At 43.5% G+C, this 72,089-nt stretch overlaps 1 protein-coding gene across 1 annotated transcript; it reads right to left on the bottom strand.

The window, feature by feature from the left end:
• Nucleotides 1–33,580: 33,580 nt before the first annotated feature.
• Nucleotides 33,581–46,460, bottom strand: LOC126480943 (fucose mutarotase-like). Its single transcript, XM_050104363.1, has 4 exons — nt 46,313–46,460; nt 40,339–40,478; nt 35,869–36,047; nt 33,581–33,790 (listed from the first exon to the last, which is right to left on the bottom strand). The coding sequence occupies exons 1-4, from the start codon at nt 46,395–46,397 to the stop codon at nt 33,739–33,741; spliced, it is 456 nt and encodes a 151-aa protein (XP_049960320.1). The 5' UTR covers nt 46,398–46,460; the 3' UTR covers nt 33,581–33,738.
• Nucleotides 46,461–72,089: the final 25,629 nt, after the last annotated feature.

Below are 72,089 nucleotides of genomic sequence, written 5' to 3'. Positions count from 1 at the left end.
ACTAAAAGTGTACAGATGTCGGCCTCATCATTTTTGCACAAAAGTAAAAAAGTGACTGCGGGTAATACTTTAACTGATGAAATAGTTTTGTTTACTGTAATAATACTGTGAACATCACCTTCTGAATCTATTTCTAAATAAAACGTCTCTAAAATAGTCACTCTTCGTATTTTCCTAGATTAGAGCAAATGGCTCTGAGCACTATGGGACTTAACTGCTGAGGTCATCAGTCCCCCAGAACTTAGAACTACTTAAACCTAACTAAACTACAGACATCACACACATCCATGCCCGAAACAGGATTCGAACCTGCGACCGTAGTGGTCGCGCGGTTCCAGACTATAGCGCCTAGAATCGTTCGGTCACCCCGACCGGCCTAGATTAGAGCATTACTCGGCCCCAATTACCTCGAATTACCGACGTTTTGCTGTAAATAGTGAAGCGTTTTGTGGTTCATTGTGGGAACTACCTACAACTCAGACAAGGGATTTCCTTGAGATACTCCTACATATGTGTCACATATGAAATACTGGGTGGGGAAAGAAAGGAAAGGATGGGTGAGAAAGCTGTGAGTATCAGCCGCACAGGACACTGTGGTAATGCAATGGCGAAAGTTGAAAATTTGTGACGGAATGTGACTCGAACCCGGATGCTCCGCGTCTCTACTACCGTTGCCCAAACGGCCACTTCCCCACCCCCACTCCTTCATTTTTATCTTTATTGTTCTCGGTATTTGGTGAGAGGATGTCACATGACACCTGTTCGGTCTAATCGTTGAACACTCTGCGACTTTTTTTTTTTTTTTTTTTTTTTTTTTTACAGAGGGCAGTCAGCCTTCTGACCAAACACACTGAGCTACTGTGCCGGTGACCAGCCGGACATCTGATCCCACACTGCGAAGTACCGTCAGTCGTCTATAAATTCCCTACTCGCAAATCACTGATTTCCGAAGGAGTTCGAACGATATTAGTGCATCCACACTGCAACAAACGTCAAAGAGGCTTCGTGAGCTTACGGAAATATGTAAGTTTGAGTGATGTCTGTTCCGTCGGACGTGCCTGAGAGTAAAGATGTAGATCTCGGCTTACTGTAAATCCACTTTCAGTCCAAAAAATTTTGAGTGTGCATAAAAAAATTACGGGCGGTCCACATAGTCTTCCTCCACTTGTGCACAATGCACAGAACGTTCATACAACCATGTTGTAGTGCCTCAAGCGCCTTTCTTTGGGGTGTTTTTTACTCTAACGTCACGTCAGCTTGAATGTCGCCAGTGTTGTCGGTAAAGTGTTTAGCCGTTATATGAATTTCTGCAATTTTTCATTTTGTGGAGGGTTCACGTTGATAACACCCGTGATCATTTTTTCCTGAAAAGAATAGCATGCCTTTTCAATTTCAGTCAGTTCGCGACAGACTTTCAGACACTGAAGTGTGTTTTCGGGAACTACATATGCAGAACAAAGTTCGCACACACTTTCTTCTTCAAAACATTCTGGAGAATGCCTTGAGCGTTCTAAGTAGAGGTGTTGCTTCACTGCGACTTGACACAACAAAGCTGTCTCACATTCACACATCCACTGCTTTGCACTGCCCGCTCACATCTGACTGATCGAATGTCCGTCTACTGTTTACAGTTCTTTGCTCAAGCTGCCAGGAATAAAATCGGTCTCTCAGCTTATTGGGCCGACGGTGTAAATGTAGTGGAGATTACTGATGACGTACACCTGCTTTCACTGATTCACAGATTATAAAAAAGATGTAGATTTTTAATAAGATATGCCTTCGTTATTTAATTTACAAAGTGAAAAGGTTAGACTAAGCCCTATGTCGGCTTATGGAACGAATATAGATGGAATCCTTCTCTGGATACTATTTCTGAACCTCGTTATCGAGCAAAGAGTGCTTTGAAATTCCGCTACAGGGCACAGCAGGTCCCACCACCTGTTAGAGTTTAGAGCGCTGGGTCCGCGATCTCGCTCTATGTCAGTGCAAGTTCCTCACAGCGGCATCTACCCTTAATCACCTGCCGTGAATTAAATGGTGGTTCCGAGAAACACTTGTATGTTCCTTGTATTTGAAGGCCGTGACGTTTTGTCGTCTGCCAACTCGAGGTACCTTTGATGGAGGCGCACCGTGGATGCTGCAGCTGAGGAGCCACGCGCGAACAAGTTGTGGTCTGAAGGCTCGTGCTGTATGGAAACGGACGGCATATACCCGTGCAGCGCTAGCTGTGGCTGCCCTTCGTTCACCGTACTGCGAATGAAACACAGTAGAGGAATGAATATGGTGAGAAACATTTTGAAGCAAATGCTTCCGTCGAGTGACCTATGTGGCTTCAGCTAAATGTCGCTTAAATTGTCAAGCATTATTCGATCTCTCCCTGTTGTTGCGGGACTACTTGCTCTTCGGTGTTATTTTCCGAACAGCCCTCCTATTTAACTGAAATGTTGCAGATTTTCTGCGATTGTCAGTGGACCTGTAAATGCTTTAAGTTTTTGCTATAAAGAATTCATAATCGTCTATGCTAAAGAATTTCCCCATTGTTTACCAAACATTCTCCTTACACTGCGAACTACCATACCTCTGCACAACACAGAGTGTGAGTACCATAGCTTCCAACTCTTGTGGTATTTTTGTTTAGCAGAAATTTTTGTTGTATTACTCTATGTTTTACTGTTTCTGTCACATGCTGTACCTCTTTCTTTCAAGGAGTTCTGATTTGAATGTTCTTTAATTTTGTGATTTAGTTTTTATTTCTCTCTGATTTATTCTCTCATATTTATTCGTTCTATTTTATATGTATTCGTTTGTGAGGTCCTCGAATTTTAGAATCTATTTGTGTTATCCTCTCAGTGAAGAAGACTTGTTCAGATAAGATATGTTGATGTGCGTAGGTAAGCCTCATTTAAGATTTCGAATTTCGTCTACTATTTGTGTTGAGAAAATGTGAAATAGAAAGTCTAAATTATCCTTACTGCTAAAATGAAACTAAATCAAACGAAGACAACTCTTCATGAGATTTCACAGGAATAGCAACCTTGTCAAAGAAACCCGTAACGCTTGTTGAAACAAGTTTGAATAGGAAGACGGTTAGCATACTGAATTTCCTAGAGCAACGCAATGAGTAAGTTATTCTTCCCAGAATTATTACAAGACGGGCTACCCATCAGTATACAATTTTATGCGGCCAAGTTAGAAGCTGAGAGACTATATTAGAATATTTAACACGAGATGAAAATCTTACGTTATTTGTGGATTGTGATAGATAGCAGAACTGCCAAAAGTTATGGATGAGGTAAATAAGTGAGAGAACAAACATATAGAACGTTGTAATTATTTAAAACCATTTATTGTGAACATTGTCCTTGAAAAAGCTTTATTGGGAAAGGAGAAGGACGCGTAAGTGGTATTTGAAGGATCGTGCATTGTTATATAGGGACTTGGAAAGATATACCAGTGCTGTAGCCAGCGATTCAGCTAGCTAGACTATATACTGGCTCCCACAGCTGGTGGCCCACATATGTGCAGCCCACTGCAGTGGGCCAGAGACACGCCCTCCTCCACCACGTCACATCGTGTTGCGTAATCTGGTGATCTCCGAAGTGGGATAAAGCTACCTGGACTGTGACAACACTGTAGTGTCGTATTTAGTCTGGTCCTTTGATAGCGAGACGACCGACTTGGGCTTTGCTAACGAACTTGCAGTATTTCAGATTGTTCATTTGTGGTGCACCTGCAGCTTGCCAGAAATTTGTCTTATGCGCTGAACTTTCAATCTGGACAAAAATTTTCACTAGTCTTTTTGTGAAAATAAAGGGAACGCAAGAAAAACTTATTGAGGTGTGGAAAATTGGAAATTTGTGGTAAGGACTATGGGACCAAACTGCTAAGGTCATCGGTCCCTAGACTTACACACTACTTAATCTAACTTAAACTAGCTTATGCTAAGAGCAAGACATACACCCACGCACGAAGGAGGGTTCCACCCTCCGATGGGGGGGCTGCGCGAATATTGAGTGAGAATACATATTGTTAATCCAAATATTCTCTATTGGACCTCCCACAGTGTTTCCACTCCCAGTTCGCTGGGAATTAGCTAATAAGAAAAGTGAATCTTCTAACAAAATGCAAGGCTCTTAGACAGGAAATTAAAGATGCAGAGAGAGAAAAATCGGTAAAATACTTAGCCTAGCAATGATGTAACGTAGTATCAAATGCAAGGAAACAAATAAATATTAAATGAAAAGTGGGGATAGTCTGAGTTAGTATGTAATGGACCGATGAAATGTGTGTACGATACGTCAGTAGAATGGTAATAAGATGAATTAATATATCATAAATGGTATATTGTCCACTACATACATGACAAGGTAAAAGCTATAGGTAGCTCATAATGTTATGATCATCGATGAATAAGGGAACTACAAGATGCACAAAATATATAGGTCTGAGTCATGAGAGGAAAATCATAAGTGTAGATAACTCAGAGATGAAATCAGCAGCCACTTCTGTTTGCTATAAATTTAACCATATTAAAAGTAGACTTCCTCTTTTACAAAGGTGTATTCACAGGTTCAGCATACAGATAGTTTATTACTTCCTACTCTCGTGGTATCACACTCCACCTAATTTCTCTTTATCGTTCGAAGCTGTACAGGCCGACCGTTGTGGCCGAGCGGTTCTAGGTGCTCCAGTCCGGAACCGCGCTGCTGCTACGGCCGCAGCTTCGAATCCTGCCTCGGGCATGGATGTGTGTGATGTCCTTAGTTAGGTTTAAGTAGTTCTATGTCTAGGGGACTGATGACCTCAGACGTTAAGTCCCATAGTGCTTAGAGCCATTTGAACCATTTTCGTAACTGTACATGGGCAGGAAAGGGGGAAGAAGGTTGTTGCGTCCAGCTTACGACGACAATGTACAGGCTGTGCCTCCTAAGGAAGACATCCGCTCTGCTCGAGGTTTGGATCACAATAGAGCGAAGCAACTGTGTTCCGCACTGTAGAATCCTCCAGAATCCACACACGTGACCTGTATCCCACGCTAAAGCCGATGGCGTGAATCCGCTGGCCATTCCAGCATAGGGCTGAGGGCGTCCCTTTGTCAGTAGCCTTAACTGGACAGAACTGGCTCCGTTCTGAAACGCAGGTAACATATGTCACGTACTCACAGCGGAAGTCGCTCTGGGAGAAAACTTGTAAAGATTTGACTGGTCCTTTGACATACATTTTTTAAACCAATTTCCTAAAATATTCCTCGACTAGCTGTCACCCTGTACATTCCTTCCCCTTCCAGAGGAGTGGTGACTCACATTGCTTACAAAAGAATGTCAGTCGCTCCACGGAAAGACGGTTTGCCGTAGTAGGGGCCTTAAACCTATGGGAGGGATCTGTTGTAATTGTTTTCATTTAGAGTAAGTAAGAAGGGACTTACTTTTAGTGAATTTTATCAAATTTCACGAGTTAAGAAAATGGTAAAATATTAAATGTTCAAAATTTGTGCAGAAATACAATATCGCCTGTAGTAACTGAAATCATAACTGTCCGTATAATCAAAATCTTAAAATAAATAAATTTAAAATCGTGCCAAGGAGCTTCAAAAAAGAGGACTGACCTATTATTGTTTGTCTTGAGGGGGAAAAATTCCGTTATTAATCTGCTGTTGCAGTACTAAACTCATTGTCATAGAAAGTAGATGCTGGCCGAACTGAATCAGCACTGATCTTTTAATGGTTTACAGGCTTCCCTAGCAATGTGTAGCTGTTTGTATTGTCTGGCAAGTATTAATCTCGTTGCTACATAGTGAAACTAATGCCAAAACCTAAAATGCATCAACAAAACGACAGAATACTTAATTCTGTGGCAATCAAAGTATTTAGGTAAAAAAAAAATAATAAATCAACTCGTGACAATTGTTAACACCTGACTTGGGTAAGAACTGTATTAAGTACATTTAAAAGAGTGCTAACAAACGTAAAACCTTAGTACAGCATCCGTGTACTAGTTACAGGTAAAGGTTAAACGAAGTTCCACCGGCTACAACATATTAAGACAGTTTCAGTAAAATGTAGACTGCAGTTAGCAAGTTGAATAGATGGTGTACCGTAAAGCAGATAACCCAAACCTTATCTTACTAACCCACGTTAAAATACAGAGTGCAAAGCCTTTTCTTATACCGACAAAACACTGGAATTATAGATGAAATAAGGGGATAGAAAACCCATAAATTCCTAATATTAAATTCTACCTACACAATTTAAAATACCTTGTATCACCTCGTAGAGTAACAGTCCTTCAAAACATTGCACACTATGGCATACTTAGGAGGACACAGTACAGTAAGAGCGAATGACACAGAGAGAGAGAGAGACTGTGAAATATTACACCCAGGTCAAAATTACTCAGTAGTTTCAATCGGAATTGGACAGCTATAATCGATATTTCTCGTGCGTTAGTGCTCAAGATCCAGCACAATATTGTCCAATTGCCAAATGAGTAAATGGTGTGACTTCAAATATTTGTGGGTTGAATACACCTACCGAAGTGCTTCCTTGTCATAATACAGTTTCGATTTAAGCGTAGTGATTGTAGAAACCACATACTACTTTCAATGCTTATCTAATTCCTAGAACCACAAAATAAAATCATCAACATGTGCCACATCATCACATCACATTTATAAAAAGAATATAAGGCAAAAGTGCTTGAGAGTTGTGGTAAATCGTTAACATCCATTCTGGTACGCAAAAATTTTGCTCATTAACTTATCAAAAATATGGTACCACTCAAAGCGTCTTTTGCAGGAAACACACGAAAAATTACGAATTACCATTATCTACGAAGATAAAATACGAAAATACGCCAAGAAAGTACAGGATCTAGTGCTCTGAATAACATACAGATTTAATGTTTTTCCCAATAGCGTCACTCAACCACAATGCTCTGCAAAAATGTCACAATAACTATTAACAAACTGTCCACTATAACTAAAATTGCAACTGGAAATTCATAAGTCCAAGACCAGAAACAGCACTTGTTGGAATGTCAATTGAAAATAAGGATTGCTTACAACTTTATTTTTTCCTCTAAAACGACAAAGTTCCAGAAAAATTATGTGCTGTCTATTGTTCTTAGAGTTGACAGTTTTCAGATTATCAGAGTATCTTCATTGGTATAACATAAGCTTGTAAAACAAAGTGATAGGCATGAAGAAACACAAGGCAAAACCCTACAAAAGATAATTAAAATGTGTGTCCACAGTGACAAAACAGCTAACAATATCCTCGTCCTGTTCATAAAACTTCACATAAAAGATGGGAAAGAATGCAGTGAGTTTATAATCAGTTCATAAAAATCGAGAAGAATCGCAACTAGAATGTGATTCTGCGCGTCAGAAGCGCATGCACTGTTTGTAAACAAACTTCCGACTGACGTGGTTTGTCCGGCGGGGAAAGAGAGATATGCGTGTATGACCTCGACAAACTTTAATGGCGCTTCTATCCAGTAGGGTGATGGAGGAGGGGGGGGGGGGGGGCACTATCTGAGGCGTAACGCACGTCTTGCGGGAGGGGAAGAGCGGAGAGGTAGGCGCAAGGTCGGTGGAAGGGGTGAGGGGGAGGTAGCACTTGAAGCACTCGGCACAGGACACGTATGTTTACTAAGGCGATCTTGAAGAAATCATTTTTGAAGCACAGCTGGTGGCGTGTGCTGACGGTAAAACACTAAGAACGCGCAGAAACAGAGTGTGTCAATGCTATCTGACAGCAGGTTAGATACGAAGCACAGGGAGACACCAAATCTGTACATGAGAGGATCTTAACTTTTGTAGGACAAAGCGAAATGCATGGCAGCCCAGTAAACAACGTTTAAGAAGGTTCAGTTCAGATCGTTAGTACAACACGCATTAATTCAGAAACAGATATAGGATGACAGACTGCATCTCTTTGTCGGTTTTTAGCAAACACAATATTCAGAAACGCTGGCCAATCGTTTTAGGAGTTAGTTGTCTGCATAAAAACTACAACAAAGTCGCCTCAAGACAACTAAAATTCCGATACGTAACGGTCGGAGCGTGTGATAGAGTACTGCAGGACTTAATATACGATTCCGTGTAAAAAAAGTAGGTAAGAAGAAAGTAAATGTTAATTTCACGGGACACAGTACAAGAAAGCTTTGTCAAGAGAGGCTGAAGGGAAAGGGTTAATTCGGCGGATACGAGAACTAAAAACGTGAAATCATCTTTAACTCCTAGTGACAGCTTGAAAGAAAACAGGGAAATAAATGCTTCTCAACGGTCAGTGGAATTAGCTCGTATGAAGAGAAATAAAGATGTAGATGTCGTGTGACTAGGGCCTCTCGTCGGGTAGACCGTTCGCCGGGTGCAAGTCTTTCGATTTGACGCCACTTCGAAGACTTACACGTCGATGGGGATCAAATTATGATGATTGGGACAACACAACACCCAGTCTCTGAGCGGAGAAAATCTCCGACCCAGCCGGGAATCAAACCCGGGCCTTTAACAATGACATTCTATCGCGCTGACGGCTCAGCTACCGGGCGTGGACATGAAGAGCAGTGGAATGTCAGTTATGAAAATCAAATGAAGATTCGAAATGTAATCGTCCTTTGAAAAATAAAAAAAAAGAATAGCATAGACACCGCAAAGAGAGCTGCACATTCTAGGTTTGACAACAAAACGAAACATCAACGATTTAGGCTTGTAAAAAGTAGCATTCTAGAAACACTTTAGCAAGGTAAACTTTTACATTCTTTCAAAAGACAAAACAAAAATCTCGTCAATAAAAGAGACCTACAAGTGAAATACAATACAACAGCAAAATTCTATGACAAAGCTGAACAACGCAGATAGCTTAATTCATCACATGACAAAGATATAGCCTGTAGATGAGAGAGGCTGCTTTTGGACACCTCAAAATCTTCGAAATACGTAAACTTTCCTCATAATACCTGGGCCATCCTTTCCACAAAAATATTCAACTGTTACTTGCAGTCACTTAATATTTGTGATCTGCATAACACTCTCAGTACACTGTCACTCAAAACCTATGCAATAAATGAATTATAAATCACATAAACATGTAAAAGTTAGACACGATTATGGCAGACGAAACGAAGAAGGAGGGAAGTGGTAGCGTGTGGGGACGTGGCTGGCTCATCGCAAGATGTCAGTACACTGTGTCAGTCCACGTGTTTGCACCATGTGGGCTGTGCTTATAGTAAGCGTTCACTGGTAACATATCCTGCAATTTAAACGACTAAAAAAAACATAGTTTGAACTGAAAATTCACTGCAAGGTAGAATGAATAATGGGTAACGGTTCCGCTCTGAGCTCTGGCGGAGACAGCGTAAAATACTCCATTTAACATCACTGAATCATCTTCTCTCACACAATTAGCAACATAATTAGCATTCATTGTATCCTCCTCAGCTTCCACAACAAAGCATTATTTGTGCAGCAGAAACAACATCACTTAAAACGAGTGACACAAGAACTCATTCCTGCACAAAATTATCTCCAACCACATGAACCACAGGACTTCTTGCCTGCTCACGGATAACCTCAATGAAGCACCCCCATCTATGTCTTCGTATCAACAAAACGTCGCTGCCTCTTGGGGATAACAGCCGGGAGTCATCATATCCTCCCTCATCAACTTACAGGTGTGCAACAGATCAATTCTCCTTCATCATTCACTATAACTCTTATTACGGCACGTAACTTAAAACGTCTTAGCTTCGTGCATTTAGTGAACCAGTTAAGCAATTACCACTTACAAAAGACAGACGGAATGGACAGCAAAAGAATAAAAAGTCAGAAAAGATAATGTAGAGAGATGAGAAAGAAGAGAAAGAGAAGGCAAGAAAAGTTCATTACTTTCGTTCCGCAGTCCGGCACGCCACTCTGCGTCCTATCGGTTTCGGAAACACAATACTGAATCGCGTAATTACGACTGTGTTTGCGCTTGAGGCCTCAAGTTGCCTAGTACCAATAGTAAACTACGGACAATACCAGGATCGTCAGAATCTAATGGTTTGTTGCTTTTCTTAAAAGACATAGACATTGATTTCGTATCTGTGCTGGTCTTGCAAATAAAAACAAATTCACACCAAGAAAAACAGATTTAGTGCGCCAACGATTTCGGAAACCTTGAAGACGTAATTTGGAAGCATAGGGGGCTGCAGAGCCCTTAAAGGGAGGTTTACTATCTTTGGCCCGAAAAAAACATGTTCTTTGAGAATTTTTTTCTCGGGATGTGTTATAGATGTCAGTATCAAATTTGGTCAAAATGTTTATTGATATTTCCTCTACAAACTGGAATTTTGTCGAAAGGAAATGTCGAAGAGCAAAGGCGGAAGTGCCGTCGGAACGAAACAAAATTTCGATGTGGACCACCACACGCGGTATGTCACAGGTCACCCGGCACGTCTGAAATCAAAATTGAGTTGACGTTAGCGAAGTATATAAGATTCTTTAGGAGTTGTACCTCGATTAAGTTATTTGGACCATAGGAAACAAAATAGCGGCCATTTGAAAAAACAGGGTTTTTTTTTTCATCGATTTTCCCACTTCGTCGGCCAAGTAAAAATATTTATAGTTGATGGTTCGGAATAAAAGTGGTACAACTCCTGGACAATTTAGCTAGCTTCGTCGGAAACAAAGAATCATACCAATCGGTTGAGTACATTTGAAGTTACCATACCGCTCGATAAAAAAAAAAAAATAAATAAAATAAAATAAAAAAATTAACGTCACTTCGAGAAAAACGCGTTTGAAGTTTTGACCTCATATAAATGCAATATTATGCAATGTACGTTTAATCTGCTATTCCGGGTCCATAAACCAGTCCTTCCTCTTCCTCATAGCGGGCGTTCTGTTCGATCTGGACCATCCTGCGCTGCTCCAGAGCCGCTCGTACTGCCGGTGACAAGCAGTTTTCGGCCGCTTGAATCCGGAGGTCGTCCGAATGCTTGGTGAACTGCGTCGAACAGAGTCCCAGGGTGACGTCTATCGTTGTCATGGTCTTCAGAATTGCTGAATACCCTTCGTTGCAGCTGCTCACTGCCAGGAAAGTCGCAATCGCCACAGTCTTCGCACCAGTATGCAAGTGCTTGGGGACTAACATCCAGACACACGCGTTCAAACCTTCATTTGAATTTTGTGTGCTTCCTCCGAAGCACCGGTACAATAACTCGTCCTCCGAAAGAAAAAAAACTGGTGCGTGAAAATGCTGATTTCAGGCAAGTGCATTGTTTTGTTCAACCGCGAATAACAAACGTTTCCGTTCCGTATTCGGAAAAACCGCTTCAGGGGTGGATTCTAAGCACTTCTATGGATCCAAAACTGCAGTGAACCAAAAGATAGTAAACTCCCCTTAAGGCGCTCATGTCTGTGGAGCAAGGAGTAGGAACCTACTTTCATCAGAGGGTGAACAAATGATGCTTCTAAGAAATATGAAAGAAAAAAGAATTGGTCGTGACACGAAAGCGAAATGGAAGAAAATGCCATAAACGGCTGGGAGACTCTGTGGTTACCAAACACATTTTGCAAGCTGCAAGTCCCTGGAGATTAATCGAAAACTGTCGAAGATGTACCTTAAGAAATTTCTCATCACAACTAAGATGACATACTTCGACGACAACACAGCTTAAAACAAGTATAAGAAATTTACTGCAGCACACAGGTTAAACGGAAGTGTGTTTTTAAATTACACAGGCATTAACTATCCAATCAAAAAACATCTGAAGTGCTTATCTAGGACTAATTACACATTCAGCGTATCTCATAACAATTAGGCGCACAAAAATTTAAAGCTCAAAGCGTCCTAAGTAAAGACACCTAAAAAAACGGCTCTGAGCACTTGTAAGTAGGCTGTTTAGGTTTTTGTGTTGGTAACGGCACGTAGCGCTCTGTATAAAAATCACTGACTGTGCTGTGCAGTCTGTGGCTGATTTGCATTGTTGGAATATTTGCTATTGTAGTTCGGCAGTTGGATATGAACAGCGCGTAGCGTTGCGCAGTTGGAGGTGAGGAAGAGAGATGGCAGACTTTTGATCACTATTAAGGTAAATACATTGTTTGTTATCTATCAAAATCTTTCATTTGCTATGTCTATCAGTAGTTAGTGCCTTCAGTAGTTAGAATCTTTTATTTAGCTGGCAGTATTGGCGCTCGCTGTATTGCAGTAGTTCGAATAACGAAGATTTTTGCGAGGTAAGTGATTCATGAAAGGTATAGGTTACTGTTAGTCACGGCCATTCTTTGTAGAGATTATTGAAAGTCAGACTGCGTCAACATCTGAGGTCATGAGTCCCCTAGACTTAGAACTACTTAAACCAAAGGACATTACACACATCCATACCCGAGGCAGGATTCGGACCTGCGACCGTAGCAGCAGCGCGGTTCCGGACTGGAGCGCCAAGAACCGCTTGGCCACCGCGGCCGGCTCTCCAAAAAACAGGCAATAACTGCATAAGATGCAAAATTTAACTGTGTGCTGTAATTTACTAATCTCTACTTCTCTGAACAAATGGCTCCAAGCGCCACACTGTATTTCAACACTCACAGTACAGTCGACGCGTAGCGACGCGCAGAAGCGGCGGCGACGTTGCGGTGGCGGCTGTGGGCCGTACGCACGTGTTACTCGTTTAGCAGGATGGGTGGCGGGGCAGCTGGGATGCACGGCGGCTAAGGTATCGCTCCGGACGTTGAGGCCAGGACCCTGACGCAGATGGCAGCGAGGGGCTGGACCAGTGGCGGAAGTGGGGCGGCGCCTCTGGGCGGCGCGGCAGCAGGTGGGCGGCGCAGCTGGGCGGCAACAGCTGAGCCCGCGACGCCGACATGTCGGCCGATGCGTGACAGCAAAGCTGCGAGATTTGCCACACTGCACTCAGCGAACGCACGTCGTCAGTGGGCGACGCAGATGGTGGGCGGCAACAGCGGCAGTGGGTAGCACGCCCGTGCGCTCATTGAACCACGGGAGCGGTACGAACGCAACTCCTGTTTTTTGTTTAAGTCTCGGCTCCACGCTCAGAGACAGAGGGGGGCGACTGAGAATCTGGGTCGGCGACGGCGCTCAAATGGGGCCGGACCGCACGCAGCCCACACGTGTGCTGCGAGGCACTGCTCGCTTTACTCGGCGCGCACGTGTTGGTGCGGCGCGCTTGCGAGAGGCAGGCGCTCCGGGCGCTGGCACGGCGTCGTAGACGACGCGCTGCAGCACCCAGGCTTGGCTCGTAACGGACTAACAGCGGAAGTGAACCAGAAGTAAACGGTCGCCCTATGAACCGAACTATGGGAACGAATCGCGTTTCTGACACCAACGTACAGTCGTGGACGAAACGAGCGAGACCCCTCGCCTTTTCGTTATGCTGATCCGCACAGTTTTAAAGTCTGCTACACAGCATAACAGGCAAGGCGACGAAGTGCTACCAACATACAATGCACAGGCGTGAAATTGAAAAACTATCCGAACTTTGTCAGACTGGTTTTAATCATGTCTAAGACTATATTAATGCTGATTAGTGTGTTAAACACAACACGTAATTATAAGACATAAGTGAAACGGTCTGTATCAAGGTTCAGACCAGCCATACTGGAATACCGTTGCGTAAATTTTCTTTACATTAACAGCCTTATCTTTAGATTGCGATCACACAGAAGCTCACTTTTCTACACCACCAAGGGACCGTATACCGCAGGAAGTGCGACACATTTCCGCTTATTATGTCTACCCGTACACGAGGTAAACGAGTTTTAAGGGTTGGGTAGACAAATAGACGGACAAGAAAGTGAGACTAGTAGGGTTCCATTTTTACCGATTTAGGTGACTAAATCCTAACAACGTAAATAGCTACGACAGTTACTGAAGACGAGAGCCGCATAGATAATTCCCTCTACTCTTTATTCAAAATTTTCTAGATGTAATCGATTCATCAGCATAATAATCGTAGCTACGCTTTCGATCCAAATCACGTTTACAGGAAAGCAAATAAAATCCATTTGCCTATACACGTGGTAAGTCAGACCCTAGTATTAATGCCACCGCGTTTTAGAAGTGCGAGCATTCCCATAGCTTAAGAAACATTTCGTCTAATGAACGTTTCCTGGCTGTGGCGAGTCTAATGGAGAATTCGAAACATTGTAGTATCCGTTTGGCAGCTACGTCGCCGTTTATTTCCTGGGGTGGTGCAGAATTATCCTACTAAGTTTACTCGCTAATAATAGTATTTGGTATTTCGATAAACATCCCGAATGATTGTCACATAAGTGGTGACATAAAGGTAGAAAATTCATGTTTTTGAGTCCAGAAAGCTCTATGCAACAGAAACTGCAAATCATTTTGCCATTTTCATTGCGAAATTGCCAGCTTATTCATGTCTGGGGTAATAATAGAGGGCTGTTTGCCTAGGCAGTCTGCTAGTAGTGAAAGGTGTTTGCTACTGCTAGGGAGGTCTGGTTTGTTTTCGGTTCTAATCTCGATGAAGGCAGATAGACTATCAATAAAGCAATTTTAAGAATTTCTCGCGCCCCCAATACGTTTCATTGCTACCTTTATTATGTACCGGCGCCCTGTGGATGTCAATATGAAACTCTTGTAGAATTTCATACTAGTTACTGCCTAGTTTTTCCGATTCTGTCAGTAATTGAATTTCGTTATGAATCTTCACGCATTGCTAAATTTGCACACTTTCATGGCAGGTCATCAACGGTTATCCAATATGACTGGACTGAACTTTGACACAGACCGTTTCGCGGCCGAATGTGCATAATATTTTGCTAATTCGTAACGATCTGGGGTATTTTGTCTTACTAAAACAGTTACGGTATCTCGACAAGCTGAAATTCATTTTTATTAGTATAGTTCACACTAATTAGCATTTCTTCTTTCATTTATATCTTATATTTACGTGTTGTGTTTAACACACTAATCAGTATTAATATAGTCTTAGACATGATTGAAAAGAGTCTGACGAAGTTAGAGTAATTTTTCAATTTCTCGCCTGTGCATAGTATGTTGGTAGCACTTCGTCGCCTTGCCTGTTATGCTGTGTAGCAGACTTCAAAGCTGTGCGGATCAGCATAACGAAGAGGCGAGGGGTCTCGCTCGTTTTGTCCACGACTGTACATGGGCTGCGAACGGGGAAGAAGGTTGTTGCGTCCGGCTTACGACGACAACGTATAGTAGGTCCAGCGGTTAGGACTTGAGAGTGGGCATCCAGAGCTGCCGTTAAATGACAGAACAGGAAATTAGGTAAAAATGATAATATATTTCAGTGTACGGTATACAAATTAAGCGCCTAGGGTCGGAAGTTAGCAGGTTTAGGCCAGTCTAGAATGTTCTGCCTCCCAAGAAAGACATCTGTTCTGCTCGAATTCTGGATAACAATAGAGCGAAGCAACTATGTTCTGCACTGCAGGATCCTCCAGACGTGACCTGTACCCCACGCACATCATTAGCTAAAGCCGATGGCGTGAACTCGCTCGCCATTTCAGCATAAGGCTCAAGGCATCTCTTGTCAGCAGCCTTAACTGGACAGGGCTGCCTCGCTTCTGAAACGCAGACGACTTGGGTCACGTAGGCACAGCGGAAGTTGCTGTGGGAGAAAACTTGAAAAGATTTGACTTATCCTTTGAAATAATTTTTCTTTAAACCAGTCCCCTAAAATATTCCTTGACTGGCTGGCACCCTGTACATAACACTACTCTATCGACAAATAGTGTTTCCCACCGATCGCCAAACAGGTAATGTGGTATAGGGAGCGTTAGAGCTCCCCCACAGGTTCGAACCCGAGAGGAAACATGTCATGTTGCCCAACGTGTTATATAGCTCATAACATGTTATGTGGGACACCGAAACAATTAGACTGCTTCTGACGAATGACTTTGTTCGTTGCCCTAAATGTATACACTATGTGATCAAAAACATCCGGACACATGGATGAAAATGATTTACAAGTTCGTGGCGTCCTCCACCGGTAATGCTGGAATTGGACCACCCTTAGCCTACATGACAGCTTCCACTCTCGCAGGCATCTGTTCTATCAGGTGCCGGAAGGTTTCTTGGGGAATGGCAGACCATTCTTCACGGAGTGCTGCACTGAGGAGAGGTATCGATGTCGGTCGGTGAGACCTGACTCGAAGTCGGCGTTCCAAAACATCCCAAAGGTGTTCTATAGGATTCAGGTCAGGACTCTGCGCAGGCCCGTCAGTTACACGGATGTTATTGTCATCTAACCACTCCGCCACTGGAGAAAAGCAACTGAGTGACCACTATAACCTTTTGCAATTGAATATACGAAAGAAAGGACCTCTTTTTGTCGGACTTTATCGCAGTTTGCTAAAACAATGCAACGTCCCACGTGATAGGGAAACGCATAAGACTTGCCAGTGTACATAGACTCGCAAGACAGTTGCTCACAACTGTATATCTGTCTCTTGTCCCCTGTCTTGTTCCAGAATAACTGAATTATGTACTTCTGTACAATCGTGAACAACTGCTTGATAGAATCAAAGCGGATTCTGCGAGCAGCAATCGTACGAAATGTAGTTTGCTCTCTCCATTCAGTCTTCCCTTACATTAGCAAGATTGTTCAGAGAACCTATTGGTGATAGATCGTACGTACTGAGCGAGGCTGCTGATGGAGACACGCGCGTCCGGCAAATCTCGCTGTAGATACTTGAAATACACTGACCTGTGTCTTTCACATAATGATGTGTCCCCTGTACAGTAGAAGCGCTGGTCCCGGTTTCGCGGAGGTCAGGATTTGGATGAATGTCTGTTACTGTGTAGAATGACGTGACGTCTGACACGAGTTAGTGGTAGTATAACAGCGCGCACGTCTTTTGAAGGGCTGCACTTTTAACTCTAGTAATCTCCTTTGTGGCGGTTTATAAAACACTTTTACCCAATCACTTATCATACATCAGCACCTTATACAGATAACAGTGGAATTACACTCGCTTCGCGCGACAAAACAATGACAGTTGCGTTCAACGAACACGAAACAGTGCCACAATTTAACTGATAAGTCATATTCTATCTTGAGCAAAGGGATCTAGCGTCGACACACAACCGCTCAACTCGGCCCTTCCAGACTACCACTTTGTTACCTTGACGCAGAGTAGAAAAGTATTTTTTTGTGTTTTGGGCCAATCAGAGTACTCCGTTTTGTTGCCTTTGTGTATGTTGCCTCCTGAGGACGACCAATGGCCGTCTTCTCACGTGACTGATGTAATGCAACGTCACCAGGGAAACTCTCAGTCTCTCTCACAATCCAGTGGCAACATGTTACCCAACAATGCGTAACCTTAGGTATTTTTGTGCACTCATGTTCAGAAAAAACAGAACACTTTGAATTTCTGGTGGTAGGACGTTTCTATTCACAGGACATGCACATTAGTATGTTATGCAGAAATGATAATCATTTGAACTACGTCAGTGGTATGGTTCAAGGTCGACTTTGACATCACGTTGCAACACTACTTACCGGTAAAATGTGTCTGCGGCTCTCGTTGTCCCTAAGAAACTTAGGGTAAGGGATCACTCTGACTTGAACAGATGTGCAGAATGCCTTGCAGACGTATTGGTGAACCGTACTGTAAAATCTGAAAGACGGCGCATTATTTGCATGACAGACTGCGATGCATCAGTTTGGGAAATTGCTGCTTACTGGGGGAAAAGTGTTTCAGAAGTGCTACAGGTGTGTGCAGAATTGTTCATGGAAGCCGGTAGGAGATGACGAGATGGATCACGTCGCACCATCCAGATCAACCTCCAAGAAGATCGACACCTCATCCAAACGTCACTGCAGGACGGATCTGTGTACTCGGCTCCGGCGCAAGACGGGAGCAGTGTAATACATTGTGCTCTACCAGGGGTGACAGACCATCGCATGTGATAAGTGCGCATCATCCACTCCTCCGCCTACTTTTGACGCATGTGCAGAAACATGCTAGACAACAATTGTGTATGAAACGACGTGGCAGGGGACAGGAATGGCATCAGATAGTGTTTTCGGATGAACCCACGTTCTGTCATTTGAAAACGATGGCCGCATTTTAGTTTCCCGTAGAAGGGGTGGGGGTGGAGGGGGGGGGGCGGCACCACAGTGACTGCATTCACACAAGACATGCAGCGCCAGTGCAAGGCCTTATTGAGTGGAATGCTATTGTTTACAACCAACCTACGTAAATGACATCCTGCGACCAGTAGTCATACCCTTTCTACACAACATCCCCAGACACCATTTTTCAGAAAGACGATGCACGACCACATGTTGCTGCACAAACAAGTGTCTTGTTGGTGTCACAGGATGTCAGACATTTGCCTTGCAAGCCAGATCATCAGACTTGTCAAAAATGGTTCAAATGGCTCTGAGCACTATGCGACTTAAGTTCTGAGGTCATCAGTCGCCTAGAAATTAGAACTAATTAAACCTAACTAACCTAAGGACATCACACACATCCATGCCCGAGGCAGGATACGAACCTGCGACCGTAGCGGTCGCTCGGCTCCAGACTGTAGCGCCCAGAACCGCACGGCCACTCCGGCCGGCTCAGACTTGTCGCCAATCGAAAATATATGTGGAATGTGATGAAACAAAGGGTGCAACACTGTGACCCAATGCCAATCATCACAGATGAGCTTTGGAACCAGGTTAACGCAGCGTGGATGGCTAAACTTCAGGACGCCTTTCGCACCTTATACGCCTCGACACCATCGTCCATTGAACAATTTAGCAGGGCCCATGGCGGACACTGTGACCACCAGGCAAGAGGACACATGCGAACTATGGTAACTGAAATACTAATCGTTTCTGCAGTAGATGTTAATGTACATGTCCTGTGAATATGAACGTCCTTTCTCTGGTTGTTGAAGGTGTTTTGTCTTTTCTAAATATGAATGTATTATCCTTGGCGCATGGCCGTCCATTTTTGTACTATCATCATTACAATTCTCATAGCATTTCACTTCACATCATTAATTCAATAATTATATCTGAACTTTGTCGTTTCTGTTGATTGATGTGTCAGTATTTAATTTTGATTGCACGTAAAATAACTCACAAAGTTTTTTTTAGAGTGAGGCCTTTTCGTTGATGTATTTGGTTGACTGGATGCGACTATTGCTTTGTAGTCGAGACGTCTTGTTTTGTTGTGAAGACCTCGATTGTTGTCAATGTTGACAGCCAGATCAGGCATTAATCTTTCACAGCTCTTTACATCTCGTTTTTGGACTGGCAAGAGCGCCAATCCACTGTGACGGGTAGCCGAAAGGCACGCCTTTAAGCTCACGCAGGCTGGCGTGAGGTCTGGAACAGGTAAAATAATTGAGACTAGCAGCTACGGTCGCAGGTTCGAATCCTGCCTCGGGCATGGATGTGTGTGATGTCCTTAGGTTAGTTAGGTTTAAGTAGTTCTAAGTTCTAGGGGACTGATGACCACAGATGTTAAGTCCCATAGTGCTCAGAGCCATTTGAACCATTTTTTGAGACTAGCAAATAAAGTACGTAGCTGCTGGAATACTTAACTTTAATCCACAATTGGTGAACATCGGTCTGACGGTACATGCATCACAAGATAAATAGCAATTGATAATGGCGCCTTGCTAGGTCGTAGCAAATGACGTAGCTGAAGACTATGCTAACTATCGTCTCGGCAAATGAGATCGTAATTTGTCAGTGAACCATCGCTAGCAAAGTCGGTTGTACAACTGGAACGAGTGCTAGGAAGTCTCTCTAGACCTGCCGTGTGGCGGCGCTCGGTCTGCAATCACTGACAGAGGCGACACGCGGGTCCGACGTATACTAACGGACCGCGGCCGATTTAAAGGCTACCACATAGCAAGTGTGGTGTCTGGCGGTGACACCACATCTCGTAAACATGAACGATAAATAAAGTTCATAGGTTAGTGACAAATAACAATCCATTAAACGCACAAGAGAACACATCATTAGTTACATCACATATTTAGTTACTGATGGTTTATATCGGTCAGCAGTTGCCATTATTAACATATTTTTCGTACATTCGTGTTTTCGTGTCATTGACCCTCCATTCTGTTACTCCTTTCGTGTGCGCCACTGACCTATGCTCGTTTTTTTGCCCTTCAAGGTCGCGAGGGATAGGACAGACCTTCCGATGCGACCTGCTTTACGACGACCTGGCAAGCTCTGAGTCACCCGCTCACCTGGCCGTGTCTCCCCGACGCTCGGACCATCTCCGCCGTTCCGCGAGTACTTGTTTCTAACAATGTTTCTAACAATACTTGTTTCTAACAATGGTTTGCTCTATTTGGTACCACGGCATCCTATGCCAACGATACATGATTCTTCTCTGAGCTAGTTTTAATACTAAATGCGCACGTTCTTCCTCAGTCTGAAAGAAGTTACTTCCTATTATACCAAGTTTGTACTTCTTTTTTTATTGCTAATTTGTTTTTTATTTTGTATTTTTTTTTTTCAATTTTCGTAGTCTTGCCTTATGTACTTGCCTCTACTTTTTCTTTCATTATTCGATTATTATGATGCATTACGTTACATGTATTTTCCAGATTTACTTGCTACTTCCTGATTCGTATTTCTCAGCTTCAGCGTCGTAATTATCACACAAAAAGCATATTCTGTTACAGGTATCGTTACTAGTGGTTAACACCTTCTATGGTTATCAGAATAATAAATTCTTATTTCCCTGTTTCTTATTAATGGGTAGTACATTACCTGGTTACCTGCCACATATTTATTTACGTAGGTTAATGTGGCCAACACTTGTTACCTACATTTTACATTCACTCTTTCTCTTTCCTCTACCTTGTTACTCTCTCATTTTTCCTTATTTGAATAATTTTAACAATTTGCTTCTGCCAGTTTTACATCAGAACCTCTCTTAGTTGTCACTGTCATAACATTATACCTTATTATAATTCTTCTCTTACCTGCTATTTCATCTTTTAAGTGTCATTTGAGCGTTTATGTAGTTTATATTATATCCAGCATCCTAATACTTCCTTTCTCTTTGTTGTTTGTGCGGTGTTTTGTGTTTATTCTTCTCCAGGTACCAAGTGCTTCTCTTATCTTTGATATTCATTAATTACTATTCTGGTTCGTTGCTACTGATCTGCTACTGACCTTCGAAATTTGATTTATCTCATATACGAGTGTCTTGCAATTACCTATCGGATTTTTAATGTGCCTCCCCTTATTTTTACTGTTTCTTCTTTTGTTTTACTTAGCTTCGACAGTTACAGAGTGTTTCAGAGTCGTGAGTTCTCTGAGTTTGTTCTCCTGGGCCCCCATTCAGTAGTTAAAGAGTGTATTTTATAGATTTATAAATAGTACAAGAGTAGACAGTAGTGCAGAAAACTAAGTAAGGAAACATCATCATTGTAGTCGCCAATTACATATTCACAAAAGAACTGTGAGTCCTCTGACGAAGCCCGCATCTCGTGGTCGTGCGGTAGCGTTCTCGCTTCCCACGCCCAGGTTCCCGGGTTCGATTCCCGGCGGGGTCAGGGATTTTCTCTGCCTCGTGATGGCTGGGTGTTGTGTGCTGTCCTTAGGTTAGTTAGGTTTAAGTAGTTCTAAGTTCTAGGGGACTGATGACCATAGCTGTTAAGTCCCATAGTACTCAGAGCCATTTGAACCATTTTTTAGTCCTCTGACGTCGTTCGTATCAATCGTATAATTCTTGGCCTCTATCTCTGGTGTTATTGTTATCTTTTTTCTCTCATTACTTAAGTTAAATATCGTGTTCATTTCGTTTCTGTAACATTGCCAAGTTTTGGTCAGATTCCTCAACCCTATTCCCACTGTTTTTCCTCTCTGTTGCCATTCACGTGGAACTAATTAATTTACAACAGACCTCTGAACTGTCATTTTTATCTTTATATCATTGTTAGTACCTACCTGTTTTGTTTTCTTTGTCTTCTCCATGCTCTTCTTTTAACATATCTTGTTACAACAATTAATTTCTAACATATTAAGATTTTATGATTCGTCACTCCATAGGTTTATACACGTCTTCCCAAATCGACTGTATACTGCATTACTGTCGGTTCTGATCTATGTAACTTAGATGGTCGATTTCTTTCACTGATTGGCACTTACCTTTTGGAATTCTCCTCTAAACCTCTTACTTGCTTCGTTTCGGTCGACCAGTGGCCTGTGATATGTATAAACGTAAATTTTTCTTCCTCCAAGGTAATACCTAAATTTATGAATTGTGCAGACATCACATTTGGCTACAGCAGTTAGCTTCTCCAGAACTTACACTGGCAGTTTAATTATTACGATTTTAATTAGATCCTGTTCTTTAAGTGCATCGTCCAGATAGAAATTCTTTTCTAAATATGTTTGAAAGAACTCCTTGTAACTCTTAGAATTAAGGCTGTTGAAATTTCGACTTTCAAATAAATCCATTCTGACGCAGTTTTGAGCAATGCTTGACCCACAATGATTAGCAAACGTTTTCGTGAACTGATTATAGGTCTCACACTGCAGCCCAGTTCGATTCCCATGCTAATGCGTCACCTTCCAATCTGCTAATTACATCATCCTACCTTTTCCTTATCATCCCACTGTTCGGGAAATATGCCTGTGAGTTAATAGTTAAATGCTACCGGGAGAACCTGATAAACAAAGTAAGAGCCTACGGAATATCAGACGTTTTTAACAAACAGAACACAGCATGTTGTTCTCAATGAAGAAACGTCTACAGACGTTAAACTAACGTCTGGCGTGCCACAGGTGAGTGTTAAAGGACCATTGCTTTTCACAATATATATATATATATATATATATATATATATATATATATATATATATATATATATATGACCCAGTAGATAGTGTCGGAAGTTCCATGCGGCTTTTCGCGGATGATGCTGTAGTATACAGAGAAGTTGCAGCATTAGAAAATTGCAGCGAAATGCAGGAATATCTGCAGCGGATAGGCATTTGGTGGAGGGAGTGGCAACTGACCCTTAATATAGACAAATATAATGTATTGCGAACACATAGAAAGAAGGATCCTTTATTGTATGATTATATGATAGTGGAACAAACAGTGGTAGCAGTTACTTCTGTAAAATATCTGGGAGTATGCGTACGAAAGGATTTGAAGTGGAATGATCATATGAAATTAATTGTTGGTAAGGCGGGTGCCGGGTTGAGAGAGTCCTTAGAAAATGTAGTCCATCAACAAAGGAGGTGGCTTACAAAACACTCCTTCGACCTGTACTTGAGTATTACTCATCATGGGACCGTACCAGGTCTGGTTGACGGAGGAGATAGAGAAGATCCAAAAAAGAGCGGCGCGTTTCGTCACAGGGTTAGTTGGTACGCGTGATAGTGTTACGGAGATGTTTAGCAAACTCAAATGGCAGACTCTGCAAGATAGGCGCTCTGCATCGCGATGTAACTTGCTGTCCAGGTTTCGAGAGGGTGTGTTTCTGGATGAGGTATCGAATATATTGCTTCCCCCTACTTATACCGCTCGAAGAGATCACAAATGCAAAATTAGAGAGATTCGAGCGCGCTCGGAGGCTTTCCGGCAGTCGTTCATCCCGCGAACCATACGCGACTGGAAGATGAAAGGGAGGTAATGACAGTGGCACGTAAAGTGCCATCCGCCACACACCGTTGGTTGGCTTGCGGAGTATAAATGTAGATGTAGATGTAGAATGCTGCCTCTGCCAGAAAAACGGTGGAATTTACACCCCTTGAATACTGATCGTCAAACATAACATAACTCTTATTTTTGTTTTTGGATCTTTGTTCCTCACACCACGACTCTAACCGAGCTGGGCCGTGTCCGCTGGCGCCGCCGCGCTGGCTGGGTCCACTGCCCGTCGGCTGCGTCCTTCGGCCGCGACCGCTGTGTCCGCGCCTCGCTAAGCGCTGCGACACTGTCCGATGGCGTCGCGTCGTTTCGCGAAGCAAATTACCGCACTCTTCTGTTATTGATGCCAGTTTATTTATTCATCACTTAAGATAACGGGCTCATTTACACTGTTTCCGACCACTTCACTGTCACGCTCTTCTACACTGTTTGTGACCACTCCACTGTCACTGTTCAATACGAAAATTGTTCCGAGAAATTTTTTTTCTATTCAATTTATGCACTGTTATAGTCAGCAGCCATCCATCTTGTCTCTATTCATTCATTCATGCACGCAAAGCATGCCATGCTCTGCACTGCGCTACAAGACCGCTCACGGAACCTATTGGTGACAGATTGTCTGCACCCGGCGAGGTTCCTGATGAAGGCTAGCGTAACCCGCGTATCTCGCTGGAGGTACTTGAAATACGCTGACCTGCATCTTTCAGATAACGGCGTGTCCTCCGCGCACTAGAAGCGCTGGTTATGGATTCGCTGGACTCAGAAACTGGATGAAAGGCTGTAGCTGGGCAGAATGATATGAAATCTAACAGAAGTTAGTTGTGAAATACTAGTGCGCAGGTTTTTTGAAGGGATGTCACTTTTAATTCCAGTAACTTCGTTTTTTATGGCTTACGAAACACGTTTACACAATCATCTATCATCCACCTGCAGGGTATGTAGATTGCAACGATCGTACACTCGCGTATCGCGACAGAACAATCACAGTTACATTTAGCAAACCCCAAGCAATGTCACAATTTAACTGATAAGGCATATTCTTATCGCGATCAGCGGGATCTACGCCCGACACGCAACCGCTCACCTATGCCGTTCCTTCCCGACTGCCACTTTGTTACTCTGACACGGGGTATAAAAGTGCTTCCTTATGTTTTGGACCAATCAGAGACGTCAGTCGTGTTGCCTACGTGTATATGTTGAGTTCTCGGGTCGACCAATGGACGCCTTCTTACGTGGCTGAGGTAATGCTACGTCACCAGGGACACTAAGCAGGATGCTCCCCGTCCACAAGTTTATTTACCGTCTCTCTCACAATCCAGTGGCAACATATTGCCCAACACTGCGTAATATGATCACTCATTGAGTACCTAATATTAACTTAATCATTATATCTGTTTACGAAGTGTGAAGTTTAAAAGGGAATGAGATTGGCCGTGTTTACTGAAGACCAGAAACAGTTTGCAATGACATTCAAGTGGCCTTCCTAAACCAAATAGGTAATTGAGAACATCCATACACAATTGGTTTGAGACTTGCTAGAAAACAAGAAGGTGAGGCCATTAACCAATTGTTAAGAAATGCAGGAAGACTTGCTGGCGATCAACACTTAGAGAAAAACTGGCAGTTGACTGTAAACATAAATAAATGTTATTTGACACAAACAAATACACAAAAAGATGTGATATCATTTGAATACGGGATAGACGGCAGATTTGTGGTTTCACTCACAGCCATTAAGCATGTAAAAGTATCTACTCGGAGTGCTTCACAAATTATTGTCCACAAAAATTAGCTATAGTGAATGTAGGTACCAGGCTCAGTTTTATGGGCAGCGTCCTAGAAAACTGACATCCGCCCATATTAGTTACAAAACCTTGTTCAGAAAATTCTTCAACATTTTCCAACGGTTTGGAATATTCAACAATTTCTGTTAACTGAAGAGAGAGTGTAGATCCAAAGGAGAACTACACGGATCATGGAGGATGTGTTTAGGCATGGTGATACTGTCACTGCGGCTGTTTCATTTTCATTATCCCTAAAATGATTCACTGCGACTGTCTGGAGGGAGTGGGGGAGGTGGTTTAGAGGACAACTGTGCCAGCTCCACCATCTGGGATTTTTTTTAAATTTCGCACTAGCTGAACTGGACTAGATCAGTCATCTTGGGTATTGACTGGCTGGAGGTAGTGGGACAGGAGAAAGGGGATATGGTTTAATGACATCATTGGTAAGAGTCATTGGTAGGAGTGATGATGTCACTTATAACAAAGGTGGCAGGGCTAATGAGGTCATGGGACAGGGACATGTGATGAACTTCATCACTGCCACCAAATGGTTAGAGGGGAGTACGTTCCAGAGTCCCCATAGATGTACTACTGTGATCATCTATAACTTCGTAGATTAGTTTATTTATGCTGTTATGATTCAAAAATCCATCTGTTTATGTTAAGTTCCATAATACATAATCCTCAGAGAGTTAAATGCATACATTATTTTTTGAAAATTCCTTCCTTTCTTATGCTTGACTGAACCATTCCTCCAATCATTATTTTTTGGAGTATTTTAGTCCATATACTTACATGAGATTGTCAATATACAAAGTGATTAATTCAGATAACATGCCATATCCTTGTTTAAATACATTGCTAATGTGCTCATAGTAATATCAGGGACTGTCGTCTATTGTTATAAGGATTTTCTTATCATGTTAGAATGCTGTTTACGGCTATTGCACGGATGATGTAGGAGGAATTAATTGACAATTCCTATGGGATCTAAGTTAATACAGTACTTTCTAGACTTATGAAGTCCAGACACTAATTAACACCTGGTACTTATTCCCGATTATTTCTGATAAGCACAAGGAAATGCAGTCTTCATATGATCTAAATTTCCATAAAATAACGATTAAGGCACAACGTGCGAGTGCCCTTAAGTTATGAAACTCATGCCAGCGCTCTCCTGCAGATCGACTACGATTGCCTGTTTCATTATTACAGTGGGCCCCACAAAAATGTCTAAAATTTAACCTCATTCATTCAAAATTATTCAAACCTTTGCACTCTTAAAATTGTGACAATGTACGGGAACCTCGCTGTGTGTGTGAACTTTATTATAACTTTTATGGTGTGGATTAGAAAACCCTAATTAGATGTATAATTCTCACAGCTTTTTCTCTTGCAGTACTGTCATGTCCTTTGTGGAAATCATTCTGAACAGTTTTCATTGAAAGAGGTAAATTTTTAATTTTCTAAGGGGTGAACATATTCGCTGAATAAAGAGCACACAGAAAATTCTCTCTGAGGCGAATTCGAATTCGGAAACAGCAATTTTAAATGCTCAAAAAATAAACTTTTTTTCTTTTTTCACCCTCTCCTCTTAATATAGTCATGTGACAGATTACTACGATTACGTATCATCTTCCATCCCTCTGACGCAAAGGTTCCGTCTTTACAACACAGATATCTGCAATAAACTGACGTCAGTAGGGTGAGTCTATGGTACTGTACACCTGAACTGTCGCTTTAGAGACTGGACCGACCTGTATCTGTTGCTAATAATGTGAGACACTCTGTTGTTCAACCGGTCGTTGTGGCCGAGCGGTTCTAGGCGCTTCAGTCCGGAACTGCGCTGCCACTACGGTCGCCTCGGGCATGGATGTGGGTGATGTCCTTAGGTTAGTTAGGTTTAATTAGTTCTCAGTCTAGGGGACTGATGACCTCAAATATTAAGTCCCATAGTGCTTCGAGCCTTTTTTTGTTGTTCCAGCCATGTACAACAATGAAGTCTTTGTCAGTGCAGGTACTCAAACGCCTTAAAGTATTAAAAGTTTACCCTACACAACGCACACCAAACTGCATACATCTGCAGGTCATCACATCATTTGCGAAAAGTAGTTTCACTGAACAAATGTTACACAGTGCACCAGCGACGTTTTCTTTTGCCTTATTTTTCAGCTCACGGCTGGCGTGGAAGGAAAACGATTGTTGTAACTACTGTGTGTAAAGCCGAATTTTACTTATTTTACCGTTGTGGGCAAGGCGCGAAACCTATTAGAGGGTCTATACGCTCAGAGTGGGAAAAATAGACTGGCTCGTAAAAATATTTGTAAGACTGACGCACAACTTCTCCTTGTTAATGAACAAGAAATGCTGAAAACCGTGAGCAACAGCACGCACCGCCTTGACAACCTTGTCACCAATACATCAGGTGTTCGATAAGGACAGGACAACCAGAAATGAAAATAGAAAATTTCCTGGCCACATCGATCGCCTGATCTTTCTCCCTGTGATTTTTACCTGTAGGGAAAAATGAAGGGTCAGCTGTTCTCAAAACAATCTCTCGTACTGGAAGATCTGCAACAGAACATTCAAAACATTATTGCTACTATCCCTCCGGCAAAACTGCTAATCATGTCTCACAACTTGACGAATCGAGAACAGAGCTGCATCGACGTCAGCGATAGCAATTCCCAGCATCTCCTGTGATGTTTATAACAAGAGTCAATTCTGCATCCGCCAGATTGTAATTGCCATATGTATCATTGTAAATATCTTTGGGGCCGGTTTTATTTTGTCCACCCCGTAGTTGTGGTCTCGAGTTCGAGTGTTGGTAATTTTACCATTGTGGAGAATACGCAAACTGCATCTTTCATATATTTATTGACTCATATTGGAGTGTTGCCTCAGCATCATTCACCGGAGTTCGTTGCGAATTTCTGTGACAGTACCATGACGAAACACATCTTCCATGATCCGTGTAGTTCTCCGTCGGGTCTACACTCTCTCTTGAAATTGTTGAATATTCCGAACCGTTTGCTGAACGAGGTTTTGTAACTAACATGGGTGAATGCCAAAAAAAAAAAAAAAAAAAAAAAAAAAAAAAACAATGGCTCTGAGCACTTTGGGACTTAACATCTGAGGTCATCAGTCCCCTAGAACTTAAAACTACTTAAACCTAACTAACCTAAAGACATGACACACATCCATGCCCGAGGCAGGATTCAAACCTGCGACCGTAGCGGTCGCGTGGTTCCAGACTGAAGCGCCTAGAACCGCTCGGCCACACCGGCCGGCCGGTGAATGTCAGTTTTCTAGGATGCTACCCATAAAATTCAACCTGGTACCTACATTCACTACAGCTAATTTTTGTAGGTGACAAAGCACTCCAGGTAGATACTTTTACATATTTAATGACTGTGAGTGAGACCACTAACCTGCCGACTATAGAGTATTGAAATGATATCACAGCTCTTCGTGTATTTACTTGTGTCAAATAACATTTAATTATGTTTATAGTCAACTGCCAGTTTTTCTCTAAGTGTTGATCACCTACAATAATTTTTCAGTGGCCTCCCCTCCCTGTTTTCTAGCAAGTCTCAAACCAGTTGTATATGGATATTCCCAATCACCTATTTAGCTTACAAGGGGCAGTTGAATGTCATTGCAAACTGTTTCTGGTCTTAATTCCCTTTTAAACATTGCACTTCGTAAACGGATACGATGATTAAGTTAATATGAGGTACTCAATGAGTGACACTTAACATTACGCAGTGTTGAGCAGTACGTTGCCACTGGATTGTGAAAAAGAGGGTTAATAAACTTGTGGACTGAGCGCATATGTGTGTGTGTGTGTGTGCCAAACTGGTATGTAAAACATGTTTGTGGTCTCTAAAGTATGTGCACCAATGCTGCTTTCATGCCAAAACACATGTGGCTAAAACAGTGACTTGCTAAACAGACATGTAAACTTCCACTGGAATGTAAGAATAAATGTAAAGTGTACTATGAGTATAAAACATGCATTATGTATATATATATATATATATATATATATATATATATATATATATATATATATATATATATATATAAATTTTTTTCGAGAAGCTGACATCATCTCTGTGATTTGTACAGCTGTGTAAATTCTCTCTCTCTCTCTCTCTCTCTCTCTCTCTCTCTCTCTGTCTCTCTGTAATCATCACTTACTTTAAAAAGGCAACAATAGTTTAATATGTTTTATAGATGAAGTGAAAAGAATTTTCCAGCATGTAACAGCATAAGATACAACGTTTTAAGCTCCATGATGAAGTTAGAGTCACTATAGTGTTTGATGGACTTTTATGTCAAACGAGTTTTTGACATTGAAATAATTTGGTTTACTTTGCTGATTCTCAGCTGACAGTAGGCTGTAAGATTACCAATAGTTCGTATATGTGTTTTCCCGCCTATTTCCATACATTTAGACGACTTTAATATACTTGGATCGAATTACGATCGTTTATTAAACTATAATTTATTTAAGTCTGCCAATAAGCAAGTTACGTATATTTTAATAAGTAATACAGAATATTTAGACGAGGACATAGATTTGTCTAAAGATCCTTATGCTTTCAAAGTATGGAGCTGCACTCGAACTTCGGCCATTAACAAGTGCCACTTATTCGAAAACATTCATCAGTTGTGCCAATAGGCAAGTAGATTGAGGTTTAATGAGTAATACAGACACTTTAAATGTCGAAATGTTTCATCTGAAGGTCCCCTAATCATTAGACATCGTGAGAGAGCAGAATGGGGCGCTCCGCCGAACTCACGGATTTCGACTGTGGTCATTGGATTGGGTGTCATTTGTGTCATACGTCTGTACGCGAGATTTCCACACTCCTAAACATCCCTAGGTTCCCAGTGTAGATATGATAGTGCGGTTGAAACGTGAAGGGACACGTACAGCACAAAATCGTTCAGACCGACCTCGTCTATTGACTGACGGAGACCGCCGACAGTTGAAGAGAGTCGTAATGTGTAATAGGCAGACATCTATCCAGACCATCACACAGGAATTCCAAACTTCATCAGGATCCACTGCAAGTACTATGACTGTTAGGCGGGAGGTGAAAAAACTTGGATTTTATGGTCGAGCAGATGCTCAGAAGTCACACACCACACCGGTAAATGCCAAACGACGCCTCGCTTGGTGCAAGGAGCGTAAACATTGGACGATTGAACAGTGGAAAAACGGTGTGTGGAGTGGCGAATCACGGTACACAATTTGGTGATCCGACGGCAGGCTGTGGGTATGGCGAATGCCCGATGGACGTCATCTGCCAGCATGTGTAGTGCCAACAGTAAAATTCGGAAGCTGTGGTGTTATGGAGTGGACGCGTTTTTCATGGAGGAGGCTTGCACCTCTTGTCGCCTTGCGTGGTACCATCACAGCACAGGCCGACATTGAAGTTTTAATAACCTTCTTGCTTCCCACAGTTGATTATCAATTCGGGGATGGCGACTGCATCTTTCAACACGATTGAACACCTGTTCATAATGAACAGCCTGTATCCGAGTGGTTGCACGATAGTAACATCCCTGTAATGGAATGGCCTGCACAGAGTCCTGACCTGAATCTCATGGAACACGTTTGCGATGTTTTGGAACACTGACTTCGTACCAGGCCTCACCGACAGACATCGATACCTCTCCTTAGTGCAACACTCCGTGAAGAATGGGCTCCCATTTCCCAAGAAATCTTCCAGCACCTGATTGAACATACGCCTGCGAGAGTGGAAGCTGTCATCAAGACTGAGGGTGGGCCAACACCATATTGAATTCCAGCGTTACCGATGAAGGGCGCCACGAACTTGTAAGTCATTTTCAGCCAGGTGTCCGGATACTTTTGATCACATAGTGTGTTCTTATGTATGCATCCATGTGTGTTCCTCATCTCCTCCTAAACCACTGCAATCGATTTCAACCAAACGTGGTACACTGCCTGAAAAGAATCGCTGTGTGGGTACGAATCACTTACCTCTCAAAAGAATGCAAGTAGGGTGAAAAGAACTGTAGCCCACGAAGTGTAGCCATCTTTAGTGACATTTCATCTCTGTTACCATACTTGGTCATGTTGCACTAAAGCAAAGCAGATGTTCTTGTTATGTACCACAGTATAAGTGATACATCATTGTAAAACCCCTTCCTTATTCCTTCCTAAAATGGTGTTTTTATGAGTTTGGAGTTATTTAGTAGTTGATTATAGCTGAAGAATGCTATTGTTCCAACTGGTAAATAGTGCAGCAATTTGTTTTACGCTTAACTTCTATTATGTCTAGTTCAAATGCAGTATGAGGGACTGACTTTATTTTATAGCGATAGAACATCTGTTTCCCACTAAAGTGGTCGTGATACTGATCTGAAAAAGATTAGGTGACAACAGCATTTTTTATGATAAAACATCAGAATGAAATTTCAACTCACTTTCCATATTTGGATACTGTTTTAACACTTGTAGATGTGGAGTATTGAGCAGTGTAGCTTACACCAAGAGTCATCATCTTGGACAGTATCCAGCCTCAGGCCGGGTCTGTATGGAACATAGGCTTTGCCATTGTCTTCCGTCTCGCCACCATCTCTCCCTCCATCTTCACATTAGTCCAGTCTTCTCCTTTCTTCTGGACACATTCCTCTACTCCTTTTAGCCATCTGTCTCTCGGTCTTCCCCTTGGTCTCTTTCCTTCCAGTTTCATCTCGTGTATCCTTCTGGGTATCCTCTTCTCCTCCATCCTCTTAACGTGTCCATACCATACCAGCCTTGATTTCTCTATCTCCTCCTGTAATGGTTTCATCTTCATGAACTCTCTGATCCTCTCATTCTTAACCTGTCTATCTCTGTCACTCCAATACTGATTCTCAAGAATCTCATCTCTCTTGATTGTACTTTGCTTTTCTCTCTTCCTTTCATAACCCAGTTTTCTGATGCATATGTCAGGATCGGTACATAGTATGACCGGTATATAACCTTTTTACTGATTTGGGGTACATCCTTGTTCCATATCAATCTTCTGACACTCTTCCGAAATGGTTCTACTTTTCTCCCCCGCTTGTTTGTTTCTCTGTCATTTTTTCCATCTTCCTGTATCAGGTGTCCTATGTATTTGAAAATCTCCACTCTCCTCAATCGTTTCCCACCAATTGTTATTCCAGTTGTTCCTCTCTCCTTCTTTCTTGTTGTGATCATCATCTTACTCTTACTTATACTAAATTTCATCACCAAGAGTAATCCTAATTAATTACATCTTTCCAGTAGTTCAAATTGCATGTTAGTGTGCACGTTTGTCTAGTGTTACAGCTAACAAGTGGTTTCTGTTTGGTCGGGTTAGTATCAACATTTTAGGCAAAGGTTGTCTGTTCAGAATATTATTTGTAACTATGAAATGGCATTGGGGTAGTTCACAATCATGTTTTAGACATCAGCGTGACAGATATGCTATGGAAAATAACCTTGTGATACTTGTAAATATTACAGTTTTTGTGCTACTGACGTATTTTGCAGACATTTTAAGCTTTTAATTAACATTGCGACACTTAACAAACATCATATACGTGGAAAATAATTAATCTGAGGCTTCGTTGTCTCTTACACCAAAAGTGGTATGCAGATCGAAGTATGAACGCTTGCATCTGTAGAGCGGTTGCTTTAATTTCGCATTTTCAAGTTTTTCAGAATACTACTTGAAGTGAATTTCATTTCAAGCAAAACGTATCTCAAATTAATTAATTACATTGTGTAAGCAAAAATTGGTTTTTAAATATTTATGAAGAGCATTTTTCATACTCTTCTCATACTGCGCAGGAATGGCTATAGGTATACTACTGATAATGACGAAGAGTTTACCTTTCATATCACAGACTGCACAATGACAATTGAAGCTTCTTAAGTAGTTAAAGAAAATTAATCATAATCAAATCAGTAAACCTAAATTTAGGTAACAATCGCTTAGCTTGACAGGTCGCTCACTGACACAATCAGCTTTGTGATATGAGGTTGAATTTCATTGTGTTGCTAGCGAACACCTCCCCTAACCACTAGCAAAGTAGGTCCGGCTGAGATACTGCACTCTAACTGTATCTTCAGATTCTCGTTCTATTTTACTTCATTTTTGTATTTATTTTTTCATACAGAAAAGTGACTAATATCTTTATTTATAGAACAGTGAATTACATATGCTATTTTTTCAAATGCAGATATGTAATAAAGAAAAATTTCACACAGCTTTCAAAAGTGTACACCGATCTTTTGGTGAAAAATTGTAACCAATATTCTTCACGACGTCCGGATGACTATGGTATTACGCCCATCTTCAGAATGATATTTCCATAGAGAGACGTCTCCCTGCAACAGAAACGGCGTAAGCTGCACTGTCAAAATTGTTACATTAATATAGGCTACAATGCGAATGAGAGACACATGTACCTACACTCAAATTTGCTTTCCTACATGTTTTATTTTAATGTTTAACACCTGTTTAATATCAGTTTTATTTAGCGAAGTTTAGTTACAGCAATCCACAGCAAATTTTCACACTTCTACTGTTCAACGATCACTCGTAGCACACCAGAATAATGATTCAGTGAACGTAGACTGAGATATAAATAACTTTATAGAATTATTTGAGTACATCAGTCTAGAAGCAGAAGTTTACCAACAGCGTGATAAATAATTTAGTTTAGTGGACTTTCCGGACTGAAGTTTGCTTAAGCGTAAGGAGCTACCATCCTGTCTCCATTGCCTTATTTTCGATACTGCCATGACGACAAAAACATACAAATGATTTTATTTATATTACGGGATGACAATTATTGAACTCAGTGAAATAAATCGTCATATCTTCTGAAAAGTCTGCGTCAGACGTTCAAAATATAGGGTTGGCCGCGGGGCATGATGGGAATTAGTATGCGCCGTATGGTTTGGTTTAGCGACGAAGCTCACTTTTATTTGGCTGGTTTCATCAATAAGCAAAACTGGCGCATTTGGGTGGACCGAGAATCCGCATTTCGCAATCGAGAAGTCCCTTCACCCTCAACACAAGCGACTCCTTTTTGTGGGACTTAATTAAAGACAAGGTGTAGAACAATAACTCCAAAACCTTTACTGCGCTGTGTTGTGTGCAACGTCCAGTCACGGAATAATCCGTGTGATAGTCCTTGACGGCACAGTACATGAAGGTTTTTGAAGATGATTTCAACCCCATTAACCACAGTGACGTCCGCGGGGTCGTGATCTTGCGGTAGCGTTCTCGCTTCCCGCGCACGTGGTCCCGGGTTCGATTCCCGGCGGGGTCAGAGAGTTTCTCTGCCTCGAGATGACTGGGTGTTGTGAGTCTTTCACCAGCATTTCATCCTCATTCACTCGCAAGTCGCCATAGTGGCGTTAAAGAACTTGTGGAGCGGCGGCCGAACCGCCCCGCGAGGGGTCTCCCGGCCACCAATGCCATATGCTCATTATTATCATTGTCCAAAGTGACCCTGATTTCGACAAGATGTGCTTCATGCAAAGCAGGAGTCCTGGAGGAGCAATTTGGGGACCCCATTCGACACCATCGGAGCAGGAGTCCTGGAGGATCACTTTGGGGACCGCATTCTGACTCAGGGGTATCCAGGGGCATGGGTCTCGATTGGCCGCCATATTCTCCGGATATTAACACATTCGATTCCTTTTTGTGGGACTGAATTAAAGACAAGGTGTACAGCAATAACCCCAAAACCATTACTGAGCTGAAAACAGCCATTCAGAAGGTCATCGACAGCATCGATGATCCGACACTTCAGCAGGTTAATATCGCTATTCGTCTGCGCCACATCATCGCCAATGATGGCAGGCATTTCGAACATGTCATAACCTAAATGCGAATATCTGTAGTGACGTTTACATGTTGAATAAAGTGTGTGCACGCCGTAGTTTGTAACTAATTTACGTATTTTTCGTATAGTTCAGTCATTGTCACCCTGTAGATATTGCTTCTGATGTGAAAGACAGGTAAAAATCAGTTAAGTCAAGCATTTTGATTTGGGTAACGCTAATGAGGAACACATAATAATCTATGGGCTCTGTGGTGAAGCTGTCCTTATTAGACAGTGTGCAGAACTGTACTCAGGAAGCCTCAGAGACTTACCTTATGTGGACCATGGCGCACACCTGTATGTTTCTGTCGTGGAACTGGAGGCTTTATTCCTTGAATGGGAGCAGTAACAGTTCAGCTTCCAAGACGTACCCTCTGCGAAACAAGGCGTTCGCCTTTGTGTTCCTCCCGTCCAAATGCAAGCGTTATTTCACGAGCAGGAACAGTACCTCGCCGCTTCCAAGGACTTACTCTGTATAGACTATGGTACACACTTTTCCGTTCCTCTCGGGGGAACTAGCAACATTATTTCTTGAGTACCAACAGTAAGCCACCGATTTCGAAGACTTACCCTGTGTGCACTACGGCGAACGCCTTTTTGGCTCTCTCGTAGAACTGGAAGCGTTCTTCTTCATGGAGCAGCGGTTCTTCGCCAGCCTTCTTTATCTCCTCACAGTACTTTTTCCAGACGGGCATGGTAGCGGGGAATCCTTTCTTCACATCATCTTCAACCACAGCCATAACGACAGCCTGCGTGCAGATAACATTTCTACACTTTAAATGTACTGTACTCCGCGATATCACGGATGTTTCTGTGATTACTACATACTAACGTTTGGGGAACGATTGTTACTCATGAACACTTGACAGACAACAACCAATGTTTCATAAATTTTGAAAACAGTATTCAAACAATGATTAACAGTTGTGGAGGATAAGGTGCTTACTGCAAGATGCTTTAACGATACGACTTCACATACAATGATTTTTTTTTTTTCATTACGTCATATTTACTACCGCCGCCGAGGAGGGAGCGTTGGTGGGGTCCTGGAAGGTTAGGCTCATGCAGCTGTTTTGAGAGTGAACCTTCAGCCCATGGAACTAACCCAGGCGTCTTGCTTAGCCGATATTCTGCAGTACAGCTTCCGGAGGTAAAGAAACCAGTGGCATTCGCTTGCATCCTTGTCTGCTCCATATCTCTGACGGGCCAGGAGCAAAGAGGATCGCTCATTCCATCTCCCGGAATCATCTGCTCACTGACTACTGCGTTGAGATCTCTGCTGATACCTCAGAAGGTAGTTTCTGATTTGAAGCACCATATACAACAGCAGGACAGTGCAATAATTGAGTTAAGTCACAGACTTGAACGATGTCCTTTAAGAGTATCTTAAAGACATTTGTTTATGTTTGTAATCCTAGTTTAATTCGTGTATTACATGCGCTCGCATTCTTCAGCATTGTTCACGGAATCAATGACCATGCCTTTTTGCGTGTGTGAAGTGTCTACGGATATCATTAAATGTGAGCACTTAACAGTAGCTATTGTTTTAAAGCCGGCCGAAGTGGCCGTGCGGTTAAAGGCGCTGCAGTCTGGAACCGCAAGACCGCTACGGTCGCAGGTTCGAATCCTGCCTCGGGCATGGATGTTTGTAATGTCCTTAGGTTAGTTAGGTTTAACTAGTTCTAAGTTCTAGGGGACTAATGACCTCAGCAGTTGAGTCCCATAGTGCTCAAAGCCATTTGAACCACTATTGTTTTAAAAGCATAGTTGGGAGCACTCACAGAGAGAGCGATAGGAGAATGTCTTTAATGACAATGAAAGTGTCTTCTCACACCACCCTGATAGTTATCATGTAACACAACTGTGTTTTATGACCGGGCTTGTAGCGTGGACCAAAAGCACGCGTTGGCAGACTACAATGATTGGCCTGTAGACCACGAAACTAGTTCTTGTTCGTTTCAGTGTAGAACTGAAACGCGAGCGGTATACTCCGCTTTAGCCTATGCAGAATGACAAGACGACGACCATCAATATTACAGGCGCTCTCCATAACGACATCGTAAATGGAAATTTCTCCTAGTGCACAATCAGTTTTACACTTCAAATTCAGTAGAGTCAGAGTTTCACTATTTGTTCTCTGTCTACTGAGCAGTTCCACGTAAGTAGGAGCTGCGACTGCAACAATTACCTTGAGTTATATTATTCAGCACACTATCGCCGTGGGTTAATAAGATATGTAGTGACCATTCATGTCGGGTTGCCAGAAAAAACGGAAAACCATCTGAGTATGAATATTAGATGTAAGCCTTGTTAATTAGATACGTACAGTGTAAGCCACTTTCGTCAGTCCATTAAGAGGTCATACGCATCGAGAGACCTCAGATTTCACGCTCACTGATTGCGAATTAGAGGTAAAAAGCGACGCAGTCACGTACCATCGGTAAGCGAACACCCCAAAATGCATGTAGAGATCCTCAAATTTCAGGTAGAGTCCCAAACCGAGAAGAGTTGCGGACAGAGAAGAGTTCCAGACAGAGTACAGTTCCAGAAAACAGCCTCGGATGATTAACTGCATTCAGCAGAGACTGTGTGAGTGACTATTATACACAATGAAGGTTGCACTTCAGGAAGAACTCGCAAAGCTCAACTGTACGTAGCTCTCTAGGTTATTGGATTCCAACTTATGAGTACATTTGTCTTCTTATACCTATGTCTGTAAGTGAATGTCACTGTGATGTGTACCTGAATCTACGGGTTCCATTACAGTAGTCCAATCTGGCATTTACATGGTTCGTGGTCTGTAGCGCTATCAGCAACACAGAATCTGGCACTTCCATGGTTCGTGGTCTGTAGTACCGTAAGTTACTGCGTATACCCGAATCCTAATAACGTCTGTTCTGGTAACTGCTCGCAGAATCTAGTAAGCCTCACCTATGTTTCACATTTGCCGAAGTTATAAATTGATTACACTGTAAGAAATACTTTAAACAGCTACACGATTTTTAGAATGGTTCAAATGGCTCTGAGCACTATGGGACTTAACATCTGAGGTCGTCAGTCCCCTAGAACTTAGAACTAGTTAAACCTAACTAACCTAAGGACATCACACACATGCATGCCCGAGGCAGGATTCGAACCTGCGACCGTATCCGTCGCGCCGTTCCAGACTGAAGGGCCTAGAACCGCTCGGTCACCCCGGGCGGCCACGATTTTTAGAAATGATACTACTGTACCGTTATTAGTTTGGTCCGGAGCCCATCGCCAGACGGTAGAGTTGATTTCTTGGCAAGTTTTACATTTTTGTCTAAAATATAACGAAGTTTTAGTGATTTTAAAACTATTTCAAGACGTAACTATTTAATCACAAATGCTTTGTTATATCTCAGGACACAAAGGTAAACCTTGGCAAGAAATCAACGCTACCATCTGGCGTTGGGCTCAAGCCCGGAACCACTAAGGGTACAATTAAACCAAATCATGTAGCTGGTTGCAGTATTTCCTACAGCGTAATTTACGAAAACATCTGTCGCGTTCTCTAACCGTAATAGATAAAATAATGTAATAAACTAGTGTTTATGTTCCTCTGCACGTTCATTGCAAACACGTCAAGAAGCAACAGAAAGCAGACCAGTAAACCAGTTTCACTTCGCTATCATTGTGCACCAAGAAAGGGATGACCTAAAACTCCGGCGTCACCTCTAATCTCACAGTTAGCTTCCAAGTAAGTATGTTGTGACCCCACTTCGGGCTATGAAAAATAAGAAGTGAGGATATTAAAAAAAACAATGGCTCTGAGCACTATGGGACAAAATATGTGGTCATCAGTCCCCTAGAACTTAGAACTACTTAAACCTAACTAATCTAAGGACAACAGACACATCCTGGCCCGAGGCAGGATTCGAACCTGCGACAGTAGCGGTCGCACGGTTCCAGACTGAAGCGCCTAGAACCGCTCGGCCACAACGGCCGGCGAGGAGATTCACCACAGAGTCGGTGATGAAACGAATACGTAAGGAAACACTGACCGGAAAGAGGATGGCACAGAAGAGAAAAACGACGTCTTGGAAGATTCAAGAAATATCCTAATCCGAGAATCTAAGAGGTCCTGGCAATTCCTCGATTACTTAATTTGAAGATGAAGGTCGACGATTGCAAAGACACAGATATTATCTAGTTAATCAATACATTATATATATACTGGCATACAACGTGACTGGCTCTAATGGTTCAAATGGCTCTGAGCACTATGGGACTTAACATCTATGGTCATCAGTCCCCAACGTGACTGACCTGAGATCAACGTCTATTTGAAAATGACATGACATGTACTCTTACACATGCAGTAGACCTACGAGTCTCTTATTTCCTTCAGTCAATGTACGACCTTCAAAGAAAAACTGTGTTAATGTCACACTTTACGAATTATTCTCATTTCAAATTGCGTGTACTGTCTATGACTGCATTCCCCTGCCTAATTGTCCCTATTCAGGAGTACCATAACAGTACTAAAAAAAACAACCCAGTTGACTGTTGGATTATTAAAGTCTCCCCCAATCATGACAGTATGAATATGGATCTTACGTATTAGTGAACTTAGGTTTTCTGTGAAGTTTTCGGTTACAAAAAAAAAAAAATGGCTCTGAGCACTATTCGACTTAACTTCTGAGGTGAGCAGTCGCCTTGAACTTAGAACTAATTAAACCTAACTAACCTAAGGACATAACACACATCCATGCCCGAGGCAGGATTCGAACCTGCGACCGTAGCAGTCGCGCGGTTCCGGACTGCGCGCCTAGAACCGCTAGACCACCGCGGCCGGCTATGCCAACCCTTCACAATGTGTATTGCCCAGACAATATCGCATCCAGTTTGCAACAACTCCTGTTAAACCGCCGAAGTGTATTTACACTTGCTGTACACACACACACACACACACACACACACACACACACACACGCATGTAGGATTTCGGTATGGTAGATCTGTTTGAAGTTACCAGAGAAGAGGATTAGTGTTCATGGGAACGGGACATGGGCTCACCCTGTAGGGCACATGGCGATCCAGAGGCATCAGCTTGAGGACGGCTGCCAGCAGCTGCGGAATCTCGTGGCCGTCGGCTCGAACCTCGCGGGGACCCTGGCGGCAGATATGGCTGGTGGGAAAATTCGCGTCAGCGAACACTGTAAAGAATAAAAGTCACCATACAGCACTGAACCAGTAGGCGCAGTCGGGACTGCCAGACTAAGACCTGTTTCTACTCAAGACCCAACTGGTCACAGAGAGCTATACTAAACGAAAATACTCTCTAACAAGGAGACGTCCCCAGCGGTGCAATCGACTTTTTGACTTTTAGTAGGTTAAGATCTCAGGTATCACACACAGGAGCCATTCACCTGGATAGGCTCTCGTTTACAAGTAGCTGACGAAAAAAATGGGAATTTTGTGTGTCATTCAAGAGCTTTAAAAAACGTCCGTTATAGAGTCTGGTTGCGTGGTGGATTGGATAGAGTAAGAACTTCCTTTGCAGGCGATTACGGGTTCAAATCTTGTCAGGGGCAGTAAGTTTGTTTCATTGTTAAATCTTTATCGGAATGACTTAGATTATTTTTGTTCAATTAATCGATTTAAATGTAATCTTTTAAATTCCATATTAATCATAATATCAACTTCTTCATTTGCTCTCATTTTTCTTCCTATCATTCTTTCTTCAACTGAAATCTTTGTTCATGTGTTTTAATTAATTTCATGTATTAATTTCGATTTAATTTCTTTTGCTTTATCACCTTGTTTTTCCGTTCACGTTATTGCGTTCATTATATCTATTTGACTTTTTTCTTGAATTTTGTTTAACTTATTAATCCGTCTCTCATTGAAACTTTAACTGCGTTATTTTGGCCATAGTGCAATAGGTATTCAGGTTCTGTTTTAAATGTTTGTATGACGATTACTGTGCAAAAAAATTGCACATCTGGCAACGAAAGCCGCACGGGATTAGCCGAGCGGTCTTGGGCGCTGCAGTCGTGGACTGTGCGGCTGGTCCCGGCGCAGGTTCGATTCCTCACTCGGACATGGGTGTGTGTGTTTGTCCTTAGGATAATTTAGGTTATGTAGTGTGTAAGCTTAGGGACTGATGACCTTATCAGTTAAGCCCCATAAGATTTCACACACATTTGAACATTTTGGGAACAAAGTTCTTACGTGGATTAAAATGATATGACGAAGGAATAGAAATAAAAATTACTTTTGAACCAAGTAATTGAATAAAAATTATAATCGAAGTAATTTTGATAAAGATTAAAAATGAAAAGAATTATGTATGTGATGGGAATCGTATCAACAAACTCCTACATGCGAAGCTGTTATCCTACCCCTTACACCACATAGCCAGGCTACAGAGTGGGACTATTTTAATTCTGTTATGTAGCACACAAAATTCCGAATATCTTTTTTCGTCATTTACTCGCTAACGAGGGCCCACCAGGGTGAATGCCTGCAGTGTGTGGTACCTGAGATCTTAACCTACATCAACGTCAGAAAAATCATAAGATGAACGTCGGCCGAAGAACCCGAGACCGAAGCCAATAGGCAGTTTGTCAACAAGTGGCCACGAAAGCCTTAACAATTTTGTACTGTACTGATAGTTTCAAAAAGTCTATCACACCGCTGGGAACTCTCCTTGCAAGACAAAAAGATGACGCACCATCTCAATTAACCGAATGGAACGGAAATCGGTACATTTGATTACGTGCACAGACAAATAAATGATTGTTTCAGGAAAAGTGGATGGTTTATTCAACAGAAAGAGCTTGACAAGTTGAGCAAGGATGTTTATCGACTTCTGGCCCTTAGTTAAGCATTTATTCGGCTTAACACTGATTCACAGAGTAGTTGGATGTCCTCCTGAGGAATATAGTGCAAAATTCTGTCTAACTGGTGCTTTAGATCGTCAAAATACCGAGCTGTTTCGAGGGCCCTGCCCACGGTGCTCCAGACATTCTGATTTCGGCAGGGATCCGGCGACTTTGTTGGCTAAGGTAGGGCTTGACAAGCGTGAAGACGAGCAGAGGAAACTCTCGCCATATGTAACCGAGTATTACGACTGGCCATCGGTGACCGACTCACGATTCATCGCATTCACTTCCCATCGTTCATTACGTGAGTTGTTGCCAACAGTCGTTGATACCGTTAAGCTCACTTTTACATTGTACAGGACAGGAATTAAATCTGCCGAGGTGAAATGAACAGATGTCGCTCGACCTGATAAATGAACAGTCAGTGATACTAAATAATAACAGTGACAACCGATCAGATACGTTGAAACTTCTTTGTATTGAATGTGCAGTGACAACCGAACTTTTGCGCCAGAATGGGACGCAAACCCTCAACAGTATTATTCCTACATACCTCGTGCTAGAAAGATCAATGACAGCGAAAGTTTCAGTCAGTCTTTGAGGCATGCTTCGTTTTAGTCCTGGTCTGCCACAAAATTTCGTTGTTAAATATCTCATACAATTACTGCCAAATGTAGAAAGCTTTCATAATGTGCATAGTAAGAGGCATATTCTTGGGTTAAAGGTTTAACACAATAACTCTAGTAATAACTTTAGAACCTGTATATATGTCAGCAGGCAGCATAATTTTGCGTACAAAAATTACCCAGAGTATATTAATCTAGTATATGAGAATGAAATCACATAACGATTTCCACCAAACTTTACATGTTGAGTCAAACCTTTTCGAAACTACTTTTCGGTCACACTCTATATAAAACTAAGAAAGGAAAACAGTCCAGCGCTTACTAAATTTTCACTGTTCGCACAGTACAACATCAGCCTCAGGCATGACGTTTTAATCTTTATTTCTTTACTACCGACTCTGTTCGCAACATATGTCACTGAATGCACCTGCAAATGTCTTTGTACGACACTTACTTCAGGAGGTATGACGTCATAAACACTGACAAGGGAACCTCCCCATCGCACACCCCTCAGATTTAGTTATAAGTTGGCACAGTGGATAGGCCTTGAAAAACTGAACACAGATCAATTGAGAAAACAGGAAGAAGTTGTGTGGAACTGTGAAAAAATAAGCAAAATATACAAACTGAGTAGCTCATGGGAACATATGCAACATCAAGGACAATAGGATCGCAGGAGCGCCATGGTCTCGTAGTAACGTGAGCAGCTGCGGAACGAAAGGTCCTTGGTTCAAATCTTCCATTAAGTGAAATTTTTTTTTTTTTTTTTTCACTTTATGTGACAAACTCTTATGTTTTCATCACTTTTTTGGGAGTGATTATCACATCCACAAGAAAACCTAAATTGGGCAAGGTAAAAGAATCGCCAAGTGTACAAGTTAGGTGGGTCGACAACATATTCCTGTCATGTGGTGCACATGCCGTCACCAGTGTCGTATAGAATACATCAGATGTGTTTTCCTGTGGAGGAATCGGTTGACCTATGACCTTGCGATCAAATGTTTTCGGTTCCCATTGGAGAGGTACGTCCTTTCGTCTACTAATCGCACGGTTTTGCGATGCGGTCGCAAAACACAGACACTAAACTTATTACAGTGAACAGAGACGTCAATGAACGAACGGACAGATAATAACTGTGCAAAAATAAATAAAGTACAATTTTCACTCCAGGGAAGACTTGAACCAAGGACCCCTCGTTCTGCAGCTGCTCACGCTACCACGGGACCACGGCGCTCCTGAGCTCCCATTGTGCATGATGTTGCCTATGTGGCCCATGGACTACTCAGTTTGTATATTTTGCTTATTTTTTCACAGTTCCACACAACTTCTTCCTGTTTTCTCAATTGATCTGTGTTCAGTTTATCAAGGCCTATCCACTGCGCCAACTTATAACTAAATCTGAGGGGGGTGCGATGGGGAGGTTCCCTTGTGAGGAATCGACACGATTTTATTCTATTATCGGCGCCACTGTACGGTTGTTTAAAGGACGACTGTAAATCTAACTTCATGTGTTGTAAATTAGATTTATTTGTTTAGTTCTACACAAACTCATCGTTAGTTAACAGAATGGACGAAAGCAAGGAAATAACCAGCGGTATTTAGGGTGTCCGTAGATGTCCCAGTTATAAATTGTAACAGTACAACTGCAAGTGTCGTAGAGTTGGTTTAAGGTCACAATTAGAAGAGTAACAGAAACAGTTTTGGATTAGACGTGAACGACTATCGCTTTGTTGTTCTCCCGCTTGCAGCGCCACATATGTCACATAGCCAAAATGGCGACTCCTGGGTGTAAAACGTTTTGTGTTCTGCAGTTTCCTAAGAGTGAATCTTTAATTTCAGTTCAACGTGAATTTCTGTTTAAAGTTTAATTGTGTGCCCCCCCCCCTTCGCCCCCCCCTCCTTGCGCATTTTCATAGAAGCAACTGAAATCCTTGAGACTGATTATTTAATCAACAGGGGAACGGACTTCCAGCTGTGCGAGGCATGGGTGCAAGTACTAAGCTCCATCAAAACAGGACCTGACATCGGCACAGGAGAAGCAACAGGAACGGCGGGCGGAAGACAACTGAGACTCCCCCCCCCCCCCGCCACACTGCAGCTGCACCCCTCCCCCCCGCCCCCTCCTTCAAACCCCCCCCCCCCCACACACACACACAGCCACCCACCGACCCACCCACACACACACACGTAACGGGGCACGGCGCTGCTAGCGGCAAGGACCAAACTCTGGACCGCCAGGTATAAATACTGCCAGCACGCAGCAAACACTTCATTGTGCCAGCACCACCTGCTGATGGCGGAACGGTTGTTCGCCGAAATATCGTGGACCTTCAACGACTGGATCCGGCAGTACTCCCGAGAACCTTCGACAAAAGATACTTTTTATCCATTACATTCGTATTGTAAAAGGTTATTCTTTTTCCATTACTGTGCTACTGTATCCGACCACTTTTGCTTCTGTACATGTCCAATGGTCTAATAATGAATTTTAGTTTGGGGCAGTCTGATACCACCCCCCCCCCTCTCCCCACTCCACCATTTAGTATACTGTGTTATTTTTTTTAGCACAAGCTTAACCAAAGTGCGAGAATTATTCGATTTTAGGTTGGATGTATGCCATATAACTGAAGATATATATATTCAACGTTAGTAAGCAACACTAGGTTAATCTATTTTAGTTTGATGTGTGATTTGTTGTAAATAACCTAAATTAAACGCTTAAAACACTTCATTGCAATGCGGACATTCTTTATGGACATCCTGTACTTGGGAACTATTGTGAAACTAATAAAACCTACATGATTAGGGTTCTGTGTCCTCTACCATAAAGGTTTTACTTAACGCATTAGCTCATTTATAATCAGGCGTCTAAAGTTGTTTTAAACATTGCAGCTGGATTATTTAAGAAATTGCGGTTTCTCACACAGTGGAGCGGGTTCACCCACCCAGTTGCAAGGGAAACCGCAGTGTAACGTTGCGTACCAAGCAGGGTGTTACCTGACTGATTTTACAGACATAAAGCTTTCGTCAGAGGGATCATGATGATGATGATGATGATGATGATGTTTCGTTTGTGGGGCGCTCAACTGCGCAGTTATCAGCACCCGTACAAATTCCCAACCCTTGCTCAGTCCGTTGTCATCACTTTCATGAATGATGATCAAATGATGAAGACAACACGAACACCCAGTCATCTCGAGGCAGGCGAAAATCCCTGACCACGTCGGAAATCGAACCCGGGTCCCCATGCTCGTGAAGCGAGAACGCGACCGCGAGACCACGAGCTGCGGACGTTGTGAGAGGGAAAAGTGATACTAAGTGCCACAAAAATAACGGCAGGATGAACCGTTCTCTCACTTTCAAACAACACGAACGAAAAAAGACGCGGCAGCCACGTCGTTTTGTGTGTCGTTTCGTGCAATCAATCCTGTGAGAAACGTGCGTTATCTTCCTGTGACAACAGTGTCCATAACTTTACCTTAAGGAAACTGCGATGTAACCGTGAAGATATTATGATGATAACATTACGTGACTTACCTATTTCATCTCCGTGGCCCATGCAGGCTAGGACATGCAGTAGTTCAGGAGATATAATGGTGGGAATTCCCTTAAGCCGTCCCATTGTGGTGTGTCGCGTAACCGCTCGTGTCCTAACGCAACTAACTCTAGTCGCCTTCGGACGACCTTCTCAGCGTATCAGCAGCCAAGGAGCGTCTCACAGACATTCCACTCCGGCCAGGCAGAGTTTAGCTTGCGCTGCAGCAGCCGGCCGAGGTCGAGTATCAGAGACAGCCGGCTGTCAGTGATCTTGCCGACAGCAGTCGTGTTATGTATGCAGCGCTACTGCATGCGAAACAACTCTAAAGCCTGGCTAACACCGGAGCGAAAGAGAGTTTCTTTCAGGTGTAAACGGTAAGTGAACGAGCAGCATTCGGTCTTGTTGGGTTCGCTTCACTGGTGCTCGCGCATGTTCTGTTGGTTGTCGGTCTTTTGTTGAACCATCCACGGAAGTTTGCGTTCTCTTCATTTCCGCTGTACAGGGAACAATCGTCTGCTGTTTTGCGTGTGAACTATGAACTAGTTTTCTGACTGTTGCTTTAACGAGGGAGTGGTCTGAAGTGAATCTAATGTTGGTGACAGAAGAATGTGGACGTCGTAGGTGCTTCTGAGGTCCAAAAAATCCGAAGGACAAATACTGGACAGAAATAAATATGACTGACAGAAAATTGCCAAAGCACTCGAAGGTCATACTGGAGACGTGAAAGAGACGATAGTTCATTACATGCTGCATCACCACGGGACAGAGTGAATGAGCGCAAGCTTGGTATTTTCTTTTATTAAAAAGAAACAGGACAGTACATTTCCTTGAAAGTAAACTAATACGAGTATGTATATATTATGCTTATTAAAACTGAAAATACTCGAAAGACCTGACCATTCGCATTGCTTACGTCTGTGGTGACTATAATTGTACAGCTTACGCATCACTGCCATTTTAGAGATTTTTGATGTGATAACATAATAATTAATTATTTTCCTTTCGTGTACTTTAATAAAATCTTTGAATTGCTTCACATAAAGAGTGATGCCATGATAACGTTACAACTTTCAGGCATAATGGAGGAGGGTAAACGTATGAACTTGAGGTCAGGGGCCCTGATTTGGAAACGACCGAGTCGAAAGTTGTAAGTGAAAATTGTTCTGATACCTCCGACAGTGGAGCTTGTTGCTATGAGTTGCGTTCTGCAAGTTGTTTCTTTACATGTTTTGAAAGGATGTAGTATGGATCATAGCGAGAAAAAAAGTCCAGTAAACATGAGCTCTAAAATGCATACCGTAAGAGCTATTAGCACTTTTTTATTCCTTGCTACTGTGAAACACTTCTGCTCAGCACTCATAGTTCTTGTGCTATTCATTTCAGAGCACATATTCACTGAACATTTTTTCTCGCTATAGACCGTATTTCCTCTTTCGAAAATATGGAAAGCAAAGAGCTTACACTAGAAGAGGTTCACAGTCAGAGGAATCAGAGCGATTTTCGCTTATAACTTTTCTCTCGGTCGTTTCCGAACTAGACTCTAAATTCATACTTTTACCATTCTCCGTCATCTCTGAAGATTAGTAACATCATCACAGAATCAACCAGTGTGTGACTACCGACATCAGAAACTATTAGAGACATAGTAGCTACTGAAAGGCGAAACAGTTAATGTCTCTAGGTGCTAATAGCAAAAGTATAAATGGTAGCTTTTCTTCACGTTAAAGTGCTCGTTCTGCTTTTAAAATTCCTCATGGACTATATTGAGAAACCAGCGATGAGCATCAGCCGACGTATGTGCAAAGTTTTAGAATAATGGTAAGGAAGATTGGAGTTGGAGTTCGAATTAAATGACAAGTAAATGCGTTTCACGCTTACGCACAATTTCAGACACGTACATTCTTCTTTTCCTACGTCATTAGCTTGCTTTTCCAAAAACAAAGCGCTGGATATACAACATGATGTGAGACTACGGCTGCGTGCTCAGCATACCCATGCCTGTAACCTAATCAGCGAACAGATAGCACCACCCATGAAATCATGTGAAAATATTTAATGAAAAGTCGCGCAACGGAAACTAATGCGATCTGGGCTGACGAAAGTGGTGGTTCTAAGAAACATTTTAACATGGGTCCTTAGTTCACATAGATGTATTAAAGAAGGGTTTCATCAAGTTATGGAATGAAAGAAGCTCACATCTACTTAAATTTGTTACAAAACTGCGAAAGTTCGTTAATGAACTTGGACTGAATTAAGAGTCAGCACAGAACGCACTGTGATTCAATGGGTTTCAGAAAAGGACATGTGAAGACCTTGGCATGAGTGGGGGGAAATAAGATTGCGAATAAAATGATGAAAAATCCCAACGTAGACGTCAGTTATTGCTAATGGAAGACCAGACTAGAAATAAAGGACCCAGAAAGTGATGCGAAAGCACCTGTTCCCTCACCTAAGCGCGTAGTGAGTCAGGCAAGCTGCCAGTGTGTATTAAGTTAAACACGTCTCCAGGTTGGCAAATCTGCGATCCCCTCGTCTCGACGAACGCAGTTACTGCACATTCTCACCATGCCTGTCTGCCGTAGTTGTTGACTGAAGTGGTGACTGCGAACTTTGACGCAGACCACGGCGTTTGCGTCAGTTTTCCGACAGGGTCCCAACTCTGAAAGATGGAGGCGAGGAAGGCCACTGAGCTTCCAAAGTCGTAAAGTTCTCGGTATCCGCCTAACATGAAATGTTATCTCTGCCTGCCTGGTCTAAGATGATGTGTGCTCTCCAGTTTCCCCGCCTAAGATGAAGTGTTTTCTCCCTGCACCAAGACGTGTGTCCCCGCTAGTTATTACCGAACTTGTGCTGTCTTTCCCAGTATCGGAAACTCTCTAGCCAATGACGGAAAAGACTGCGTGTTTCGACCGACGAAAAGTTCCAAAATACACCAAGAAAAGCGACGACCCATCAAGGAATTGCCCGAATGGGATAGAAATCGGTAGATGTACAGTACATGCACAGACAGACGAATGATTAAAATTTCAGATAAGTTGGATGATTTATTCAAGAGAAAGAAGTTCACAAATTGAGCAAGGAAAAAACGGTGTTGTTCCACTTCCGGCTCTTATGCAATCAGTTGTGCTTGGCATTGATTGACAGAGATGTTGGATGTTCTTCTGAGGGCCATCGTGCCAAATTATGTCCCACTGGCACGTTAGATCGTCAAAATACCTTGCTGGTTTGAAGGCCCTGCCCATAATACTCCAAAAGTTCTCAATTGGGGAGTGATACGGCGACCTTGCTGTCCAAGGCAGAATTTGCCATGCACGAAGACAAACAGTAGAAACTTTCTTCTATGTGGGCGGACATTATCTTGCTGAAAAGTAAGGCCAGGATTGCTTACCAGAATGGGCAAAAAACCGCGGTGTAGAATATCGTCGACCTAGCGCTGTGCTGTAAGTGGCCCGGGATGACAACCAAAGGGGTCCTGCTATCAAACGAAATGGCGCCCCAGTCTATCAGTCCTAGTTGTCGGGCCGTATGGCGGTGATAGTCAGGTTGGCACCCCACCGCTGCCTGTGGCGTCTCTAGACACGTCTTCGGTGGTCATCATATCCCCAATTCGAAGCGGGACTCGTCAGTGAAGGCAATTCTGCTCTAGCTAATGAGATTTCAGGCCGAAGACGAGTCTGGAGGCGCCCTTGAAAGCAGTAGGGTACCAACCAGTCTCTCGCCTGACATACGGCCCTACAAGGAGGAGTGATAGGCTGACGTGCCTTTTCTCTTTTCGTAGCAGTACTCCTTTCGCTGTCATTGGCGACACCCTTACAGCACAGCGATACGGCAACTATATTCTATGCCCCTCCTGTTCGTTGCCCTTCTTGGTAAGCCATCCTGCGCTTACTTTTCAACAAGATCATACCGCCCGGTCACGTGGAGAGTTTTTACTGCTTGTCTTCGTGCTACCAAACCATATGTTGGTCAGCAAGGTCGCTGGATCTCTCCCCAACTGAGAACGTTTGCAGCATTATGGGCGGGGCCCCCCAACCATCTCGGGTTTTTGACGCGTCCAGAAGGAGTACCTTTTTAACCCAATATTGACCCCTGTGCGGAAATGTCCCACAGCGGCTCGCATAACTTGCTGGCAGAAAGAAAGTAATCTAGAGAGTAAAAAGACAGAACAGAAAGTAAATGGTTTTACAATGGTTTTAATAACCCGTATCCTCAGCTCGTGGTTTTGCGGTAGCGTTCTCGCTTCTCGCGCACGGGGTCGCGTGTTCGATTCCCGGCGAGGCCGGGGATTTTCTCTGCCTCGTGATGACTGTGTGTTATTGTGTCGTTTTCATCATCATCATTCATCCCCATTACGATCGGAAGAAGGCAATGGCAAACCACTTCCGCTAGGACATTGCCTAGTACGGCGGTGCGGTTTTCCCGCATCGTTCCCTACGCTCCTCGGAGTATGGGACATCATCATCACTTGCATGCAAACTCAAGCGCACTGCTCATATTACATCGGGGTCTCCTACGTTAAATACATGAATGATAATTAGGTTATGCGCCAGTTTGTCGAAAACTGCGAAGTAGCGATAACCCTATCCGAATATCAAAGTATTGCAGCGTGGCTACAGCTAGGGTATCGCGTGAAACCTTTGTGACAGTTATTAGCGCCAGAAAAACTATGAATCAGCGTTGGGCACCCTATGCTTATTCTCTCCCATTCTCTTTTGTTCCCTCCGGTACAAACGCTTATTTACAGGCACATGCGAATGGTAGTGAAGGCTGGCGAATCGTCTACGAATGCTCGTTGACCTTCTGTTCCGTCCGGTGTAACTGAGGTTTTATATTCCTCAGTAGCTTACTTGTTATTGTTTTCTCAGATCCTGTAGGAGCAATCAAGCGAAGGCTGTATGGCCAGGAAATGACTCAGAACAAATACAGTTCACAGAATGCTAATATATACTCATACTCATAAATCAAGGATAATTGCAGAATGTGGTGCCACACAACGTGGCACTACACAAAACTGGCGCTAATAGGATAGGTACATAGGGAACACACACGACACAGATCTGTAAGTCCACGGTATTGGTGATAAGTTGAGAAAACCGTCCGAAACAGATGTGCTACAAAACGCCACTGTTTCCTGCGCATGTACCCCGACATCAGTATGGGATATGATCACCATGCACACGTACACAGGCCGCACAACGGGTTGCCATACTCTGGATCAGGTGTCGAACAGCTGCTGGGGTATAGCCTCCCATTTTTGCACCAGTGTCTGTCGGAACTCCTGAAGTGTCATGGGGATTGAAGACGTGCAGCGATACGTCGACAGAGAGCATCCCAGACGTGCTCGATGGGGTTTAGGTCTGGAAAACAGGCAGGCCACTACATTCGCCTGACATCTTCTGTTTCAAGGCACTTCTCCACGATGGCAGCTCGGTGGGGCCGTGCATTATCATCCATCAGGAGGAAAATGGGACCTACTGCACCCCTGAAAAGGCGGACCTACTGGTGCAAAATGACGTCCAGATGCACCTGACCTGTTACAGTTCCTCTGTCAAAGACATGCAGGAGTGTAAGTTCACCAATCATAATCCCACCCCACACCATCAAACCACGACCTCCATACAGGTCTCTTTCAAGGACATTAAGGGGTGGTATCTGGTTCCTGGTTCACGCGAGATGAAAACCCGGCGACAATCACTGTTCAAACTAGACCTGGACTCGTCCGTGAACGTAACCTGGGACCACTGTTCCAATGACCATGTACTGTGGTCTTGACACCAGGCTTTAGGGGCTCTCCTGTGACCAGGAGTCAGTGGAATGCACTTTGCAGCTCTCCAGACGAATAAACCATGTCTGTTCAGTAGTCTGTAGACTGTGTGTCTGGAGACAACTGTTCCAGTGGCTCCGGTAAGGTCCCGAGCAAGGGTACCTGCAGTACTCCGTGGCCGTCTGCGGGCACTGATGGTGAGAGACCGGTCTTATTGTGGAGTTTTACACTGTGGACGTCCCGTACTGTAGCGCCAGGACACGTTTCCTGTCTGCTGGAATCGTTGTCATAATCTTGGAATCACACTTTGTGTCATGCCGTGCTACTACCTGCTGTGTTTGACCAGCCTCCAGTCGGCCTAGTATTCTACCCCTCATAACGTCATCAATATGTGTTCTTTGAGCCATTTTCAACACACCGTCACCATTAGTACGTCTGAAAACGTCTGCACACTTACTCGCTGCACCGTACTGTGACATGCACCTACACACCTCTGCTTATGTGGACTGCTGCCAGAGCCACCGTGCGACGACCGCAGGTCAAATGCACCGAATGGTCGATTTAAACCCGCAAACCTCCTACCAGAGAGTTGTTTCATCATGTATCAGCATTATCCTTAATTTATGAGCATGAGTGTATGTGTAAAAACTCAGAGAAACAAGACACTTGCGGTAGAATACACGCAGTCCAGTCACGTCAATATGATCACCTGCCAAAAGCAAAGACCACTGTGAGTCGTGCAGGAACAGACTCAGCGAGTTCCTGGAAGGCACCGACAGGGATGTGGAGCCACGCCGACTCATGTGCCGTCATCAGCTGCGCTAGGTTTCTCGTTTGAGGATCCGTGGCGCGAACAGCCCGATCGAGGTGGTCCCACGGGGCCTTAATGCGGGAATTTCGTGGCCAGGGAGAATGATAAATTCATCCTAGTACTCTTCGAACCATGCAAGTGCACTGCGAGCTGTGTGACACTTTGCATTGCCCTGCTGGTAGATGCCATCGTGCTGAGGGAAAAGAAACTCCAAGTAGTAATCGACATTTTCCCCAAGGGTCGATGCGTACATTCCAGGGTGACGAGATCACACGGGCAATGTGACAAAGAAGTCCCCAGATCATAACGCTCCCCCCTTGTTTGCTTTCAGAGTCTTCATGCTGTACGCGCCATCGGCCATCGGTCCAATGGAGGAAAGAACGTGATTCATCTGAGAAGGCCGCCTGTCGCCTCTCCTTGGACTTTGAGTTGCTGTGTTGGCGTGCAAATTCCAGCCTTCGTCGCCAATGAACAGCAGTCAGCATGGATGCATGAACCATGTGCCTGCTGCGGAGACCCATACGCACCAACGTTCGCTGAACGGTCGTCGAGATACACTGTTGGTAGCTCCTTGTTTCATCTGACCTGTCGGTTGCTGAACAGTTGCACGTACACATCTCCGCCTGTAGACATCTCTGCAGCAGCCGTTCATCCCTGTCATCTATGGATCGTGGTGCACCACGGATGCCTCCAAGACACTTTTCGATAGCGGCATGTTGTCATGTACGGTATACTTTGACCACATCCGCACGAGGACAGTTTACATACTTAGCCATTTCGAGGATGCTTCAACCCTTGGCCCGGAAGCCAATCATCATCCCCTTTTGGACGTCGGATGAACAGCTCTGTCTCCGCATCACGACAACGGCCGCACTCATTATACCGCGTCCCACTGACACGCTGTCCATGGCAGAGCTGCAACGTGCCATGTGTGAGAGCTCACTTCACGTTGACTCGAACATAGGCAGCAGATTAATCTGACTGGACGGCGTACAAATAAGTACTGGTCCACCCTTAAAACTATTTACCTGATGCACATATTTTTATTCTGCAAAGAAAGTACTGAAATAATCTTTGGTAAGGAAAGTGAATATTATCTACTACGCGATTATGATGAAGAAAGATTGTGGTAAAAGGCTAACTATTTTCTGAAAGATATCAGCTAAACATATCATTAAAAATTATATAAGAGAGGTAACGGATTGCTACTAACTCCCTGTTGACACAATCATTGGGTTTAGTTCTGAGAAAGTAATGGGTATCGCAAACTGCATGCTTTCACACCAATATCAGCAGATTCCACACCATCTCTAAACTTGCTTAGGAAATACATAAAATGCAAATGTATATGACAGGAATAATTATGCCATCTAGGAAAGATCTTTCGCCTATTGTCAAAAAGGAGAAGCTTCAGAAATGTGATCTGTGTGCCTATCAATATGTAAATAACGTCTGTGTGTCTTACCACGACATTAAGTTAGTGACAATGTTGAGTACATTCTCTAGTCCTGAAACATAGTTGATAACTGGTTACAGAAAGAAACAGCCTGCCTAATTTGAGAAAAATGGTTCAAATGGCTCTAAGCACCATGGGACTTAACATCTGAGGTCATCAGTACCCTAGAACTTAGAACTACTTAAACCTAACTAACCTAAGGACATCACACACAGCAATGCCCGAGGCAGGATTCGAACCTGCCTCCGTAGCAGCCGCGCGGTTCCGGAATGAGCGCCTAGAACCTCTCGCCCACCGCGGCTGGCACCTAGTTTGAAAAATCTACAGTTATTTTAGAACACACAAAGTTTATGGGAGGGGTGGGCAGCACGTATCAGTACTGTGGGTGTTATGGATAAATAAGGATATTGTACAAATGATGGAAAATTTTTTCTTCTCGTTTGTAGAAGTTGCAACTGTAAACAGCAACATCCTTTAACAAACGATGAGGAGAGGGGAAATAGGAGTGAAGAGAGAAGGGGTAGACAGATCTTTCCCATATCAGAAATCTCGTCACGTAGCTTGTGGGCACTCTTAGGAATAGAAATTCAAGGACGAGCAGAAACAGTGGGCCAGGTGTTAGTTGATTTCCAGGGTTTCCAACAGTTCAAGTTTTTTTACTTTTGTTTGATAAGTGAGGAGACATAGGACTATGGATGGTAGCTGTGGCCCTCACTCAGTACATGCTCAGCAGATGTAGTCATAATGCTGCAACCTCCAGCTGTGTTCAGGTTCAGCCAACCTAATTGCTATGTGTCTCCTAACAGATAAACATGCAACTTATCACAATCAAGACAAGTAATTTTGCATAACCACTATAGGTTACTAATTGGGTCTTATCTTTGTTATTGAAAACTCACTGGGCTGTGGTGTTCCTCGCATAGTAGGAATTCCTATAGTTGCAATAGTTGCACAAAACGATAGAATTTCCATTCAGCTCGGAGTCAGAAGCACACATTTCGGTACAAGAAAGTGATTTCCGAGAGGAAGTCCTTTTTTCCCTTTAGTCTTCTGTTTACTCAGTTACAGTCTGAGAACACTGGAACTAAGGAGCTTGTTAAATGACACAGCTGATCGTCATGACGACGCCTTTCTGAGCTGGAAATATTCTCGTGGATACGTGTGGTGCCGCATATATACAAGTAGCACTTGTAACATGAATTGGCCGTCCGTTTCTGTATCTCGAGAAACAATCCAAACCGCGTTGAGAAGGTGGTGAAATCGGAGACAACAACAACGTATTAAAATAAGGTTTTCATTGCCACCATCAACGAACGAACAAGCCACTGGCGATACAATGGTGACGAAGGGGGCAACAACTAAACCCGCCGCGTCAAGCAAGCGGTCAGTGGCGGTGAGATGTGTGGTCATCGCTGACTGAGCGCTAGTTTAAAGTAATGTCGTTCATACGTAAGTTTCAGGCATCCCGTCACGTGTTAATACTCATATTTGGAAGTTTACGTTGTTAGTCGTTTTATTTGGAGGGAGGAGACAACACTAAATGACCGGAAAAAAGAAATAATCGTCCCTGTCTGCAAGAAAGGAAACAATAGAGAATTACAGAACTGTACTGGAGTAACAAGCATGTGACACTTCGCGAAATTATTTCAGGAAATTTTAGGGAATATTACAATGGACGAAGTTGAGAATAAAATGAAAGAACAGCAGCCTGGCTTCAGGCTGAGCAGGTCAATGCTACACCCTATATTTGCTGCAAAGCAGCTACAGGAGAAACATTACGAGTATGGGGAAGATATGCTGACGGCGTTTTTGGATGTTGAAATCGGGTATGATATGGTGTATCCCTAGAGGAAAAAAGCAGTCAAACATGCGCAACTGGCAAGGTGAAACAAATTTGCCCATGGGAGAATAAATTATATTAAAATAGGGGACGAGGCAACAGATTCGATAAAGCAAGGAAGGGGTTTGAAATAGAGAACTACACTTGGCGGTTGTCATGGACAATATAGTGCGTGTGGTGGCTTGGTAGTAGGAAGAATGGAGAGGGGTATGATAAGGTAATGGCCGTTGCTGATGGGCTAATGAACTGGGAGATCCGTTTAGTAGATGATATATGCATGGGCAGAGCTTTTTTGATTCTGTGCTACGAAATTTAATATGAGGAAGAGTGAGCTCATGACAGTGATCTGGCACAGTAGAGCACTTCCCCTGCTCTCATGCTGGTTGGGGAACAGCTAGAAAAGTTGGCAGCTTCAAATAACTTGTTAAGTGTGTGGAAAAAAATGGAAAAAATTATGAAGAAGTCAATGTTCAATAAGAGAGGGAGGCAAGGAGGTATATTTCTGAGTAGTGCTAGCAGGTCGATGTGGAGCAAACATCCACCAAGAGAATAACGTGTATCTTATCAGTCACCAGGTCCCGGCTGTAGGCACTTATCTAACAACTTTGGAGAGGAACAAAAATTTGATTTTCTGTCCTTCATATAACTATTGGTGAAATTCAAAATATTTAAAATATTGTCATAATCTACGTATTAAGAGGTATAATCTTTTCTGAAAAGTTTAACACAATAGGTCAAGTATCAAAATTAAAAACTGTGGATATGTCTTGAGACAGAGCAAGTGACGGTGTGCAAATAACGCATAATACATTTATCTAATGTTTGAGACTGAGGGCATGCAGTGACTTCCAACAAACTTTATACACAACTTCAAAGCATTTCGAAGCGTCTCCTCGTCGACATCCACCTCAAAATAACGAAAGGAAGAGAGTTAATCACTTACTACAATGTTTCTGTTCATGCGGTCAAAATTCAGCAATAACATGGCATTTTATGTTATTATTTCTTTACTACAAACTTTATTTGCAATAAATTTTGCTGACGGTATCCACACATGCCACTGAATGCACCTATAGAATTATACCGCTGTTAACGAATCTGCCGTCATAAAACTGCTTTACAGATAAGAGTTCCATTCTCTACACCTTTGGTAACCCACAGGCCTGATCGAGACACTTGAAGGGGTAGTCCCCTCCAATTAAAAAAAATCGATTCCTTGCTTAAAATGTAGCTGGGATGTTTACTGTATTGACGCAATTATCCCAAGTTCAAAAATGGTTCAAATGGCTCTGTGCACTATGGGACATAAGTTCTGAGGTCATCAGTCCCCTAGAACTTAGAACTGCTTAAACCTAACTAACCTAAGGACATCACACACACCCATGCCCGAGGAAGGATTCGAACCTGCGACCGTAGCGATCGCGCGGTTCCAGACTGTAGCGCCTATCCCAAGTTCACCAGAAACTCCAACGACAGAGTGATAGCCATTGTGGAAATTTGAGACGTGCTCGAACTAGAGATCGGACTAGTCTGTTAATATATCTGCAGAAAATCGGACGAAAAGCGTATGACGCGAGCAGAACGGCAGATGACAGAAGGTGCAAAAGAGGTCCGCAGGGCCACCATGGCCACCAAGAAGATGGAGGAGTAACTCCTTTTGCATCTGGAAAGATCGCCGTATAGTCCTGGGATCACTGCCTAGAGATACGTTTAACATAACTACACAAAAGTAAACCAGAACTTTTTATCTGGAAACGGTGGTTTTCAAGCTGGCGGGAAACATAACTTGAGAAGGGTACATACGATTTTGATCGGAAGTTGAGGCCGGCATTCTACATTGAATTCTCTATGAGCGTACGTAGCCATTTTGTGATATGCTCAAAAGTCGATTTTCGGTGCAAGCTTTTGTTCTGATTTTGTGAGCAAAAAAAAATGACATTTGTTTCAAAACGTCTCCATTTTGTTAGAATTTAATATTTTTCAATTCTATTTAGGCTAATACAAAAGTATTGAAAAGTACTTATACAAAATTATGTTGTTACAGGTCCAATGGCAGGCCTTCGGGAATTCCCGCCGATTACCTATGTTCCAGTTGCAAGGGGTCCTTCCACCTGGTGCAGCGATTACAGAGAGTGTCCGATGTGGACAGAAAAATGAAGGAATAAAACTGCACTATCAGATTTAGCAATACTATTTATTTTACTTGAAAATATCACTAAAATCGCCTAGTTTTCATGCGTTAAAAGAGGACCGCCCACTTAATGAAGTTCACGGACCGCCTCGTCATATGACAAGACCGCAGCGCTACTTGCGCATCAATTCAGAGCATTATTGTTCTCGTGGTAACGTATAGATATGAATGTCACTCCTTTTCCGACACGGCACGACAGCAAAAGGAAAGTTTTCAACACGTTCATTTTATGCTCGCCTCGTCTTCAGATGTTTACATTTATTTGCACGTCGTGAACATTGTTTCTTTCTTTACGACGTTTACCAATAGCTGTCATAAAGCACCCGCTGGAAAATTCTACTGTGCCGTTAGTGAAGAAACGGTGCGTGAATGAATGTAAACACCTGAAGATGGGACGCCAGGCACACTGAAATGTCATCATGGAGAAATGAAAGTCTATAGGAGCAACTGGCTGAAGCTAATTCAAATGGTTCAAATGGCTCTGAGCACTATGGGACTCAACTGCTGAGGTCATTAGTCCCCTAGAACTTAGAACTAGTTAAACCTAACTAACCTAAGCACATCACAAACATCCATGCCCGAGGCAGGATTCGAACCTGCGACCGTAGCGGTCTTGCGGTTCCAGACTGCAGCACCTTTAACCGCACGGCCACTTCGGCCGGCGAAGCTAATTCAATATAACTTATCTACAGTTTCAATAGCTTCACTGTTTTAATACGTCCACGCTTTTTGTCCCATAAATTTTTCGCCGGGTCGGACTCAAATCAATTGCGGGCCGTGTCCGACCTGCAGGCCGTCGTTTGCGCACCTGTGCTTTGAAGAACCAGAGGTCGGCGGTTTCAGTTAGGTGTGTTGCCTTCTGAGTGCTTCTGAAACCTGGACGATAAAGAAAGGTGTTGACATGCGAAGTGCAATTTCACAAAAGCAGAGTGGTAGTAACAAGATAGGAAGAAAAAGGAATGAAGTGATCAGAAGAACGGTAATGTATGGACATGTAAGGAGAATGAAGTGTCACGGAACACCATGGAAGATGCATAAATTGAGCACCATCGCAAAAGGCCAAAAGAAAGTACAGGGCATAGTTCAAGAAAGGAGTGGAGCCGAGTATTGGGACTTAAATGAGAGAGACCTGGCGAACAGTGTTGGCAGACTGGTGTGGGAGGACAGGGAAATTGGAGAGACGTATGTGCAACAAAGAGTCGGTAAGTGGCTAGAAATGTTCGAGAGGATAATGATGAAAAAGCTATATTGGATAATTTTAATACACATTTTTGGAACAGCGATCAAAAAATTTAAAAAAAATTTCTTTTTAAAATTCAGTCTTGATCGCACCACGTATGCTACAAGAACATAGGTGACCGGTTTTGGTAGTATCACATGACCATCATCAGACCCATGGCGTCCTTCGAAGATGGTAAGTGGAGCACTCTTCTCAGCTGCTGTGATGTCAATTGGTCTAACGGCAGCTGAGAGTAGTGCTCCACCTACCATCTTCGAAGGACGCCATGGGTCTGATGATGGTCATGTGATATGACCGAAACCGGTCACCTATGCTCTTTTACCATACGTCGAGCGATGAAAACTCAATTTTAAAAAGAAAAAAAAATGTTACTGGATAGTTAGCTCATACATTTTGACGCATACGTGCAAACTGAAGCGACGAATGAAAATTTGTACCAATACCAGGATTCGAGCCCACGTCTCCTACTCACTAGGCAGATGCGCTAAGCAGTAAGCTACCCTACCACAGCGGCTTTGCACAACTTCATGGACTACCCTAGACACTGCCATCCAGACCACAGATTTCGAGTTTAGGGGTAGTATCAAATGACTGAGGCGTGAATGGGTATTTGGATTGAGGAGGGAGGCATGATAGTGTAGTCTGGACAGTTGTGCAAAGCCCTGTGCCAGGGTGGCGTAGTGGTTGATGCATCTGACTAGTGAGCAGAATACCAGGTTAGAAACGCACCCTGGATACAAGTTTTCATTCGCCACTTCAGTTTGAAAGTATATGTCATGGATGTCTGCGGCGTGAATGGGTATTTGGATTGAGGAGGGAGGCATGCTGGTGTAGTCTGGACAGTTGTGCAAAGCCCTGTGCCAGGGTTGCGTAGTGGTTGATGCATCTGACTAGTGAGCAGAATACCAGGTTAGAATCGCAACCTGGGTACAAGTTTTCATTCATCACTTCAGTTTGCGAGTATACATCATGGATGTCTGAGGCGTGAATGGGTATTTGGATTGAGGAGGGAGGCATGCTGGTGTAGTCTGGACAGTTGTGCGAAGCCCTGTGCCAGGGTGGCGTAGTGGTTGATGTATCAGACTAGTGAGCAGAATAACAGGTTAGAAACGCACCCTGGATACAAGTTTTCATTCGCCACTTCAGTTTGAAAGTATATGTCATGGATGTCTGAGGCGTGAATGGGTATTTGGATTGAGGAGGGAGGCATGCTGGTGTAGTCTGGACAGTTGTGCAAAGCCCTGTGCCAGGGTGGCGTAGTGGTCGATGCACCTGACTAGTGAGCAGAATACCAGGTTAGAATCGCAGCCGGGGTACAAGTTTTCATTCGTCACTTAAGTTTGCGAGTATAAGTAAGGGATGTTTGAGACTTCGAAGGGCCTCTGGAACCATATAATATGTGGTGTCACCGCCAGACGCCACACTTGCTAGGTGGTAGCTTAAATCGGCCGCGGTCCATTAGTACATGTCGGACCCGCGTGTCGCCACTTTCAGTGATAGCAGACCGAGCGCCACCACACGGCAGGTCTAGAGAGACGTCCTAGCACTCGCCCCAGTTGTACGGACGACGTAGCTAGCGATGTACACTGACGAAGCCTCGCTCATTTGCAGAGCAGATAGTTAGAATAGCCTTCAGCTAAGTCAATGGCTACGACCTAGCAAGGCGCCATTAGTAACATTGCATGTATCTAAAGAGTCTCACTTGTATCGCCACAATCTCTAGATGTACCACAAGGATGGATTAAAGTTAAGTATTGCAGCAGCTACGTACATTTCTTTATAGCATTCCTTACGTATCCTGTTTCAGACCTCACGCCATCCTGCTTGAGCTTAGCGCGTGCCTTTCGGCTTCCTCTCATTGTGTCTGGGCTGTCTTGTCTAGACACAACATAATATGTATTGGTCTGTCTGAAACAGTGATAGTGGAGACCATCTTCTCAACAATAATTTTACTTTATGACTGAACGATAAGTTTTGAATCCGTCCCCCATAAAATTCCAGTTTTCAACCAAGAGATTGGGAACCGTAGGATTAGAGACTAATGTGGGTGCTTCAGAACGTACTGCGTCGTGATAGTGTTCCAAATGACCACTGGGTTGCTGGCCAGTGTGGCCGAGCGGTTCTAGGCGCTTCAGTCGGGAACGGCGCGACCGCTACGGTCGCAGGTTCGAATCCATCCTCGGGCATGGATGTGTGTGATGTCCTTAGGTTAGTTAGGTTTAAGTAGTTCTAAGTTCTAGGGGACTGATGGCCTTAGATGTTAGGTCCCATAGTGCTCAGAGCCTTTTGAACCATTTGACCTCTGGGTAGCCAGTTGCTTCTCCGGTGTTGTCTACTGGAGGTGCGGTACTGACCCGCCAGCTGTCACCCAGCGGTGGCGGCGGTCCAGCTGTTTGGACGCTGCCGGTAAGTGACACCTGGCCAGCCGCGACCTTTGCCAAAGGAGCCCCGTGCCGTCCCGAGCCGTCGCGTCTCGTCTCGTCCCGTAACGGGGAGGGGGACAGACAGTTAGCCGTCGCGCTCTGCTGTGGGAAGACGCGCCGCATTGTGCGGCGCGGCGCGGCGGTGCAAAAACCGCAATTAGAGGAGAGCAGATACACGGGAGCTGCGGCCGGCGTGCCGAGCTAATTGCGCCGCGGCTGAGCGCGGGACGATGCCTCAAGTCATCTACATGTTTGTGCTCCCGGGAATCCGAGCCCCCTCCCCGCCCCAGCCTCACCCTCCTCCCCGGCTTTCTTCTGCGCGTTTGACGATGATTCCACTGACGTCACAGTCCGAACGTTAGCTGTAATGAACAGCCCTGCTGCTGAATACCGTGAGTACTTCGAAACTTTTCCGCCACGAGTTATTTAATTATGAAGACATGCAGGCGGATTTTGCGAACAAGCCAAAACATTATGGTGACCACTACCCACCGCGACAGGGAATGCCGTCCGGTGGCTTTTCTGGCACGCGACGCGATGCGGAGCAGTAATAATTAATGGAGAATTATTCTAGCGACTGTAAAGGATGATGTCGAGGAAATCCACTGACATAACCGACTTTGACAAAGGGCAGATACTTATGGCCCGGCACCTGGGAACGTGAGCGTGACCACGGGTAGGCGACAAGATGTTGGACGTTCACGCTTCAGAGAACGTTGACGTCTGGGGTTACCTTCTCTGTAAAGTGGGATAGCCGGTCTGCAGTGGGAACTGTAGTAGGGAAGACGAATGGTCTCCTCCAGTTTGTAGGGAGAAGTTTGGAAAGAGTGGTTCATCTATAAAGGGGATCGCGTGTAGGACACTGGTGCGTACTGCTGCGTACTGGTGCGTACTGCTGCGTACTGGTGCGTACTGGTGAGTACTGCTCCAGTGTCTGGGATCCGTACCAGGCCGGACTGAAGAAAGACATCGAAGCAGTTCAGATTGTAAGTGAATTATAACCCGCAATTTAGTTATATTTTTGTTTACGAGGGTGAGTCAAATGAAAAAATGGTTCAAATATCTCTGAGCACTATGGGACTGAGGTCATCAGTCCCCTAGAACTTAGAACTACTTAAACCTAACTAACCTAAGGACGCCACACACATCCATGCCCGAGGCAGAATTCGAACCTGCGACCGTAGTGATCGCGCTGTTCCAGACTGAAGCGCCTAGAACCGCTCAGCCACATCTGCCGGCAGTCAAATGAAAACCTTAAATATTTTTTTAAAATATTTTTTATTGTGCGGAAGTGGTACAAAGCTGTATCACTTTTCAACATAATGTCCCCCACGCTCAATGCAAGTCCTCCAGCGCTTACAAAGTGCATAAACTCCTTTAGAAAAAAAAAAAAATCTATTGGTAGTCCGTGCAACCACTCATGCACCGCGTGGCGTACCACTTCATCAGAACGGAACTTCTCTCCTCCCATTGCGCCTTTGACCGCCGGAGGTTCGAGTCCTCCCTCGGGCATGGTTGTGTGTGTTTGTCCTTAGGATTATTTAGGTTAAGTAGTGTGTAAGCGTAGGGCTGATGACCTTAGCAGTTAAGTCCCATAAGATTTCACACACATTTGAACATTTTGCGTCTTTGAGTGGTCCAAACATATGGAAATCACTTGGGGCAAGGTCCGCTGAGTATGGTGGATGAGTAAGATACTCAAAATGCAGGTCTGTGATTGTTGCAACTGTTGTACAGGCAGTGTGGGGCCTTGCATTGTCATGTTGCTTTCATTCGTCTGCAGGCCGCAGATGATTTGTAGGAGATCTGTGTATGATGCACTGGTGACAGTGGTCCCTCTACGCATGTAATGCTCCAAAATGATGCCTTTATCGTCCCAAAAGAGAGTCAGCATAGCCTTCTCTGCTGATGGCTCTGATCGAAACTTCTTTGGTTTTGGTGATGAGGAATGCCGCCATTCCTTTCTCGCTCTCTTAGTTCCCGTTTGGTGGAAGGGAACCCCAGTTTTGTGCCCAGTAACGATTCTTGCAAGGAAGCCATCACCTTGTCGTTCAAAGCACCGAAGAAGTTCTTCACAAGCATCAACATGTTGTTCTCTCATTTCAGGAGTCAGCTGCCGTGCCACCCATCTTGCAGACACTTTGTGAAACTGGAGCACATCATGCACAGTGTGGTATGCTGACCCATGACTAACCTGTAAACATGCTGCAATGTCATTCAGAGTCACTCGGCGGTTTTCCTTCACTATGGCTTCAAATGCTCCAACGTTCTGTGGAGTCACAACTCGTTGTGCCTGACCTGGACGAGGAGCATCTTCCACTGAAGTCACACCACTTGCGAACTTCCTACTCCATTCGTAGACTTGCTGCTGTGACAAACATGCATCACCGTACTGAACCTTCATTCGTCGATGAATTTCAATACGTCTCACACCCTCGCTACGCAAAAACCGAGTAACAGAACGCTGTTCTTCCCTGGTGCAAGTCGCAAGTGGGGCGGCCATCTTTAAACTGATACTGCGACGGTATGTGGTCATCTGCACTATGCTGCCACCTACAGGCCATTCTGCACGCTGTTTGTAGCACGCTTACCAACTTGCAAGATAACTGCGTCAAATTTCGATTTGTTATTACAAATTTAAGGTTATCATTTGACTCACCCTCGTATTTTGGTAGTACTGTAGTTTCACATTGATGACGCATGCTTTGTTTATTTATTGTTACATCTTTGCAATTTTCAACCTGCTAGGTTAGTTTCGTTATCGCTGCCGTGCTGTTGGTCGCGGCTGCTCCGCTGTCTATTTGCACCAAAGGAGAGCAACGTTCAGTGATCCGTTGTTTGTGGTCGGAAGGCGTATCAGGGACCAAAATTCATCGAAGACTTTTGGTACAGTACGGGAACAGAGTTTTGCCACAACAGAGTGTCTACGAATGGATTGAAAAATTCCGAAATGGTCGCACAAGTGTTACGCACGAAGAAGGAGACAAACGACCGTTTACCGCCACAAATGAAGAAACCATTGAGCGTTCATGTGAAATGATTCTCTTAGATAGACGATTAACTATTGACGAGGTCGCACATCGTCTGCAAATTAGTCACGCTTCTGCCTACGAAATCATCCACAACAGACTGGGTTTCATAAAGTTTGTGCAAGATGGGTCCCAAAACAACTCACACAGTTGCATAAACAAACGCGCTTGGACATCTGCAAAAAACATTTGGATCGCTATGGCAACGAATGGGACAACTTCTTAGACAGGATCATTACTGGTAACGAAACATGGATCCATCACTACGAGCCGGAGAGTAAACGGCAGAGTGTGGAATAGAAACATCCAAATTCGCAGTGCAAGAAAAAGTTCAAAACCCAACCTCCCGCAGGAAAACTGATGCTGACGGTTGTTTGGGACGCACAAGGTCCAGTACTGGAACATTACGGGGAAAGGGGCACAGCAACAAACAGTGTACCTTACTGTCATATGGTTACTGCTAGGCTAAAGCCTGCAGTTCGAAGCAAACGCCGAGGATTGCTGTCAAAATGAATCATGTTGTTGCACGACAATGCCTGTCCACATACTGCTGCCACACTGCTGGAACGCTCCAGAAACTCAAATTTGAAGTACAGGATCATCCTCCATATAGTCCCGATCTTGCCCCTTCTGACTATCACTTGTTTGGTCCACTCGACCAGGCATTAAGGGGCCGTCGATTTGCCTCGGACGAAGTAGTGAAAGAAGCGGTGCATTCCAGGCTCGCAGCTCAACCGAGAACCTTGTTTTATGAGGGCATCAGGAAGCTTGTACAACGATGGACCAAGATGGACCAAGTGCGTTCAAACGCAAGGAGACTACGTCGAAAAATTATGTTCTTGTAAGTTTCCTATTTAATTACAATAAAATATTATAACTACTTTGCGAATAATAATTGACTTACCCTCGTATGTTGAGCTGTGCTACAGCCTTATACTTTGAGAAGATCGTAATTTCTTTTCGATCTTTTCACGCTTCTATTTCTCTCTGAAGCTGTTCGTTCTGCAGTTGATGTGTACATACAGTATATCGTGGCTGTGATATTCAGATATTACCACAATAGATCTGCCGTGGAAATCTGCAAGTAGGCTCAGGAAACCATCACAGGTGTTCATTGTCCTCAGATAAATGGTTAACTGCTGTTGTAATGAAGTTGTGCAATAGCTGGGAGGGCGTTCTCGTACACTTAAGCCATGTTTATGGTACTCTGGGACTAGTCCTCGGAATCGCGCCAGTGTGCTAGAGCGGTCCTTTTCTGTAACTCGGTAAGAGCTATGCAGGGAAATGGTGGATGTGAGAGGAAAGCGTGGAGATTCTGTGTCGGCTCTGCATCGTAAAGATTCGAGTCCACCTTGTCTGTAAGACGGCACCGTACCTGCAACCGTGCGAAGGAAAAACCATACTTACCCATGAGGTACAAGACAGCCAGAGAATTCAAGTTATTTAATGGTTGCCAAAGACAGAGTACGTATTGACCGTTGCTCCTAGAAGTGGTAAATGAATCTTCGATTTATTATAATCTCAGGCAGTTGTTGTTGTGTTAGAATTTTGTACTGAATAAAAAAGTCTACCGTCTCGGATTCCAGGGTGGAGATAGAGACGAGAGGGGTGAAAGGGTGAGGAAGGTCCACGCCCATTCTTGCGTTCTCTTGCAGATGACTATGCGCGAACAGAGCGAGGGCGCAATAGAGAACTGTTTAAAGGTTATTCGCTATGATACTTCACAAGAAAATGATCCGTAAGAAAGAGATGACTGGCGTTAAAACTAGTAGATGATCAGAAATTTTGGATAGACAAGGAGACAACCGCTAAGTCGTGGTAAATAGTGCCACCAAAAGCAAGAACTGTATAAGACCAATAAAAGTGAATATTACCTTTGATGCTGGAACACATTTTACCACAAACGTAATAGACGACAATGTGATCAAATGTAGTTTAACACTTATGTGCCAGGTGAGAACGATATGTGTCCTGGTTCTTTTATAAAGTCCATCAGTGTTGTTTTGGACAGAATCAGGACATTTGCACAAAAAATAAAATTCGCTGGCGGCGATATGCTGAGAGACGGCATTGTTGGCAGCCTTAGCTTCCAAACAGTGGAGTGCGTGCGTAGCTGTGTAGACGGCTCGATGGAAAAGGGTCAAAAGTAGTGGTAATTGCTCCATAGCTCTATAGCAAAAGCCTTCGTACACAGGCCTATGTCGCAGAACATGCAAGCTACAGCTAGCGAGCCAGCAAATAATCGTGAGAACAGGTTTTGCCAATACGACAAATAATTCTACAAGTCAACCGCTTATCGTTAAAAAATGTGGCCTCGGCACCCTGAGATAGTGGTCATTTGTATGAGAGATGCATATGCATGAATGTATGTGTGTGTTGTCTAATTCAGAAGAAGGATTTTTGGCAGAAAGCTTACTTGTTTAGCAGTCTTTTTGTTATGTCTGTCTGCGATTCAACATTTCCACTAAATGGTGAGTAGCATTCTACCCTTTTCATGCGACTGTCATTATTGCAAATGGTTCAAATGGCTCTGAGCACTATGGGACTTAACTGCTGTGGTCATCAATCCCCTAGAACGTAGAACTACTTAAACCTAACTAACCTAAGGACAGCACACATATCCATGCCCGAGGCAGGATTCGAACATGCGACCGTAGCGGTCACGCGGTTCCAGACTGTAGTGCCTAGAACCGCACGGCCACTCTGGCCGGCGTCATTATTCCATCCCGGATTTTCCATTGTTTGACAATGGGTTACATGTTTACGCTGAAACTGGAACAGAGGGAGCAATTTATTTTGGTTCCGGCGGTTGAAATGGCTCTAAGCACTACGGGACTTAACACCTGAGGTCATCAGTACCGCCAGCCGCTGTGACCGAGCGGTTCTAGGATCTTCAGTCCGGAACCGCGCTGCTGATACGGTCACAGGTTCGAGTCCTGCCTCGGGCATGGGTGAGTGTGATGAACTTAGGTCAGTTAGGTTTAAGTAATTCTAAGTCTGATGATGTCAGATGTTAAGTCCCATAGTGCTCAGAGCTATTTGAACCATTTTTCATCAGTCGCCTAGACGTAGAACTACTTAATCCAAACTAACCTAAGGACATCACTCACATCCATGCCCTAGGCAGGATTCGAAATTGTGACCGTAGCAAAAACGCGGCTCCGGACTGAAGCGCCTAGAACCGCTCGGCCACAGCGGGCGGCGATTTTTTTTCACCTGTCTTCCCCTTCCTCTTCTTCCCATGTTAAAATTAGCTTTTTTCCCCAAAAATGTAGCCGAGTTTACACAATTTCACCTCACTAACATCCTAATTCGGAAGAATCCTGAAACAGTGTGCTATGTATGAAACGGCTGAGGACAAGTGTCGTCAACAGCTTATGAAGAGCTCATACTCGGTAAAAAAAAGTTTATTTTCCTCATTTATGTTGTTACAAACAAATACTAATTCTCATTTCACCAGCTATCGATCGTCCTTCAAAGAATCATATTGTTTCATTGAAAAAACCTGTAGTCAACCGTTTGTTGCAGTAGATAAGAAAGCGTCGCAAGTCCGCTATCTGGAAAAATTCTCTCCGCTTTGCATGCTATCATTAGTCAAAACTTCATTTCAGTATCTCGAACCGTTTGTGAGATATGACGGATGATATTAATACATCACTTCACTTCATCATTGACGCACACGATCGGAAATGAGTGCACTACATACAATCCATTTCCTAGAGATTGACAGTAGATGTAGACCTTGTCTCAAGTTTAAAGGAAAATTTAGTTTGTTAGCTCCATTTGGTACGTAGCAATATTGTGGTCTAACATCCACCAAACGCAAACTCATAGCGACTCCTATTTTTCATTGCGAACTTCTCGAATATCGCATTCTACCTTACTAAACACAGAAATATCGCAATAGCTATGGCTGTTAATGAAATGATTCGCAGTTCATCATGAAGCTGTCAAATGAAGTTACGAGAGGCGTGAGAATCATTTCCCTTACCGAACAGTTCATTGCAAATCGTTTGAAGAAGGTTGCAGTGTAACCGGCGTGCGTATGCCTCGGATCTTGCATTGGAGCCGAGGCGGGCAGAGAACGTCGGGTTCGTAACGGACGATGCTCCCTAGTCAGCAGTTGACAGGTAACTTGGTGCGGCCCCCCATTCAAAATGTAGAGGTGAACTCGCCCAGTGCTGGTAACGAGAATGCGTCTCTGCATAGAGGTCAAGTTATCTTGCGCGGCTTCTCTCATGTGTACCTTTATTTTCCAACACTACGTTTACAGGCTGCTGCCAAAACCGGATTTCGTACGCCGATTTCCCAACACCGATTCTGCGTGATTTGTAACCACTGCAATATATTGATTCTGAAAATGCAGTTCGAGCTGCTATATTTTCGCTCTGTGTATAGACACAACTCTTTCTTATTCGTGCTTCAGGCTGTCGGTTCAGATCTTGTTTCTAAAATTTTTCAGCTCATCTGGATGCACTACTTCTCTCAGAGTGAAGCAGAAGAGGAAATATTAGAATGAGCATGAAGCTGTTTGCTCCTAATATTTCACTGGAGAGAAATAGCCATTGTGCTGAGTGAAGCAAAAACCCGAACACCTGATGTCCTGTGACTATCTATGTAACTGACGATGGGAAAACATATATTTGATCAGTCTCGTAAAACCGCTACATGTCTTAACAAGTTAATACGACAGCTAAAAACGGTTTCCGAGTGTCTGTTTCCATCTTCTGGAAAATGTAGTCTAATGAAATACCGATCCTGGGGAGTGAACGGTGGCTGTTGAAAGTGTTTATACCCTAAGCATATAATACGAGGTTTGGCTGAAAAGTAATGCCTCCACCTTCGTAACTCTTCAACAGTTGGCAGCATTCATATGCGGCAGGTACTGGCTTGTTCCGTAGCCTCTTCTCTACAGCTCCAGTTGACGGAAAGCCTTGGCACTGAACAGTTGTGTTGTTACAGTGTAAAGTACGGAACCCTGCACAGACGGTCGGTCAATGCGATTTAAGCAACCTGCAGTCATTGAATTCTTGACAGCAGAAGGTATCAACCCAAAGGAGATTCATCAGAGAATGAAAGCAGTTTATGGTAATTGTGTTGATGTGAGTAGTGTGCGTCGTTGGGCGAGTAAATTTAAAGATTTTGAGGCGGGAACGTCTGACTTGCGTGACAAACAAAGAGTTGGACAGCCTGTGACAGCGACCACCGAGTTTCACAAGCAAAATGTTGACAGATAGATTCAGGACGATCGTCGTATCACTCAGTGAGAAATCGCAAGAACAATCGGAATTTCACAGGAACGTGTGGGTCACATTATTGCTTTTCTTGGCTATCGGAAGATCTGTGCACGTTGGTTACTCCTGAAATGAGAGCGCATAGACTTGAAATTTGCCAGGAACTCTTCTCGCGTTACGAGAATGAAGGTGACGCTTTTCTCCATTCAATTGCGACAGGAGACGAAACGTGGGTACACCATTACCACCCGGAGATGAAACGTCAGTCTATGGAATATCGACACAAAGACTCGCCCCAGAAAAAGAAATTCAGGACGCAGCCCTCAGCTGGAAAAATCATGGCCACAGTGTTCTGGGACGCAGATGGTGTTACCCATGTTCATCTCCTTCATCGTGTAACAACAATTAATTCAGAGCGTTACATCACAATGCAGCGAACTCTGAAACGACGGCTGACAAGGGTCCAAAAGGAAAAGGGAAAGGTTTTCCCGCAGCATGAGAATGCCCAAGCACACACTTCACGTGCCACCACAGCAGAACTTCACAGACTGAATCTCACCACCGTACGGCATCTTCCATACAGTGCAGGTCTAGCACCGTCTGACTTCCATCTGTTCCCGATAATGAAAGACGATCTGCGCGGTCATCATTATGTTTCTGATGAAGACCTTGAGAGAACAGAGTATCGACTTCTTCAGTGACGGCCTCAGAAAACTTGTTCATCTTTGGCAGAAATGTATCCAATTAGCTGGTGATTATGTGGAAAAGTGAATATTGGTGCCGGCCGCGGTGGTCTCGCGGTTCTAGGCGCGCAGTCCGGAACCGTGCGACTGCTACGGTCGCAGGTTCGAATCATGCCTCGGGCATGGATGTGTGTGATGTCCTTAGGTTAGTTAGGTTTAAGTAGTTCTAAGTTCTAGTGGACTGATGACCACAGCAGTTGAGTCCCATAGTGCTCAGAGCCATTTGAACCATTTTGAATATTGGTAATTAAAGATCACAGTCTAAAGATTATTTCTGCGTTTGATTTATTAAAATATTCCCATCCAAAACCAATTAACGAAGGTAGAGGCATTACTTTTCATTCAACTCTCGTAGCAAGGTAATCAGTTTTTGAACAGTGTCCCAATAAACCTAAATACTCATATCAGGATGTGCCACGAACTGACATACTGAAAATATTGAAAACGAAACTGTCTCTCGACATAAGGCAGACAACGGTTAGTATTCCTACCAATGTTTTTGAGAAGTCCTTAGCTGTTCTTCACAGCACTGACATTCAGGAGGACAGAAGAGATGCAGCAGCGCCAAGTGCCCACTCGTTACGCGGTAGCAGTTCGCTCACGGATAATCCGACTGATACACAAACAGTAACTAAAGAGATGTACAGGGACACCAAGCGGGAGCCCCGCACGACATATCGACGTTTGTACGAGGGTGCAAGCTGCTGCGTAAACATCTTATGCCATAACCATAGGCCGTAACTGAATGACCAATTATTTGAGGAGAATGAAAAGTGTTCTGAGAAAGCCGCACGGCAGGCGGCGCGTAATGTCAGACTTGCAAGGGGACCGTGCCTGCTCGCCATCACCGTTTCGTCCAGAATTCTGATATATGCAGGGCTTGGCCGGAAATGAAGCAGACAGAAGCGCTGTCAGCAGACGGCCAACAGTTTAGAAAAAAATATCATTTATGGCGCGGGTCAGGCGAGATACGAGCCATTTATGTCAGTGTAGTGTCTAGGCAGTGATTGGCGCAGAGGAAACAGTATGAAACGGTAATCCAAGG

The sequence above is a fragment of the Schistocerca serialis genome, chromosome 5 (genome assembly GCF_023864345.2).
Source record: "Schistocerca serialis cubense isolate TAMUIC-IGC-003099 chromosome 5, iqSchSeri2.2, whole genome shotgun sequence".
NCBI classification, from domain to species: domain Eukaryota; kingdom Metazoa; phylum Arthropoda; class Insecta; order Orthoptera; family Acrididae; genus Schistocerca; species Schistocerca serialis.
The sequence above is the reverse complement of the archived record's forward strand: the minus strand, read 5'-3'. Positions and strand labels throughout refer to the sequence as shown.

Coding starts and splice junctions, on each gene's coding strand:
- LOC126480943 (XM_050104363.1), bottom strand. CDS start 46,397: ATGGGACGGCTTAAGGGAATTCCCACCATTATATCTCCTGAACTACTG. Junction 40,479..46,312: donor GGGCCACGGAGATGAAATAG/GTAAGTCACGTA, acceptor TATTCTTTACAG/TGTTCGCTGACGCGAATTTT. Junction 33,791..35,868: donor TTCGCCGTAGTGCACACAGG/GTAAGTCTTCGA, acceptor TTTCTGTTGCAG/GGAGACGTCTCTCTATGGAA.